The 72,089-nt window shown below is 40.4% G+C and overlaps 5 protein-coding genes and 1 non-coding gene across 8 annotated transcripts in view; 3 read left to right on the forward strand and 3 right to left on the reverse strand.

Moving 5' to 3' along the window:
* The first annotated feature begins 7,810 nt into the window (after nt 1-7,810).
* Nucleotides 7,811-12,833, forward strand: LOC122658875 (1,4-dihydroxy-2-naphthoyl-CoA thioesterase 1). The gene is made up of 3 exons (XM_043854016.1): nt 7,811-7,961; nt 8,203-8,394; nt 12,660-12,833. Exons 1-3 carry the CDS (start codon nt 7,833-7,835, stop codon nt 12,810-12,812), a joined length of 474 nt encoding a protein of 157 aa, XP_043709951.1. The 5' UTR covers nt 7,811-7,832; the 3' UTR covers nt 12,813-12,833.
* Nucleotides 12,834-23,462: 10,629 nt separating this feature from the next.
* Nucleotides 23,463-24,224, forward strand: LOC122659625 (secreted RxLR effector protein 161-like). The gene has a single exon (XM_043854722.1). It carries the CDS (start codon nt 23,463-23,465, stop codon nt 24,222-24,224), a length of 762 nt encoding a protein of 253 aa, XP_043710657.1.
* Nucleotides 24,225-26,305: 2,081 nt separating this feature from the next.
* LOC122657291 (guanosine deaminase) lies at nt 26,306-37,120 on the forward strand. Of its 2 annotated transcripts, none has more exons than XM_043851939.1 (5): nt 26,306-26,405; nt 27,399-27,458; nt 33,798-33,988; nt 36,584-36,688; nt 36,793-37,120. In XM_043851939.1, exons 1-5 carry the CDS (start codon nt 26,375-26,377, stop codon nt 36,979-36,981), a joined length of 576 nt encoding a protein of 191 aa, XP_043707874.1. In that variant the 5' UTR covers nt 26,306-26,374; the 3' UTR covers nt 36,982-37,120. The 2 variants fall into 2 exon arrangements, with proteins under 2 accessions (XP_043707874.1, XP_043707875.1); XM_043851940.1 differs by lacking the exon at nt 26,306-26,405 and adding an exon at nt 26,838-26,946.
* LOC122660638 lies at nt 27,477-27,578 on the reverse strand. The gene has a single exon (XR_006332745.1). It is a non-coding gene; the product is annotated as a U6 spliceosomal RNA (small nuclear RNA).
* Nucleotides 37,121-63,423: 26,303 nt separating the features above from the next.
* LOC122657589 (probable transcription factor At3g04930) lies at nt 63,424-64,752 on the reverse strand. Its single transcript, XM_043852337.1, has one exon. It carries the CDS (start codon nt 64,711-64,713, stop codon nt 63,487-63,489), a length of 1,227 nt encoding a protein of 408 aa, XP_043708272.1. The 5' UTR covers nt 64,714-64,752; the 3' UTR covers nt 63,424-63,486.
* Nucleotides 64,753-72,024: 7,272 nt separating this feature from the next.
* Nucleotides 72,025-72,089, reverse strand: part of LOC122658950 (aspartic proteinase oryzasin-1-like) — a 15,840-nt gene continuing 15,775 nt past the window's right edge. For both annotated transcript variants that reach the window (XM_043854119.1, XM_043854118.1), the window contains exon 14: nt 72,025-72,089. This exon is cut by the window's right edge and continues 134 nt beyond it. The gene's annotated coding sequence lies outside the window, so the exon portion shown is untranslated.

The raw sequence follows: 72,089 nt of genomic DNA on the forward strand, positions 1-72,089 counted from the left end.
TTATCATATATGTATGGGAAAATATCATCCCCTCCCCTCTAAGTATCCAAAATATCAATCCCATCTATCCAGATCCTCTACTGTCGAGCTGTCCGATAGGATCGTGCTGCCCAGACACGGTGCTGTGTACAATGATCGTCTTACCCCCACTCAGATAAGGTATTTGGGCAAGGGTAAAACGGACATTACATGCAATATCGTGTCTGGACAGCACGGTGCAGCTGGGCAGCTCGGTAATAGAAGATCCAAATTCCAATCCCATACCCAGGTTTTTGAATAATGATAATGCGTTCCCCTACTTTTGGAAGATTCTATCAACTGTATCCTAAATGGCTAACGGTGGTGTTAAAATAGTAATTCAAAAGATGACATTACCTTTTAATTGGCTAACCTCATACTTTTTATTTCTTTCAACACAGATCCCCTCTTCTCCTTCTTCTTCCGCCAGCACCACCACTGCCATCACCAATCCTCTTCCACCACCGATCCACTTCCATCCCATCTCTCCACCTCTAGTTTCTGAGTTGTGGCTGTAATTCGTGTTGTATTACTCTCTTGGCAGTGAACCTAATTGGCCTTAATTCTCCCTAGTCTAATCTTCCAATTTGATAATCCAAATTGAACTGGGAGAACTTAATTAGAACCATGTTGCTAAAGATTTTCGCCATGAACAGAAATAGCAACAGAGCTTAAAAATAATCTTACCAGATCCCTCTGGTGGAACAAAATTATTCAAGAAGGAGCCTATGCAGAGTTTTCTTCAACGATAAATCATATGTTATTTCTTTTCTTAAAATATGAATTCTCATCCAAGCTGATGAGGTCTTCTTTGCAACGAACGGAACCATTGCCATTGCTTCAAAGCGAAAAAAGAAAGAAAAGAAAAATTAGATAGAGTTCTGATTTCTGATTGCTTACTTTCTAAGCTGCCGGGTTTGTGGTAAGGTCATTGGTTGCAGGAGGAAGAGAAGAAAAAGAAGAAGACGATGAAGAAGAAGAAGATGAAGATGGGAAGAGGGCAAAATTGAAATAAAATTACATTAAGGGTAATCTAGGATTTTAGAAAAATTGAAAATGCCCACATCATCACTTAATGTCGATTTTTTACAATTAGGATACGGTTGATAGAATCTTTCAAAAGGAAGAGAGGATATTACCATTATTCAAAACTTGGGTATCAGGTTGATATTATGGATACTTAGAGGAGAGGGGGATGATATGTCTCCGATATATCTTCTTCCTTCCGTAAGAAAGTTTAGCATAGAGGGATCCAACTCAAGCACGCAATGGGTTGGGAATTGATTGCTTTTGAACAAAATTGAGCTCGAGTCCAATATGATTGAAAGTTAAGCTTAAATTTGGCCCGAGTTGTAGCCCGACAGGGTTGTTCCCATTTGGCACGATTCGTGCGAAAGTGCTACTTTGATTTACATCTCTTTGTTTCATTATTAATATGATGATAGTGACGATGTACTGACTGATTAACATTTTTTGGGCTCAACTTTGAACTGGATTGGGCCGTGCTTGCCAGTTTCGAGCTCAGTTCAATTCATAATTCACGAATTTGGTTGGTTAACTCTACCCTAGAGTGGTTTCAGTGTCCAAATCTACTCATCCTCAAAAGCTAGGCAGTTAGCCTTTAAAGAGAAGTTGCCCAAGTACCGATAACCCTCCTCCTCTCCCTCACACACACACACACATAGGGTTGTCAATGGGTCGGGTTGGGTCGGGCCTTTCCTAAACCTTAATCCAATCCTAGGGGCCTTAACATAAATTCTAATCCAACCCAACGCTGGCAAGGCCTAAGAAACCCTCAACCCATCCCGACCTTGCCAGGGTTTCCCCTAATCCGACCCGGCCCTAATTGACCCTATCTTGACCCTGATTACCCTGACTAAACAAATAAATCCCTAAATATCCTACTGAACCAACATTTGTCACCTGATCATACCAACACACACCACAAATGGAATTCAACCTATTCAATTCATAGAAAATTTCTAACAGAGCTCACGCATTTGGATTATTCCCTATTTATATTGAACGTTTAAATGTGCCACATCAGTCATCCATGTGGGAAAACTAAGTGTGTCTATCAAGGTAATTTTTCTTTCATCCAGGTGGAAAAAGTAAGGCTATGTTAGGATGCCAAGAAAAGAAAGAAAAAAAGCTTGACAAAAATCATGATGATGCAATGATTGATCTATGTATTTATCTCTCTTCTCAAATTCAAAATTTTTTGGATTTTTTTTTTTTCTTTTCTTGACATCCAAACATAGCCTTATATATATATATTAAGGTGATTTTTCCCAAAATAGCCGTGGGAAAAACTATAACTTTATTTTTCCTTTTCGTTTTCTATTATTTCATTTTCTCAATGTTGAGTTGTCACCATTAGCTTTCTCTCTCTTCAATGACGTAGTGGATTGGAAGGATAAGCTATGTTTACTCTCAATTGAATCATATGACCAAGTATCAAATGGGGAGTGGATTGGAAGGATAAGCTATGTTTACTCTCAATTGAATCATATGACCAAGTATCAAATGGGGAGGGGAGGGGAGGGGAGGGCAGGGGAAGGGGAGGGGAAGGCCTTAAACTGTTGGCGGCAGTGGAAGTGGTACGATATCAAGTATATAACAAAAGTTGTGGTAACAGTATCTCGATAAACATATGTGATAACAAATCAATTTCGGGATAGATAGGTTACCTAGTATGCATCACAATAACATGAACACCATTTGATTGCACCCACTAGTTTTAATGATAGAAACTCTTGCTTGAGGAAAAAAAGATTCTCTTTCTCTTCTCTTAGAGAATATTGTGTAGACAAAAAATTGTAATGCGATTTTATGGTTTGAGCCTGGTTAGGAGATTACAATCTAATGAACAAGATCGTGTCAAACTGTTATCTTGAAAGGTAGTTTTTAAGTTATCTTTAATTGCACAAAAAGATATCTTTACAAAAAGCGTAACTTGAAATGAGCGTTCAGTGTGTAGTCAGTCCTATCAGTAGACATCAACCATTGCATCACTAGGGTTGCATATTATTGCGTCAAGAAATCGTCATCGGTCCCTTCCAGTGTCGTAACCTGCAAAAAGGATCAGGATGACAAAGGAGAACCAGTGTGGTTCCGACCTAGGACTCTCCGATGCCTAAGTTAGATCTCTCTGAGCAAACAAATGAATGATAGAATTCAAGATGAGTTGATGGGGTAGAATACCTTCCCTTTTATAGTAGAGTATCGCGGTGTGGAGAGTCCCAGTCGATGGCGAGTGATCCGTGTAGTTGATAGAGTCCCTGGGTGGTAAGGCTCTTCCTTAGTTGGTGGCCTCCCTAAGGGAGGTAGTGTCCCAGTGGTATTGGGGTCCTTAGTAGATAGACACCTGCGTGTGACAATAAGATCTTTGATGTTTGAGTCCGTCAGGATGACGTGCCTCATAGGTGGTAGCCTAGAATCCTTGAGATAGTGCATGTCTTGTTGATGGTAGTGGTAGTGGCTTGGTCTTAGATCGATCAGGGATCTGACGTCTGTAGGCCATGCTTGTGAGGCCGCGCCTGTGATGAGGCCACGCCTGGAGGCCGTGCCCGTGAGGAGGCCGTGCCCATGATGAAGAGGCCGCTCCTGGTGAGGAGGTCGCGCCTGTGAGTGTCTTTGTGGTTCATGTCTAAGCTGGTTCTCCTCCGGGCCTGGGACGGCCTACCCCTTGGACCGGGATACGTGGCAGCTTCCGATTGGCCAGTGTGATTTTGGATTTATCATATATAACATAAACGCAATAGTAAGTGTCTCTCAGGTAAGGGAAAAAGAAACGATTGAAAATTCTCCTTGTGAATATAATATTCAACACAATTAAATGCCCTCATTTATTTCCATGCTAATCCCTATTAAGGAAATATAAAATGTGGCAATTCTAGAACGGAGCGTCCAAATTTGTCTATAGTCGTGAACCAGTAATTGTAAAAATGGACAGTTGCATATTATCGAAATAGTCACAACAAATACATAAATTTAAAAATATATTAATTAATTTAATTAAAATTAAATTGAGTTTGATGGACACATACATCAAATATAATTAATTCAACACAAATTACAAGTAGATTCATTTAAGGGGCCAAGATGAAATAGAAGATCTCATACCCACATTGGTAATTGACGGTACCCAAGTATCCCTAATCCTTGCACCTAAAGGGTGAACTTTGAATGTGCAACGAAGGTGATAATGCTCCTAGATGGTCTTTTTCATCTTTTGATATGGTCGGTGGTGGCTTGGTGGTGATCCAATCTCTTTTTTCCTCTTTTAATATGGTCGGTGACTTGGCTGGTGGCTTGGTGGTGATTCTCTCTCTCTCTCTCTCATATTTAACCCTTGAAAGATTCCAAATAACGATTTAACTCTTAAAAGATTCTAATTAACTAGAACAAAGTAAAATAGCCACACATCTTATACAACATGGAGATCATATTAGCATCCAATTCAATACGGGAATGAGTGTTTAATCATAATTGGATCCATGGTAGGAGAAGACTGTATGTAAGGGTATCAAAATTAAATCGAAATAGTTTATTGAAATTGAATCGAACTGTTTAAACTGAAATTGTGAAACTATTTAATAAATAGTTTGATTATGATTTCAAAATTAAAGTCGTTTAATTAAACGGTTTAAATCGAATCAAATTATTTAATTAAATAAATCTTTTAATACTCTTAAATGAACATAAATGTACTAGAATCAAATAGAGACCGTTTATCAAAATCGAACTAACCTGTTTAAAATTGAAATAAAAAAACCATTAAATGATGGTTCGATTATGATTTTAAAATTAAGATAATTTAATTAAACGATTTAAACTGAATTGAACCATTTAACAACCTTAACTTTATATATGAATGATCTTCTCTACTATTGTTAAACTTTTGGGTAATTTCACATTGGATCGAAAATATCTTTTCCCATAATCAAGGTTCAGATCTAACGTTAAAGAAATTCTCTTTTAAGTTTTCACCGAAAGGTAAGAAAAACTGAACTTTCTAGATTTCCAAGTTGGACTTGGAGTAGTACGATAAAGAGATTAAAGTGGCCCGCGGTAGGTGTAATAGCGTGTTGGGTGAGCAGGTGAGGGCGTGGGACCTGAAAATGGCAGTCAATTTACTCTACTTGTCGAACCATCCGTCACCTACCACTATTAATTGTCCACACCGTTACCAAACACTCGATTATGTCTCAACCCCTATCCCGAATGCCCCCCCGCCCCGGGGTCCCTGAGTAATCATACCTCGACATCCGCACACTGTAAACTGTGTAATAGAATCAGCAGCAAGGAGGTATTTTTGGTATTTGTTTGGTATTTGATCTGATGGATGGTGAGAAAAGAAGAGCTCGGTTCTTCTGCACGCTGCACGTACCAACAGATGAATACGGTCGTATTCACCTGTTCTCGTGCAGATGATCCATTCTCAGAAAAAAAGTACCAGAATACGAATATTCTATATAAGGGAAAAAAAATTTGGTGTAGACTGGAATCCAAGGAAATGGAATAATATGCTTTCTTTTTTGGTTTTATAAATACTCTCATAGATTTTTGTATTTTCTAAAACACTCTTTAAGATCCCATTTTCTTGACTGCCAGTCTTGTAGAAGGTACATTTCCTTCTACAAGTGTAGCGGCAAAATTTCATCCTTCACCATGGACTTTGACTTTAGGCTTTTTATAATAAAAAAAAAAAATGGGAAAATTTTCATACATGACCGTGTAAGCATGCACGATTGTGTCCCTTTTCACAAAGAGTTGGAAAAGTCATAAACCCCCACCCATTAATTAATGCATTGAAATTCTCACCCTCTCACATACACGGGTTATACAGCCGTGTATGAAAACTTTCCCCAAAAAAAAATAAAATAAAAACTTTAACTCCCATTTAATTACGTAGAAATGTAGCTGTCTACATTGGATAGTGATTTTATTTAAGTACATCAAATTTGGGCCCGCCGATAAGTACACAAATACTTTTTCATAGGGATGTAAATGGATAACTGAAATCTGAATCCAAATCCGAATCCGCATCCGGATTCATTTAGGGATACCTCTATATAAAAGGGCGCTCCTGCGCTCCAGCGAAGAAAACTACAGGGGTGGTCGGAGACCAGGGCGAAGAAAGCCCCAACTCTAAACCTTTTAAGGGCTAACGCACGCCCCCCTATGAGTAAGTAATAGTAAGGCCTTTTCTTTGTGATCGTAGACCACCCTCCGTCTGCATGTTAGGGGCTTTCGAGCTATTCTATTTACTTAAGAATAGTAAGGGTGCACCGTTTGCTGGCTTCAAAGTGCTAGTTGTAGCACGCTAGCCTTTTTTCGCAGGCTGCTAGTTTAGTTGTAGCACGTTGATTTACAACGGGCTTGTTCTACGAATCTACAACTCTCTTTACTGAGCGAGACTCCATCCATATCCCAACTAGTGGTCATTCTTTTTCCATTCTATGATTTGTTTGACAGCTTACACTAGGCTCCACTTTAGATTGGGTTTTCAGTCAACATCAAGATAGGTCAGGGGCGCGTCGGAACGGTCAATAGCTGCTTAGTCTCATCCAAGAGTCCATTGCTTTTGTGTCTTTGAATAAAAAGAAAGAAGGGGTCGATTTAGGCTCCTTCCCTTCCATTGCAGAGCTGCACTAGCAAGTACTACGAGCCCTCTGTCCCACGCATCTAACCAGCTCGCATGGTTCATCGGTTCCACCGAAAACTCTCATTTGTTGAAGCGGAGCATAGTGCGCTTTAGGTGTCGAGCGAGAAACGTCTCTTCTTTCGTTTCGGTTTATTCACTGATTTGAAACGAAGCACTTGTTTTCTTATTGATTCCAGGGGCAGCGGCGTTCTTGATTTCAGTCTATCCGCATTCGTTTAGAGATATCTTGAAAATAATCTGAATACTCCGAAATTCGTCCGAAAAAAAAATCCGAATACTTAATAAAAAAAAATTAAGTAAATAATGATTTTGAGGATTTTTTAAGATTCAACAAATTTAGAATATGATGAAAAGAGAATCATGATCTAAGAGATATGGATTGAGAGTGAATTGTATCCGCTAGGGGGAGGAAGGTCCGGATTATACAAGACAGAGATGTAAACAGATGGTCGAAAATCCGAATCCGATCCACATTCAAATCCGTTTAGAAGTATCCATATTCGATCAGGGAATATCCGACTCCGATCACATCCGATCGATTTACATCCCTACTTCTTCATTCCATCAAATTATGTGGTAGAAAATGTTAGCTCTCTACACACACCGCTACCTTTCATATAGAAAAGGATAACTCATCAAATTTGGGCCCGTGGGATTTTAGAACACGCAAAGAGAATAAAATGAGGTTAAAGATTGGTAAAAGACAAAAGAAGAAAGTTTGGCTCACTATTGTCGTTAAAAAAAACATAGTAGTCCTGAATCATGATGATATCATGGAGAATGGACCATCTGTACATACCAATAGGTGTACATACACGTGAGAGCCAATCATCTCTCTTATTTTTAACATTTATAAGGGAAGGGGGAGGATGGGGTTTTATGAAAACAAAATTAAAATATGATTGATTCTCATATCTACGTTCACTTGTTCACTTGTTGGTACGTGTAGAGGAACCGAACCCCACATCGTCTCTGTACCCCTTGCTGTTGTCGCACGGGTGATTTAAGCGTGAGAGACGGAGAGACACTGATTGACCTTCAACCATAAATATACATAAATAAATCTGAAGAAGGAAGGAAAGAAATTAAGGGCCGAAGGAGGAAGGAGTGGGACATGGGGGAAGGGAGTAATCAATCAAGAATAATGGAACAGCAGGCAAAGCTGATCGGGGCAGCCGTGGACTTGCCGCTAGAACTAATTGGATTTCAATTAGAAGAGTTATCTCCACAGAAGGTCGCCGGCCGCCTAAAAGTGACCCAAAAATGTTGTCAGGTGAGTGAGATTACTTATTTCTACTACAGGATGCAGCTGCTGCTACTAGAGAGTAGAGAGTGGAGAGTGGAGAGTGGAGAGTGGAGACCCCCTTCAATTCCTTGCTTTCAAGCTTTCTCGAAATTTATTAGTTGCTAATTAATTAAATTCTTGTGTTTGGGTACTTGGGTCTGGGGGATCCACGAACGAACGGACGGATGGACGGGAATTGGAATGGATGGAACATGAATTGCTGCTGCAGCCATTCAAGGTGTTGCACGGGGGAGTATCGGCACTGATAGCAGAGTCGCTGGCCAGCATAGGAGCCCACATGGCGTCGGGCCTCAAGAGGATCGCCGGGATTCACCTCAGCATCAACCATATGAAGTCAGCTCAGCTGGGCGACTTGATTTTTGCTGAAGCTCAACCCATCAACGCTGGCAAAACCATTCAGGTACGCACTTTTTATATATATATATATACATCCCATCTCTTTTGGAATTTGGGATTTTTTTGAATGGAAAGCTGAAGCCACGTAAGGATTTGGATTGGGTTCCGGCCAAATCCAACTCACTGAGAATGAATTGGTCGATCGGTCTCCGATTTGTTCTCCCAACCCGCAGGTTTTTGGCCGGCGTAGTTTTTGACCTGGGGTTGGCTTGTTGGTTAATTTGTTACCGGTGATTTCTTCTACATAAATAGAGAATCTGGCTCTTCTCTAGCCGTGGCGGGGAGCGAGAGGATTCAGCCCAGCAAAAGCATAGAGTGTTTTGGTCACTTCATAGGGGGTATGTTTTTGCTGGGTTGGATCCTCCAGCTTCCGCCCGCCACTGCCGGAGGAGAGCCGAATTGAAATCTTCTTCTCCTCCTAAAATTTTTTATTTTTTATTTTTAAATATATATGTGACTTGTGAGAGAGAATATCCTTCTTCTTTCTACTACTAATGAATCTACACTTTGGCTAATTTGTGGATAACACATTAATTTTCATCTCAATTCTCATGTGCTGAGAATCTCTTCTCTTCAGCTTTTCTTCTCAACAACTGTAGAATTAAAGAAAAGCCAAATACCAAAATCGTGCCGCATTGGATAACGACGACTGGGATCTCAGTATCTCTTTTTCTTTTATATATTATAGGATGGTAACATAAAGTTTTTTCTTTCTTTCGGTGGGTGGGGTAGGTTGGTAGTAAGACGGTAACATATACAGTTAAGTTATATATAAAGCCAATTAAGCCCATCTTCTTCATGGGACCCAATGGGTATATATATGGCCTGTAAAAATATCAAATTTTCAATTACGAAATTTTATTTTATTTTATTTTTTTTTGGGGTGGGGTGGGGTGGATGGAATTTTTATCACCTACGGTTTCCCTTTCCGGTACGGTTCCTTAGTGCCTCTAATAAAAGGGGGTGGACTCCATCCGAGTAATGTGTTCGGTCAGGGGTGGAATGGTCATTTCAGCCCCCTATGAGAGGAACCGCACAACCATTCCGATCAGCGAACCTCAGGATATAAATGGGGGACAGAAAAAAAATAGGTTTACAAGAAAAATAAGTGTAAAACAAAGTTAAACCTACTTTTTTCTTATCAAGTGGATCTAGGTAATTTTCCCTTGATGGACTGAAATGATTGGATTGAAGGATATCAGTTTCAATTTGACATTTGTAGACAAAACATCCTTATCAATTCATTTTGTGTGTAGCTGAGTATATGTTGAAAAAGGGGGGAAAAACAAAAAAACAAAAAAAAAAAGACCGAATCAACATTTGACACATTTATTATATAACCAACTCCAAGGAAAAAGGATGGCACGTAAACAGGTGCCTAACATGTGTCATCCTCTCTCCTCTCCCCTCTCTTTTTAGAAAATACTTCTTTGTTCTCGTGCATCCAGCTCTATGATTGGTGTATGCTATTAACCGGCACACCCAACCATCTCCCATATTTCAAATATAGTTATTAGATTTTACAATCAAATCTTTTTTATTTTAAAAAAATAAAATAAATATTACATAGAAATATATAATTACTAGATGCAAGTATTATTGAAAGCTGATTTCACTTTCCTTCCTTTCCCTTTACTTGGAATCAAAAGGAAAGCCGCTAATAAATACCTATTAAGATACACTCTTAACATTATAAATCCTACCATTTATACCTATGGTTCCATAGCAAGAAGCGGAGAGGAATGCAAAGAGACACATGAGTAAGGACCCCTATGTTGTACTTCACCCCAGTGAGAGACCACCACCTCTTCCTACCCATCCGCCCACCAACCTTGCTTGAGAGGATCCAATATCAATGGAGTAGCATCAAAATCAGGAAGTTGCTTCTTAAAAAAGCATCTTTTTCGTAGCCAAGCTTTTATCTTATTTGGTCGGGGCAAGAATGCCATATGATCTATGCCTTGCAATTTGCGTGAAGGTGTCATTTTGAGAGAAGAGCGAGCCTTGTTGCTTCAACAATTGGAGCTCATGAGATTCGCTACCCCATTAGTCTCCATCCTACTCCCGATCATTATATCACTAAAGACACCACATCTACCATACATGCCGCACCGTTAGACTGTCTCATGAAATCCTGTCCTTCACTTCTACCGGTGAATGATCTAAATTTACTGCAACAACTCGAAAAGGATTTTAAACATGTAATTTCCTAGGACAATTGTGCTACTTGAGGCTAGTGTAATAGAGCCTAAACCCATGAGATTTCAAGTTTGAGACCTCCTGTTTCTTATCTAGTTGAGATCCCATCATCCCACCAAAAATAAAAAGAGAAAAATTACCTAGATCCTCTAGATAAGAAAAAGTATTACCAAACAAAGAAAGAGGGAAAAGTGTAAGGACTTATTAAATAATATCAAATTTTTAATGGCCTTTCATCGGTCTTTTTTTTCTTTTCTTTAAAAAAAAAATGACATTTTTTTTCCAGTAGAAATGGTTGCTTTTTGTCATCTTAGTTTCTAATGGTTTCAAAAATCCAATAGGAGTTCTATTGATCTCATTGGTTTGGTCCAATTTATTCAATCAGTCTGGTTTCATTTTTTGACACCCTTACAATTATATGACGTAATGATTATAATTTTTTTCAATTTAATATTTGTTCGATTTCCCTTCCCTTTATTTGCATTGCAACCAAACATAACCGGAATGGCATCAGAGACTTTGTGTTTGTGAAGTTTAAACTACGAACTTAGGGTGTCAATTTTGGATTAGAATCGGGAACCAAATTGGAACCGACCCACCCAATAGTGTATTGGTCTGATTCTGGATTTATTGATAACTTATTGGTCTGGTTCTAGATCGACCAATTACGTTATTTATTGGTCTCCCAACGGTTCCAAAACCGATAGACCAATCAGGAACCGTTGGAACCAAAACAAATTCACACCCTAACCATATATACTATATAAGGGAAAAAGATCTCTACTTGGTGGTAGTGTTTCCCACGCCTTCTCATAGGGCACTGTGAGATGACGTCTCTATTGGCCTCAACGCTTGTGTAGAGACCATGTGACCAAGTAGAGATCTCTTGCCTTACTATATAATTATTAACTTATGAGAGTTAAGATCATGCCCTTATTTTTTTTGCCTTTCATTTTTTACTAGTACCACTTGTCTCATATAATATTTTACCAAATATTTGTTTTTTATTTTCTAGGTTCATTTGGGAATGCTAACTTAAGAATATATCTTAAAATAATCTTAACTTAATTGGGTGGTGGTGTTCATACTTATTAATTGAATACAAAACAAGAGGTAATAATGTAATATGGACTAGTTCCGTGATTTGAGGGAAAAAAATGATAGTGGATTGCATATCTCATGTGAATGAAATTAGTATCTTATTATAATATTATTGAATATATATAGCATGCGTTAGAGATTTTTTTTTATTTTTTTTTTTGAATTGTTTAGAACCGTTTAGGAATTGGAACCAGCACCGACCCATCCCATTAGTTAGTGGTCATGGATCTCAGGTTTGGAATCGATTAGCTTATTGGTCTGGTTATGATCTTGACCCTCTTAAGGCCAGAACCGGACCAATTGACTCCCATACCCTAAACCATAGACTCAACTCTATTTCTTTGCTTCTTATCCCTCTTCGCCCCGCCCCCTAAAAAACAAAAAACCAAAAATCTCTTAGCCAATGGTCCACCTCCGTGTCACTCTCATTGTCTTGAATTTTTATCTTAAATTACAACATATTAATTAGATAAGAAGGGATATGTTGTAAAAATTTTGCAGATACATTGTTCATATCATTTTGCTATTAGGATATCATCTCCACGATATGAAATCAAGTTGTCGATGAATTATAATAATGGCAAAAGATCGTTGCCTGATCGCATGGCTCTTGCACTAGTGTACATAGGGCCAATGAGAGTGCCTATAGGGGCATCATAGATAGGTTATAGAGATCTTATGGACAGGTACATCCATAAACCTGCCTCTCTATATTATATGTTCTGAATTTAATTTTTTTCTATAAGGATCAAAATTAACATACATCGATCGCTACCCTCCTACGTGTGATACCATTTCGTCGCAATCCATTGGCATTCTCCCCAATGCCACTTGCTCATAGAACCCTCCCCCATTGATTTATTATTATGAATAGAGAATTTTATAAAAATGTTTCGGTTTGCAATCTTTTTTTTTTTGGGGGGGGCTGCCCCCTAACTACCAAGAAGCTGATGATGTTTATGAGTGAAGGTTTGGGAGGTACAACTATGGAAGATCGATCCTTCTAACTCTGTGAGAAAAAGCTTGATATCATCATCAAGGGTCACTCTTCTATCCAACCTGCCTGTGCCAGAGCATGCAAAAGATGCCGGAGATAATCTCAAGAAGTACGCGAGGCTATAAAATATTATTATTTCACAGTCATATGTTCATATGTTCATATGTGGGGAGTACTCAAATCAACCATGTACAAAGTACATTTCTAATTAATTAGCAAGCTATCACGTACACAATGTAGCAAATTTAAACAGTTTGCATGTCCATCGCTAAAGTTTCTGATTAATTGTTTGGCTTCATCATTGGTCGAAAGACTGTGTATCACATTGCCTTCCAATTAATATAGCCTTTTAAGAGAATGTCTACATTATTAGTGCTCCATACATGCATGTTATCCATCTAAACAAATGGAGCCATGATCTATACTTGTATCAAACAAAATAGTAAGTTATACATAAGATTATACATTAAAACTTGGACTCAATGGTGACTCGTCCGAAATAAGGGCCCACATGGTCAAGGAATCTGCTACATAATTAGCAGACCTAGAAACAAAAGAGAAATAACAGGAAATAAAGGATTTTTAAAGATGTAAAATATCATGAAAGATGGCCGCGATCTCAATATCTGGGCTACAAGAGTTGATCTGGTTGATCAAATTAGCAGAATCAGATTCTATCAAATTCATAGAAAAACTTCTCTTTGTAGCTTGCAATAACCCAGATTGAATAGCATAAGCTTCATCCACCCCAAATTAACCAAACAAGATTGGGGTGGCATTTTGAAGTGCCACATCAGCATTTTTCCGCCCCAATTCTCCTACCCCACCTAAGTCCCCCTCTAAACAAACAAGGCCTACAGTATTTAAAAGCAAAAACACAATGAACTAGGATCCCACATTCCCACCTTATGCCTGACTAAGTATTGTTCCATCATCATTTATCAAAAATAATTACATAATTTTAATCGGTAACAATGCTTGCTTCATTTCCTCCATCGACGGAAGGGCATATAACATCTCATTATCCTCCTCAGATATACCCAAGGAAGATAGATTAGAGAACTCCTTCCATATCAACCTCATCCACTCCTTCTAAACTGAATAGTTTTTCATAGTATCTGAAAACCTTCTCATACATCTGTGTCTCCGTCTCGATCCAACTATCCAAGGGAAGTTTCAGTCTCAAAATCCTTGTACTGCCGCCTTTGAATTGTATACGCATGAAAAAAAATGCTGAATTTTTTCTTTTCTTTTTTTTTTTTTTTTTTTTGGTAAAAAGATTTCTATAGATAAACTCGAGGAGAACTCAAGGGAGGGGAGTTACAAAGTTCCACAACTCATGGAGTGGAAGATGGCCACACTGTCTAACTCGAGATTGACAGGGCCTTCCTGGCTAGGCAATTTGCTAAAACATTAGCATTCCTAGAAACATAGTGAAAAGAGCAAGATCTAAAGTATGTTGCTAACTGGATAATATCCTTAACAATAGGTTCCGTCGTGAGAGGAGTCTGATTAGATGGTTAAAGAATGAAGGCAATGACTCTTTCTGCATCTGATTCCACCCAGTTATCATCAATGCATAACGCAATTCCTTCAAGTAGGCCATTCCTGATTGCTAAGGCTTCCCCCAAGGCAGCTAAGTCAAAACTTTCAACAAAAGATTTTGCCAAGATAATCTGACCCCTAGAGTTATGGATAGCAATACCCAAACCACCTTTCTTTCGATTTCCAGAGAGAGACGCATCACAGTTCAAGAATCGGAGAAGACGGAGGTTCCAATTTTTATTTCCTCCTTGCAACCATGCTATGCGAGACTTCTGCCCCCAGAATTCTTCATCACAGGCTAAGACTTCCTCAAACTCCTTGAGTAAAGCATTTTCCTTCTTTCGGGAAACTATCGAGATAGGTAGGTTCTGCAAATTTGCAAGATTACTCTTCAACTTTTGAATTATGTCATGAAGCTGACCAAACGTTTCCTTTAGGGGTGTCAACCGATCAAGCTCGATTGGACTTAACCGGGCTTAACCAAACTTGAAGCCTGCACCATGACCACCCGTTTAGATAATCAGTTCGGGTCTGAACAATTTTGATCAGTTTCGAGGTATAATCGGGTACTAGAATCGGATCTTAATCAAGTCCTATTTAACTCTAGATGATCTTTAAACGCTGCAGCCTTAAAGGGTTGGACTAGCCCCAGAAAAATATATATATATATTGGAAGCCAGAAAAAAATAAATAAGGCAATTGTCACCTGGAATTAAGTCACCTAATTAAAATAAATAAATAATGAGGCAGTCGTCACTCGTCACCCTTTTTGGCTTGTGGGCCACTCGGTTGCTTCTATAGATATTATAGAACCAAGGTTTTCCTTACACTTTAACCACATGGTTTGCCCAAGGTTTCAAAGTGTAGGCCTATTCAATTTTAGATTGGGCTTAGGCCTTAATCTCTAAAAGGCCTCTATTTGTTGGGCTTAAAAGCGAGTTATTTTATGTTTGTGGTGCTTAACAGAAAATATGATAGTGATTGACGATGAAATGACTAACCTACTCAAATCTTGTACATTTGAAAGGTGGGGCTAGGTTGGTCCTGGAATCGGTTGGTCTGGTCATCCGATTGGCTAAGAGCCCACACCGGGAATGCACGATTATTAAAAATATCGGGCTTAAGTTCGATACATTTAATAATTGGGCCGAGCTTTAACCGGGCAGGCTCGAACGGGCCTGAAATTGACACCCCTACCTTTCCTTATTCCATTTCAACAAAGTATCTTGAACTATAGAAAGCTCGATTGAGCAAATTTGAGGGAGAAATTTGTTGAGGGGAGGACCAAACCATGGAAAACTACCCATTTACATTCATAATGGCGGAGCCACATTGACTCGAAGCAGAAGGGCCTAAGCCCTTTAGATGGGTGACCTTCAGTAACAACTGGAAGGTGAACATGGTCTGATCCAATTGCAGCCTTAACATGCACTACCGCTTCTGCAAAATGAGTGCTCCAATCACCATTTGCAAGGGCTCTGTCAAGGCGAATTCTAATATTTGAAGATCTCAGACGCTTGTTACTCTATATGTAAATAGGCCCATGAGCCCTAGATCAAGGAAACCACATCTTTCCACCATATTCTTGAACTGAGCAATGTCCCTACTCCCTTTACATTTACGTCCACTCTTTTCATGCGAGAAGTGAAAGAAATTGAAATCCCTAAACACAATTATTTCCCTTGCCTTTTGAAACTCAAGGAAATAAGAGAATCCCCACATCTTCTGGCATTGAGAACTTGCCGGATCACCACATAATTGATAAACCTCATGCGCATCCATTGAGGGTATTGAGAATGTTGGGTGATGTGGCCACATTGCCATTATCCAACGAAACCATAACGTCACGTCCCATAATAGAAGGGGTATAGATGAGAGTTTGGGGGTGCGATTCCGCGTTAACGTAGTAAGCAACGGCTCTTCCATGGACTCTTATAAATATGGTTTTAACGAGTTGGAAAGATAATGAAGAATAACGCAAGTGGAGCCCCCAATCATCTGTTACTCACTCTATAATCTTCTTCTGCTAAACAGATACTGCATTTCATCGGGTGACTCGATTCTCGTCTCTCGGCGAAGTCGATCTCTAATATTGGTATCAAAGCCGGATTGTGTAACGAAAATCTGTTCTCCATTATCGATTTAAACCTGCAACTAAGGCACCAAGAACAGTTGACAACTTACAGCGGCTCCTTCTTGCCGAACGAAACAATTCGTTTTTTTTTTCCTCCTTTGGAAGAGAAGGTAGACTATCTCAGCTCTTAACGTTTCTCTGAATATAGTTCTGAACTTCATTAATTGTTGTTGTCCCAAGTCAGAGAGGTAAATAAAAAAAAAAAATTAATCTTATCTTATTATTACTCTACATTGTTTCTAGAGAAAGTAATTTGAAAGTGGGTTGACTGCATCTCTGCCACAGCAGATAAATTTTATTTGATAATTTTTCCTCTCAAGCCCCATAAGTTAGATAAAGACTAGTACGATTGTGAGTAGTTCATGAATTTTTTTATGATAAAGTTTTTTATAATAATAGTTTATAATAAAGTTTTTTTTTTATTCATTAAATGCATCTGCTTTGTTGAAAGTGCCATGTTATTAATAGATATTTTTTATGAATGCATCAATCCTTCTTTGTGACAAGACTTTTTGAATTTACCTGCCAACATCTCCTGTTGAAGTGACAAGACACCTTGAATTTGTGTCTCACTGTATTAAAAAAGGGGATTATTAAATCTGATTTTTGGAATTTGATATTTGAATGAAGTTTTATATTATTTAATAAACACATTGAACGTTTCTTCACAACTGCAGTTAAGATATTTTTTATTTTTTTTAATCCATTGATGCATTTAATGCTTTTCTGTTAAGTTTTTTTTATATTGACTTTTATATAACCGTTTCATATCTATCACTATTTTTGGGTGTTTTATTTGTTTTCATAAGAGTACTTTATTCTGTAATGTGCAATTGAGTTAACCTTTTAAAAACAATAAAATTAGTTTAGTATATTTTAATGTTACAGATTTTAATTAAGCTTACAGTATATCTATTGATATTTTCTTTAAACCTTTAGAGAGGGGAAACATAATTAGAATAGAAAATTAAATTTTATTAATTACTTGTCAGATCATCATTATGACAAGAAAACTCGTAGCACAAGAAATCAATCATCTTGAGAAACTGCATAGGTCAAATTATGATACATGGAACATGAAAATCAATCATATATTGATATATGAGAAGTTGGATCATGTCCTGGAACCAAAACTTGTGGTTGGTGATAATTCCATCATTGCAGAGATTAGAGCTGCGGAAAAATGGGGTGAAGATGACAAGAGAGCCCATAGCATGATCCTCTTGAAGATGGAAGATCATGTGATGAAGGTGTTTAACAACCACAAGTCGACCAAAACAGTGTTGGAAGCTGCGAAGGCCAAATATGATGTAAAAATTGAAACTCACATTCAGCTATTGACTCAGAGATACAATAGTTGTAGAATGGCTGAAGGTGAGGATGTTGTGAATCACATAATCAAGATGCTCGTAATGGCTCAAGAGTTGGATGATGCGGTATCAAATGTATCAAATAACTACTACGTATCCACGATCATCAACAGTCTACCCCCTTCTTGGGCGATGGCTTAAACTGCATTGAAATTCTTGGGAGAAAATTTCACTCTTGAGAAGCTTCCCCAACAACTGCAGTACTTCTAAGAGAGCATGGTGACTAAATCCCTGGGTGAACTGCACATAGCCTAGCCTAGTCCAACTGAGCCTGAGCGTGGACAGGTGGAAGCATTGGCACACCAGCACCAGTCTCTTTCCAGTACCAAGCAGTTCCGCCCCAACACCAATCCCTAATAGGTTTAAGGGGAAGGGTAAATGGAAGCCCAAGATTTTTTATAAGGTGCGACCTGGAGCATGCCACAATTGTGGGAATTTCAGCCACTTTAGGGCTAATTGCCCTAATCCTAAGAATAAAAAATGAAATAACAAAGGAAATCATGCACCTGGATCCTCATCAAACACTCAACGGAAAGAGTTTATTGGCACAGTTGAGTGCAATTTGTCTGGGGAACTATATGAGGGGTGGTGGATCGACTCAAGTGCAACTCGTCACATTGCAAGGACTAAACGAGGACAACAAGAGATGAAGCCTCTTGCACCTGGAGACCACAAGATCTCCATGTGAGACAACTCGTATAGCGAAGTGCAAGGTATTGCTGACTACGTACTGGACCTCGGGAAGGCTAATTTTCGTCTCAAGGATGTAATCTATGCTCCCGACATGCGCCAAAATTTAATTTCTGTACCTGTCCTTGTCAAGAAGGGCCTTGATGTGCGCTTTACAGGCACTGAGGTCACTATAGGACGACACGATCGTTCTTTTGCTTCAGGACGGTTTATCCCTGAGCAGGACTTGTTTTTACTTTCTACCATTGAAAAAGTTAATATTGTAACCACTGAAATTAATGAAGAAGCACCTAATTCATTGGTTTATTTTGATTGTGCAAACATAGTTGATTCATACATATGGCATATGAGACTAGGACACCGTAGAATTAAGAAAATGGAACAAATAATTAAATTGGGGTCAGTTCCTAGGCTAACTAAAATAGAATATGATGCATGTGAACATTGTTTATCTGGTAAGATGACTAGGAAACCCTTTCCAGTGGGAGTGAAAGCAAAGGAACTCCTCGGAGTGGTACACTTTGATATTTGTGGACCGCTCAATGTGAGTACCCATACTGGAAAGACTTACTTCATCACGTTTACTGATGATTTCTCCAAATATGGGTACATTTATTTACTAAGTAGGAAATCTGAAGCATTTGAATGCTTCAAACGCTATAGAACGGAAGTGCAAAATCAGTTGGGAAGAAACATTAAGGTTCTAAGAACCGATCGTGGTGGAGAGTACAACTCCACTGAGTTCAAAAATTTCTGTGAGGAACATGGAATTATTAAGTAAAAGACTATGTCTTTCACACCACAACAGAACGGTGTGGCTGAAAGACGGAATAGAACGCTACTTAATATAATACGTTGCATGTTATCACATTCCTCTCTCTCCAAGAAGTTCTAGGGAGAAGCCATTCTCGCAGCAAATTATATTTTGAATAGAATTCCCACCAAGTCTGTTGAATCTACACCCAATGTGTCACACCCCAATCCCAGACAAGGAATATAATACAATATAAGGGGTGACTAGGACGATGCGTGTCATCCCATTGAGCTGCCAGGATCACTGGCATAGTGTCCCAACGCACAGTCATAATCAATATTAAAGCAATATAATATTAGAATACGGAAAGGGAATATTACATTTCAAAAGATCAATAGTTTTACGGAAGCGTATAAAATCAAATAGTTACAAGATGTTCAAAGGCTAAATGATAAATACTGTAATTAATACATTTTTCACCACCATCTAATAACTATCAACATAGGTATAACAGTAAATATTTATACATGGGCCTAAGCCCTAAAATAATAAAAGGGAAACAAGTCCCAAGTATCCTCACGGCCCGCAGGCGCAATCGTCACAAGAACACCCGTCGCCATGTTTCTCAAACACAGCTTTCGGCTCCTCCGTACCTGCATCATAATCTAAAAAAAATATGTACACGAGGGGGTTAGCTCCACAGAGCCAGTGAGAGGATGGGGATGCACAAACACATAATTCACATAGTCTAATGATGCATGCACATGTTAATTCTATTTTTCCACCTATCACACAACTAAGTCAAAGGTATATGCTACTGTGACAACTCGGGAGACATTGTGGGTCACTTATCTTATCGCCACAATGAATCCTCAATTGTCACTAGGGGGCTTACGCTGGTCGAAGCCACCAAAATCACCCAGTGGTAGACCCCGATAACCATTACTACCATGACTGGCCTCTCCCACCTCCACAGAATCTGAAGTTCTGATTACCCAACACCTAAACCCCTGTTGGTAAGGTAGTAGCATAAGGGAGCAAAAATCCTAGCCACAGATATACTACATACAAGTCCTATCGTCCCGAGAGGTATTCCAGGCGCATCAACTTTTCATTTGGTTTAGTACCCGGGTACCAGCATGGCATGGCACATACAGTTCAATACAAAATTCAATCAAAGATATTATATATATAATTCGGGGCTCTGGCACCGACATTCACCGACATCGTAACCCGATAAGAAATGGAAAGCAACCACGACATTATCATATCAATCATTTAATAAAGTATGCAAATGCACAAACATACTTAATAAATTATACTAATAGCATGATACATAATGCAAATATTAGTAACAAGCCCAAACAATCAAACCCACTCACCCTAGGTGTTATATCCCGAAGTTATGAGATATCGCCACGATTAAGTAGCACGTTGCAAAAATGGAAGATTTAACCTAGTGAAAGAGTGAAAATAGGGTTAATTATGTCAAAGGGGAGGATCCCCAAAAGGTCTCCCACAAATTACCTAAGTTGTAGACTTTAAAGGTAGGGTGGTTTTATGGGTGGTTTCATGCCCAAAACTAAAACCACATGTAAATCCAACCTTAACAGGGGCTTAGGAAGGGTTCTACTAGGTGCAGTTTTATGGGTGGTTTCTCAGGGTATATGAAACTGCACCTAAAACTAACTTTAACCGAGAACTTCTTAAGAGGATGGTCTCAGGATGGTTGCAGGGGCGGTTTCTCGTAGGTCTGAAACCGCAGGTAAAACCACATGTCTCCAAACCCCAAAATCAAAGGATTCTTCACCAAGGCTTCCATTTTCAAGTAGATTGGAGGAAAGAAAACACCAAAAGAGCTTCCTCCTTGGCACATTAGGGTCCTAAGACCTCATTAGGCCTATGCATCCCAAGGATTCAATAAAGGAAAGCAAGGAGAACCTCATTTAGGGCATAATAGGGTAGAAAACCTAGGTCTTTCCATGGCGATGGGATTGGGAGCTTTGAGGTTAACCAAAGGAGTAAGATAGCTCCACCATGATCATGGTCATGAGTTCACATCGATCCTTGGGTCTCAAAATAAACCCTGGACCGATTCTCTCCCATCTCCCAACCCCAAAACCCAAAATAAAGAAGGAAGAAGGCCTTAAAGGCTTACCTACCTCAAGGAAGTGGTACCCACGTTGAGGCTCCAAGAAGCAAGATCCTCAAGCCCCCTATCAAGTTCCTCCACCCCTCTTCTCCCTTCTCTCCTTCTCTCCTTCTCTCCTTCTCTCCTTCCTCCACGTTTTAGGTTTGGTGAGAATAGTAAAGAGAAGTAAATGCCTTTAGTTCTAAATAGGCAAATGTGATTTTAGGACCCGTTTGGTTGGGTAACATTAGAATACAAACCCATTTTTAGTTCATCAAGTCAAATGGGCCTAATGGACTAAATGGGTCGACCGACTGGTTTCAAATAGAAAAGAACCCACTTAGGGATGGGTCCATCCACCATGGGATTATAAGCCCATCACACGCCCCCTTAAATAAGTGGGACCCACAATTGAAATATTCCCTATTCAAGCATAATAGCTCGGGTGGTTCAAACCCCGACCTGCACTTCGAGGACATCGAAGGGAGGGGTAAGTAATTAAATTAAAGGTTAGAACTTACATCTCCCTTATCATGGTTTGTCACCCATGATCCCGAACAGTCTCACCACGGCAGTGCCAAACTCCTCACTGAACGAAGTGTCCAAGTGAGGCGACGCTCCGGGGTACACTCTCCGGTACTCTTCACTCCCCGGACTAGTACTTGGAGAAAAATCAACGAAGTTGCCGTCAACGAATTTTCCCTACCTTCGGTTGAGGAATCTTTCCTCCACAGGCAAGCCCGTACTGTGATCAATGATTTTGTAGCTGGGTTTGACCATCACGGAGAACAGGTCACCAGCATATATGACAGCGGTATCTACACGTCACGAGAAAAAAATAATATTTAATTATATTCCCGGGTGTGGATGTAACACTATGAACTATGGACAGGTAGGAAACCAAACTTAGAAAATCTAAGGAAGTGGGGATCAGTAGCCCATGTTCTAATACCTGAGCCATATAGAAACAAGTTGGATTCTAGAACAATCAGATGCAAGTTCATAGGATATCCAGAAGGATCAAAAGGGTATAGGTTTTATAATCCTGAAAAAGGGGTCATTGAAAGTCGTGATGTGGAATTTCTAGAGAAACTAGAAGAGGAACCGCAGTAGGAGGATATAGAACCCCTACATGTTATTGATGATGACTATGGTATTGACTTTCAAGAGGAATCAGGAATTTTTTATCAAGAAATCTATGCTCCTGAAGATCAAGTTGATCTTCAAGGGCAAGACCCGAAACCTAGGGTAAGTGGGAGTAAAAGAACCAGGACACTACCAACTTACTTAGATGACTACTATCTTTATTTAAGTAAACCATCTCTTCATACAGTTGACACGGATGTGGAAGAAGTAGTCGATCCCGTAACCTATAGTGAAGCGGTTAAATCGCGAGAATCAGGTGAATGGCTAAACGCCATGCGAGAGGAAATTGATTCTATCACAAATAATCAAGTATGGGAATTTTGTGACCTACCAAAGGGTAGAAATGTCATAGGATGCAAATGGGTGCTTAAGAAAAAATACAAAGTAGATGGGTCTGTTGATAAATTCAAGGCCCGTTTAGTCGCAAAAGGTTACACCCAAAAGGGAGGAATAGACTACCAGGAAACTTACTCACCGGTAGACAAATTTACCTCTATTAGATTGATATTGTCTCTAGTTGTACATCTGGACTTAGAATTGTTTCAGATGGACGTGAAAATCGCTTTTCTGAATGGTGAGTTGGAAGAAACCATATACATGCGACAGCCCTAGGGTTTTCAGGTAGTGGGACAGGAGGATAAAATATGTAGACTTAAAAAGTCTTTGTATGGTTTAAAACAGTCCTCACGATAGTGGTACCTAATATTCCATAAAAAGATTCTTAAATTAGGATTCGTGGCTAACAAGTTGGACAATTGTGTATATATCTTGAAAAGTGGAAGCAGTTTTACCATTTCCTCCTTATATGTTGATGACATATTGTTAGCTGGAAACAATATAGAAACGTTGAATAAGACCAAGCATGAACTTAGTAGCATATTTGAAATGAAGGATATGGGGGAAGCGTCCTATATCCTAGGAATTCAAATCTCTAGAGACAGGATACAACGTAAGTTGCGTTTGAGTCAAGAAAAATACTTGAGTTCCGTATTGAAAAGATTCGGAATGCAGAATAACAATCCCTCATCAACTCCAATTGTTATGGTAAAGACTTTGTCGAAAAGTCAATGCCCTCAAGAAGGACACGAAAAGCTAAATGTACCTTATGCTCAGGTAGTAGGTAGTTTGATGTACGCCATGTTATGTACACGATCAGATTTGGCCTATCCAGCCGGATTGGTAAGTAGATACCAAAGTAATCCCGGTTCTGCCCATTGGGAAGCAGTGAAAAGGATTATGAAGTACATCAAAGGAACTAAACACTTGAAATTATGTTTTCAAGCGGAAAAACTTGAGGTCATTGGATACTCTGACACAGACTTTGGAGGGGACAGAGATGACTGTAAATCCACCTCTTGTCATGTATTTATATTTGGAGGTGCAGTTGTTTCTTGGGATAGCAAGAAACAAGGGTGTGTTGTAAGACACACACAGGAAGCTGAGTACAATGCTTGTAGTATGGCAACTACTCATGCAGTCTGGATAAGACGATTTTTAATGGAATTTGGGCTGGATCTTGTAAATGGACCAGTGGAAATATTCTGTGATAATCAAGCGGCAATAAGCTTGATACACAGTGGTGCAAATAGCTCGAAGGAGAAACATGTAGAAATACAATACCACTATATACGAGATATAGTAGAAAAATGTGAAATTAAAGTAACCTATATACTTACGAGCGACATGGTAGCTGATCCCCTTACAAAGGGAATTCATGCGGAAGCCTACATCAAACATGTGAATTTGATGGGACTAAGAGCAATCTAAGTCTGGAATAGGAACTGATTGTTCCTCGTCATGGCAATAGAAAATTTTTAATGATTGTTCCTGGAATTGGAAAGGAAATGAAAATGTCATGATGGATTCTTCCTGGAAAATGGGAACTTGGAATACAATAATTGTTCCTGGAAATGGGAACGAAAAATGGAAATGTCATGACAGATGTTCATAGAAATTGAAATTTAAATGCAAATGTAATTCCTGAAAAATTGGGAACAATAATGAACTTTTTTGTAGTTCATGGAAATGGGAATGGAAAGGAAATTTCATGACAGAAGTTCCTAAAATCTGAAACATGGAGTATGGATTCGAACAATGTGGCCAAGTGGGAGATGTTGGGTGATGTGGCCACATTGCCGTTATCCAACGGATCCATAACGTCACGTCCCGTAATAGAAGGGATATGGATGAGAGTTTGGGGGGGCGATTCCGCATTAAGGAAGCAAGCAACGGCTCTTCCATGGACTCCTATAAATATGGTTTTAAGGAGTTGGAAAGATAACGAAGAATAACGCAAGTGGAGCCCCCAATCATCTGTTCATCACTCTGTAATCTTCTTCTGCTAAACAGATACTGCATTTCATCGGGTGACTCGATTCTCGTCTCTCGGCGAAGTCGATCTCTAATATAACCATCAATCGAACACATCCTTCTTTGAATCCTATCCAATTTATTTCGCCCACATTTCATTTCCATTAAGAAGTATATAAGGATTTAATTGCATTGGAGAGATTCATTAACGAACAAATTGTGAGGGATCCCTCCAAGCCCCTACACTTCCAACATTAAAAATTCTTACATCTCTCAGGGCCGCGGGAGTCACTGATTCTTGCATGCATCTAGATTGTCCTACCTGTGGTTCATAATATCATAATTGGTCAAGGCTGATGTTGATCCAAATCTATCAAAATTGGTTTGTATCAGTAAATAATGATCAAAAATTGGATTTTGTTAGATCAATCCCCGTATCGATTAGTATTGGTAAGAAAATATTAGAAATAAAAATAAATCAAAGAATCATAGTATTGATCCAGGTTCTGGACCGATCCGATCCCAAGATTACGAACCAATTTGAAATCGATCTTGATAGGTCAAGAAACGTCAACCAATAAGAAACTAACACTTGTGTTGCGGACGAACTGAGGTCGAGTAGGGCAAGCGCGAGCCAACCTAATCCATAAAGAGCGGGGCCTGGGTGCGCGCAAGGCCAGACCTCGCCATGATAGCGAAAGGTCGCCAGACGGACCCTCCTATGAGGGCAACCTGACCGAGAACCTGGACCACCCAGTAGGAGGAAGGGAGTGACCTTATCAGGATGACTCGAACACCACACTCCACTAAAAGGAACACGCCACGAATCACTATGGCCTGAGATTATCGCCCATATGACGCCTAATAAGGCGCAAGGGGATCGAGGGATCAACACTATCCCTAAGATCACTCCTAAAATCTCTCACTCCACGCCTAAGACTCTACATTCCTATTAGGGCATGATTCTGCCCACCATCGCCTATAAATAACAGGGTAAAATCCTTCCACCATAATCTGATTTCAATTATCATTATCTGTTGCTAAAAATTCTGATTTAGGCATCGGAGTGGACCGACTCAGCCCAACCCTCTCTTGCTAATTCTGTATTGCAGGGACAAGTCACTCCAACCCAATTCTTGACGCAATAGATCTGATTCCAAGGTTCGGGCTATTCGACCAAGTTGACCAATCCAAGGAACGATCCACTAATACTAGGCAAGATCGATCATTATTTGGTATCGGACTAGGCCGGTACCAATCCGACCCGATCTGAGACTACGAACCATGGTCCCTCGGCTCCCGCCTCATGCTCGTGAGTTTCATAAGGTCTCGTCTCGTCTCCTCTCGTGTTGGTGACTTTGGCCTTCAATGGCAATGGGTTTACGAAAACTGTGGCTCTCCTCCTTTATTGGTCCCTCTCCCTCTTTTTCTCGATTTATCCTATTGTTTTCAAAAAAACTTTTCTCTAAAACAAAAAATATATATAGAGACCGGGGGTCCAGAGGAATTGACTCCGACTCACTTGTCACTTCACGTGTCTCCCTCTCTTGGCTTGGAGGCTCTCCTATCTTCGGCTTTCTCCACCCCATCTGGTAGTTAATACGTTCATGTGGGTCGCCGGCATGGAGGAAGCTAATGGTAAGTAAGAACGCCCCCCACCCTCCGATTCCTCTTTCTGCGTTCGGGCTTCCAGTTTGGCATTTTGCTGTTTTTTTCAATATATTTATCTTCTCCTCCCTTCCACTCACACCCCCTTTGCTTCTGTGTTAACCAACATCACTCATCACACACAGTTTGGGTCTACGATTCCACTAATCAGCTACTGTTGAGTAATTAATTCGAGTTCTATTTTCTTTCTGTGTCGTGCTTCTCTGTACGATTCTTAGTCTCCTACTGAAGATTTAACTTTTTTTTATTATTCTTTTGTGTGTGGTTGGAATCCTCACTTCAGACTTCTCGTATTTTACATGGATCTTCTTTCCTCTCTTCTTCAATTGTCTCTTTGTGGGTTTATTGTTAGGCATTTTAAAGTGTAATTTCTTATTTGGACCCCTGCTTCCCACTTCCTAATCTATAGTTTCGGTTATAGACAGGATAGCGGTTGAAGGCTTTATCTTTACTGTTTTTCAGTTTTCAATAGGTTATTCTCATTCCAAGCTGATCCCAGCATTTCTATTGTGTACGGCGGTAAGTTTAGTTGACATGTGGACAATGATGCTTGATTAGGAATTGGGATTATTCCTCAGATTAGTTTTTCCCCCCTTTGTTGCCTAGCCATTGTGTGTGTGTGTGTGTGTGGATTACAGCATTCATTTTTCTTGCCAAATATACAAGTTCTTAATAGGAGTTGGAATCTTCAAATTATCAGATTCACTCTTTTTTTTTCTTTTTTTTAATATATATTCACAATGTTTATTTACTTATGTACCTGTATTTAATATCTTTTTCCTTGTTTTAGGTTGTTAATAATCACCCTTTCGGTGCTCATTTATATCCTAGTTTGTTTACTTTGTTACCGTAGGGAATAGGATCCAAATATAGTTTCAAGATTTTCTTTTAATGATTTATAGAAAAAATAAAATTCTACGTACTGATTGACGTACTCTCCTTTTGCTTGTTCCATTTGTCCAGTAGTGGAAGCCATGGAAGGAACCATTTCTGTAGCTTCTGCATTTGCTGGTTATCAAGAAGGTAATGATTTTTGGTACTAAAAATTTGTAACATTTTTACATTTCTGCATGTCATCCTTGGGCAGGGCCATGCTAATCTTGTTTGTATCATTCCAATTTTATCAGATGTCTCCAAAGAGACATTATTTGGGCCTTCTTATGCTATCAGAACTTGTACCTTTTAGTTCTTTTAGACTTTAATAAGGGGACCAGAATCCCCTTAAGAAGACATAACAGGGTTTAAAATCCTATACGAAGACCCCCCCACCCCGCCCCGCAAGAAAAATATGCCAGATGCTTTTATACAAAGAAACGAATAATCTGTTATTGAGTTCTGGATTGATGCAAATTACTTGTTTTAAGGTAGAAGGATTTATTTCTGTATCCTCATAGATTGTCTAGCATTTCTTTGTGGACCCTCACTGTTTGCCCCCCCCCCCCCCTCCTCACTCCCCCCTTCATTCATAGACTGTTAGGATCTTAATGGAAAGCCAAATTTTCATTTATGGACATTCATAGACTTTTAGGATCTTACTGAAAAGCCAAACTCTCATTTTATGGACATTCATAGACTTTTAGGATCTTAATGGAAAGCCAAGACTTAATTCTACTAAGGTTTGGTTTCAGGTTTTAGATTGAAAATAGATTATTTTATGCCTGTTAATTGGAAAGAATAAATGCAGGGACCATTCGGCATAACACCAATTTGGAAATATTTTCCTGACATTCTGTATGCTTGGAATGCTGACAACTATCAGTTCTTGGGCCTCACGACAAAACATGTTGTACATGTGTGATTAGACTGAAAGAAAACATGTTGCTTCGGTCTTCTGGAACAGATACACCCAGAAGAACACCAAATAGACCCTTGGTCACTGGTCTGAATTGAAGAGTGGTAAAAGTTGATATTTCCTTTGGTCCTCCATTTGGTGGTTTGTATTAGAAAGCAGGGCTTTATTTGAATTTTGAATATCTTTATGCAGAGTTATAATTTAAAACGTATTAGTTGGTAAAATTTCATATAATTGAGAAATTTGTGAGGAGAGAGTTAACAATGGCTTAGTAGCCACACACTCAGTTTAAAAGGGATCACCGCAGGGTCCTGTAAGCATTGGAATTTCTAAGGTTTAGAGATCTTATAGGCAGAGTGATGCGGACTCATCACCGAAATGGGCTTGTTTTATTAGGAATAACTCTAGGGTTGGTTCTATACATGTTGGGCCTTTGGTCCATTTTGTTTTTAATGTAATAGGCTACTTTCATGGGTAGTAAGATTACATACAGGATTTCCTTTATTCGGACTTAGTTCCTTACACTAAGTTTATTTTTAAGTTGTTTTGAGTTGGTGGAATCCACATCAGCATAGGCTATGTTTATCTGAGTTCGGTTATGGGTTTCCCAATCCAACTCTAAGTCTGTCTATAGTTATTTTATTGTCACAAAGTCATAGGCATGTTAGGACTTAAAGTTTGACTATGTTTTGAGTTAGTTTCCTTCATTATTTTAGTTTCCTAGTCAAATTAGGTTTCCTTGTTAGTTAAGGATTGGGTTAGGCCTTCCTTTTTCCATGTTTGGAGTCTATTTTTGAGTTTTCTATATAAGATTGTAAGGGGAGCCAGCATTGGACACGAAAATTGATTAATGAAAAGCTTTTGCTGCTCCTCTTCATGCTGTGATGAAATATCTTGTGTTTGATAAAGAGAACCCTTATGTGTGATTGAGCTAGATTGTTGTTTGATCCAATCGAACACCTTGCAGTGTGAAGCTAGCATAGCGATCAGAAAAGGAATTTATTGAAACTTTGAAAGAATTGCTAATATGGTTCTAGATCCTTTATTCATCTTCATTTATGGAGAACTACGGTAAAACATCCGCATAACCTGCTTATGGCTTTTTATGCATTTAATTTTATTTTTTTTTAAATAGAAATCCAGCCAAAGGGCATGGTTTCCATAAGTTAAGATATGTAAAGGATCATCAGGCTCTAGACTTCCCCCCCCCCCTCTACTCATATTGAGTAAATCCTCAATAATAGAAAAGATCCATGTTTGAAGAGCCAAAGATGAGCTGTTCCTACACAACTTAGAAACCCAAATGCTAATTAAGTTCCAAACGAAAATAAGGGAACGAAACTCAACCCTATTGCCAAACCTAGACCCTAAGTCTCAAAATTATATAAAAGTATTGTTATTGGCCCAATCTAGTACAGTCACCTTTCACTCTTTTTAGGTGTATCCATCTTTGAACTCACTTGGGTTCCATGGCTTAAGGAAGCTTCCATATGGGTCTCCCTTATGCTAACATGTCCAATCAGAATTTGGGCTTTATTCCCCCTTCAACTGTTATTTTTCTTCCTGATATTTTCAATAATGTGGTGAGATTATAGTTGTGATGGCCATAACAGGAGAGAACCCAAGAATATAAGCACACAAATTTGAACATCCAGCAGTTTTCATGATTTTACACAGGGATGTAAACGGAACAAATACGAATTGGATATAGCACTATCAACACTCTCATCTGATTAGCTTCCAAACGGATTCGTATAGTTTCTGGATACTGATTCCCCTAAACGTATACGAACACTGATCGAATAGAAATTTTCGACTATCAATTTACATCCTTAGCTGTCTACGCTGAGCGGAGGAGAGCTGAAGAAGATGAGAACTCGTCTAAAGTTGATGTTGAAGGACTGAAGCCACTACACACTAGGTTTTTTTTATAGGTAACTACACACTAGGGTTGATGTTGAAGGGTCCTGATACGTCATAAAAACTACCAGCCAATAGGAGGCTGACACATGTATTAGGGATGAGATGAGGTCGTGCAGAACGAGCGCGGGCTATCCCTGTCCAGGAGAGCGAGGTCGAGTACATACGCGAGACCCCAAAGACCGTTGGCGCGAGGTCAGGCATGTTCGAGCAACAAGAGATCGTCAGACCAAGCCATCCAAAAGGTACGACCAGATCGAGGACATGACCACCCTATACGGGGACGAGGACGACCCAGACACCATACTTTATTGAGAAAGAGCATAATCAGCGGAGTTTTCGTCATGAGAACGGATGGGCCTTGATGGCCCAAGATTGTCGCTCATACACCGCCTAATAAGGCGTAATGGGATAAGGGGGTTAACCTTATCCCTAAAATCACTCCTAAATTACCTCACTCCATGCTGCAGACTCTCCTTTCCTAATAGGGCGCGTCTCTGTCCCCAGAGTCTCACTCATCGCCTATAAATAGCTGGGTAAATTCCTTCCATGATCATCTGAACTCTACTGTTCTTATCTGTTGCTAAGAGTACTGACTTAGGCATCGGAGTGGCTAAACCGGCTCGATCCGGCTTCCTTTGCTAATTCCATACTTGCAGGAACAGCTCGCTCCAACACCAGTTCTTGACGCAACAGGTCCTATTTGAAATCACATAGTAGTCCTCATGAATCTTTTTCTTTCATTTAATTTCTTGTTTAATTATAGTTCGAAAATTGGTATTTCGAATATTTCGGTATTTTCGAAGTTACCGAGACGAAACAGTATGCGAAATATGAGACTGGCATTGTTTCGACTGAAATATCCAAAATTTCGGTACTGTTTGTACCATCTCGCTGAAACAACACAAACCAAGGTATAAATATACCTTATTTTACAAGTTATGGTCGAAATATCTACTAGAACTCGTTGGTTTTGGTGGTTTCGACTTGAAGAAGAGGAAAGTACTGGAAACTTGGATTTTTTGGCACATCACCCCTCCAAACTTGGAATACACTGTTGGCGATGCAGATTTATCACCAGACTGGGCTTATTTGCTTAGGAATAAGTCTAGGGTTGGGCCTTTGATCCCATGGGTTTATAATGTAATAGGCCACTTTTATGGGCCTAAAGTATGGGTAATTGGGTTGCATACGGGATTAGCTTTAATACTTAGTTTATTTTCATGGTTTAGTGTTTTAAATTGAACTTATCCAAAACTGGTTTGAACCAGCGGTTCAATTTAGGTGACTTGAGTCACTTTTTTTTTTAATTAGTTTTATAGTATATTTGGGACCACACCTCTCCACGATTTTGAGAGAGGTTGTGATTTGTAATTATAATGGGCTAGGAGCTTTTAGACTCCTAGGCTGATTAGGACAGCAGGCCTTTTGGCCATTATAAATAATAAAAATCGTGGGGACTCTCTTAAGACCTCACAATTTGATAATTTTCTGCTCAAGCAGCTCTTCAACTTTTGTTTTCTCCATTGGGGTTTTGTCTTGTGTCTTATCAAGGCTGGTGGGATTGGTGGTTGATCAAATCGACACCTTGTAGTGTGAAGCCCAGGTGGTTCTTCGAAGCTCTCTTCAAGTTCTAGTTCAAGTTCTGATTTTTTTTTTTTTCAAGTTTTCATCTTCAAACAAGCTTCTACCAAGGGATCTCTGCAGCAACAGTGAGTTTGAATCACCCCATCCCCAACCTTTCTTCTTCTAATCCTCTAAACCACCAAACCTAGAATCCCCTCCATCTCTAAACCTTTTTCCCATAGCCCAAATTCTGTCCAGACCAATTCAACCATCAAACCCCCTCCAAATTTGGATCGAATTCTCCTCACTCTAAGGGAAACTTGATCCAAGCCCCAGCCCTAGTTGACCACTTTAAACCCTAGATTCCTGTTGGGGGTTGCCTCACTTCAAAGAGATCAGTTTGTTTGACTTTTTTTTTTTTTTGCAATATTACATAAGGTATACAACAAGGTTCACTATTTACTGCCAACCAAGGGTGCAAATCCAAAACATCACTTTGTGACATTTTTTGCAATTTGAAGGTTTACATAGGTTTATTTAGCCTAAAACAAGTTTCCTAAAGCTTCGGAGCCTACTATGGCCATTTGCCCACAGAAACGACAAACCGAAGCAAGCAGCAAAAAAATGCAATGTTAAAATTTCGATGTTTCAGTGTTTTCGACTTGACCGAAACACTAAAATGAAACGAGTTTTTAAACCTTGTGTTTAACTACATGTAATATGTTGTGAAATAATAAGGGCATAGGTGCAATGGACCTAATTGGGGACTATATTTATTTCCAGCTAGTGGCGCATGACTACAGAGGGTTGGGAAAAACATGATGAGTTACCACCTAGGATGAGGGCCAAAGACCCATAAAGGGGAGACTCGATCCCTGGTCTGAGGAAGGAGCCAAGTTGAATCCAATTTCAATGGTTTGGTCAAAGATTTGGGTAAGGGTCAGGTTACGGATATGGGAAGGTGTTAGATACCCACTCCGAGTACGATCCGTCAAGACTTTTATTGTCTCCCGGCTCAAGGGGGAGGCCAACTCTCTCTCTCTCTCTTGGAAAGACTCTGTTGGTGTGCAAGGTGTTGGTGTAAATATGTGGCGTTTTGAAATGGCAAAGGGGGTCCTATTTATAGGGGAAATCTTGGTGGGTGTGGTGCGGACCTGCGGAGTGGCATTGTGCGAGTCCCCACCCCCAATGAGGTGGCAGCCCCAAAGACCCGAAATGGAATCTAGCTTCCACGAGGGCATAACTTTTAGCCTGGTTGTCTGATCTTGACATGCGATATATCGCCGGAAAGCCTGTTTCGGGCACTATCCAATGATGTAGGACACAGGCATGACTTAGGTTGGCAGCTTTGCCGAAAAGGTGCCATAAGCAGTGGTGCTTACGTAGCATCGAGTGGGGGAAATCGGTAGCCGATTTGCACCGTTCTCACACCAATGGTTAGTAATTTACGCTATCATCACATCAAAACCGGTTTCAAAGATTATTTTATCAATAAACATCTTGTTGGGGCATTTTGATCATTTTCCCAAACTGAGTCATTCCTTGAGAGAGATATCAAGACGGTAGCCACCCTGTTTATAAAACTATTATTTAATCATATTTTTATTGGAAAAAAGAACACTGCTTGGTCACCCGGCCCTACTCCCAAACACAATGTGTGGTAAAATGACCAACCCTACCCCCATGTTGGATGCCTGGGCACACTTTCCCATTGCACCCCACGCTGGTGCAGGGGCCATGTGACCAAGCAGCTTTATCTCTGCCTATTTTTATAATTAAATTGGATATGATAATATAGCATCCAAACAGATTCGAATAGTTTCCATATACCGAATTTTTCGAATAAAGATTCCCCTAAATGGATACGAACACGAGTCGGACATGGATTTTCGACTATCCATATGCATCCTTAATTTTATTTGTGTGCTTCACCAGCACGCAGTTGCTTAATTGTCTTACAGTCTACCAACCAGTATCTAGATTTTTCTTCTTGACTGGTATTGTGGCTAGTAAGAGTGCAGATATTGTTGTCTTGTTTGTACATGTTATAACATTCCTTCTTCTCTTGATTACACTTGAACCAGCTGTGCAGGACAGAGATCACAAATTTCTCACAGAAGCAGTTGAAGAAGCTTATAAGGGGGTAGAGTGTGGAGATGGAGGTCCTTTTGGTGCAGTTGTTGTTCGCAATAATGAAGTAGTTGTGAGCTGTCACAACATGGTCTTGAAGTACACAGACCCAACTGCCCATGCAGAGGTGACTGCAGTAAGAGAGGTTAGATCGATGGAACTTTCTCTTCAAATGCCATTTGGGATGCATGTAATTGGAGTTACTAAGGTCCCCAGCGGACCACGTATGTACCCTGGGATAATGTTGCTCCAGGTTCATTGGGCCTGTCATTTGATAGGTCCTGCCAAGAAGTTCTGAAATGTCTAAACATGGCCAGGTCAAATAGTAAAGTCTATGTAATGGATGGTTAAACAATTTACTGTTATTGGATCATTCTTTGATTTGGTAGATTTCTTGGGAGAAACCATTGGCTAAGTGTCCATGGTTGGAGAGATGTATGCAAGTTTTTATTTACCTTTGATTTACTTAACCTCGTTTCTGTCATTTATTGATTTCTTTCATCACTGCCTTTCAAGTTTGTATGGGAAATTACTCCAGAAACTTGGTCAAGTTTACATAGTGTATTAGTGTAGTTACTTTCCTTTTCTTTGTCCTTTACTTCTGCACATGTATGCATGTGTTTCTAGGGTTGTGATATGGTAAGCATTTTTATTCATTTTCCAAATCAAGCATATGCTATATAATTTGCAATTTTAGCTTAGTTATAGTTATTCAGCCATTTTGTTTTTTTTGTGCTTATTTGTTTTTTTTTTTTTCTGCCTCTGTTTCTGTTTCTTTACTTCTTTTTTTGTGTGGTGGGGGGGAGGGGAGAGGGGTTGGGGAGAAGCTTGGAGTTCATGAAGGATTAGAGAGAGACAAGCCAACCTGTTCTCCTTTCTTCCTTCTTTGGTAATTACCAGCCACTTTGGGAATGATGTGTTATCCTAAGGCTCTTGTGCTGAAATGAGGTATCTAAGGTGGGATTTCTGATGTCACAAGAAAACAGGACCTTGGAGATGTTGACTTCTTTGTGAAAACTTTATTTCTTGGGATTGCCACTACATTATCTTCCCATTAGGGATTCTATTTGGGATTCCATTTAAGTGTTTATGCAGAGATCTGGCCATGCTGGAAGACCGCTGCTTCCAGCATCTTCTTCTTCTCTTTTCTGGTAGGTAATACCTCAGCTTTCCAGTCATGTAATGCTTCTTTGGAAGATGTGAACTTGGTTGAAGAAAGAACTTTTAAAAGCTCTGATATTCATGGGTTTAAATTTAAGTCAAAATTTATGGATTTTTGGGAATCTGAGCTGGTTTGAAGGTATCCAGAAGGAGATCTAAAGATTAATTTTTTTTCCCAATTAGGAAATTTAAATAAAAATTTGGAAGGATGGACTACAAACAGGAAAGGGCTGAAGATGTTTTAAGTAATGAGAAAAAGTAGGAAGAGAAACCAGGAGCTATTAGAAGTAGCCATAAGGTTGGGGTTTGAGATATTTCATTAGAGTTGCAGTTTCAATTTGAAAAGTTTGGAATATTGATGTGATTTAACATTATGACAAGTTAAAAGAGTTTGATAAGCATGAAATGAGACTGGATTTAGGACTGGTTCGTTGAATCAATATGCTTAGGAAGAATGATTTGAAGGCTGGTTGCTAGATATAGGGATGTAGCTATTGGTTCAAAGGTTGTAGTGGAGACCTTTGGAGTTTTAGAATGAAATATGGTTTTCTTTCGTTCTTTTTTTCTTCTGTTGGGTACAAGTATAATGATAACCTCACAACCCTCCCACATGAGGTGAGATTAGATTTTCTGCTATTGACAGCTGGAGATCTTACCACCAAGTCAAGGATAACACCTCAAATGGTTATGGGGTCAGGGTTTTGGAAATGATAAGCATAGAGATTACACATGAGTTGGGTTCTAATCTGACTCCAATTTCAAAATAAACAAATCTTTATACCTAACAGAGCGATAACCAAGAGAAAACACTTGATCTCACGGTCTTTCTATTTTGTTACTTTGTCCTTGTAATAGTCCTAATTCTAATCCCTGTTCCCTGAACCACAAACAACCCCCTTTTTGTTTGTGGTGGAGTTTTGCTAGCATGATAGTCACCTTTCAGGAGAATGTGCTGACAATCTAATCTTGGCATCCCACTCGGGTGGCCCCACAGAAACAGCAGAGTAAAACAGAACAGAAAACAAAATAAAAAGGAAGTCCAAGTAAGCTATTGGTCTGTCAGCCCACTTCCCAACACCTCTAAGGCTAAAGTTTTTCATTTTTTGTTTTTTCTTTCCTCTGTTTTTTTTTGGGTGTGTGTGTGTGGAGGGGGGGGGGGGGTTGGAGAGGAAAGGGGGAAGGGAAAGGTTTCAGTTGGGGTATACATGTGCTAGAATCAGCTAAACAATTGTATACTGCTTCCTTGCTTTGAGGCCGTAGGGACATGAGTTTTAGTGGCAACTGATTTTCCAAAAGAAATACACATAGAATCAGTAAGTGCGAGTACTAGGCTCTAGATTTCCCCATATTGCTGCACATTCAGGCTTGTGGAAGTTTCATGAGATTATGATTTTTTTTTTGACTCAATTACCATATGGATCTTGAGCAGGACTTACGGGCATGGAAAAAGCTTGAGAAATCCCACACTTGGATTGTGAAAGATTTCCTTTACATATGTTCTCCTGGAAATTGCATGGATGTTTCATTTTTATTTTAAACGTTTGGTTCTTATCTCAGACATTATCCATCCCTTGTTTAGGCCTGTAAAAAACTCAACAAAGTGGAGCTCTCAGATTGCGAAATATATGCATCTTGCGAGCCTTGTCCTATGTGCTTTGGAGCTATTCACCTTTCACGAATCAAGGTCAGCTTTTCCTGCCTCCTCTTCCCATGTGATCCAGTCTTTACCTGAACATGTTTGGGTTGCTCCCTGATTTGTGTGTTTAATGTTTGGCTCTTATGATGCAGAGGCTGGTGTATGGTGCCAAGGCCGAAGCAGCTATAGCCATTGGGTTTGATGATTTCATTGCAGATGCATTAAGGGGTACTGGATTCTACCAGAAGGCCCACTTGGAGATAAAAAAAGCTGATGGTAATGGGGCAATTATTGCAGAACAAGTATTTGAGAATACAAAGGAGAAATTTCATTTGTACTGATTTCACCCATATTGCCTAAACCAGGATTATCATAGATGAACACCAATCCAATGTGTACTGGCTTTTTAATATATTTTTTTTTACCCCTTCATATGACTGTCCAAAATTCAAATGAATATCTGATGGATATTTCATTTGAGCATCTGTATTCAAATCAAGAATTAATAATAATTCATGATCTTAAATTTTCATGGAAGCAGATTTTTTGAAGTAGATATATTATTGTCCAAATTTATGTCCGATTCTCATCTTGGCCCAAGGCACCATGGCGTAGAGAGTTAGGCATCTTGGACGGCACTTTACTGAGCAGGTAATCGTTTCCTTCTGAAACATATTTTAATACAACACTTTAAAGGATGGCGGAAATTAGATTTTATAACATGAAAGGGGAAGGCTACGAGAAGAATGCTGTTATAACTCCATGACAGGTTAGTATGGAGGTATCATGTATGGGTGGTACTTCTGATGTTGGGTTATCATCAATTGGGGACTCACAGAGCTACATGGTGATTACTCAGTCAAAACACTGAGTTCTGAGCCTCGTGACATTGAAAAGTGAGACAAAAAGATGGTGTGGTAGTGTTTATACCCTATTTTTACAAATTTCACACCTTACTTTCGGTCAATGACCGTGTACTGCACGTGTAATGCATGTGTCCTTTCTTTGAATTTGAACAACAAAGTGGGAAGGTGGTTACTCAAAGTAGAAGATTGTGGGTAGTTACTTAACCACTTGGAATGTTTAAATTCAAATTTAAAATGAGGAGTGAAAGTTGCTGAAAACTGTTAGGAACCACTAGAAACTACCAAGAATGTGTATAAAAGTTAGAATTTCAGAAGAAGAAGAAATCTCTGGATCAACAAACAAACCTGCAGCTTAATTTATCTTTTATTTCTACATTTACATTTTCTCCCTCCTGGTCCTTCAGATCTCTCTCTCTCTCTCTCTCTCAAGTTCTTTTTTAATTTCTTATAATAGTGGTATATCCATTGTATCTGCCCATGATCAATAGAAGTTGTTGATTTTGTGATTATCCTTTTTTTCATACATAGCAACAAGGTCTTTCATTTAAAGTCCTTGGAGCAACCGAAACAAGAGGGTGATCCACATTATCTGATAGAAATCAGAAGTATAATCTTCTTCACTTTGAGTGTTGAAGATTCTGGCACGTCCACGCTCTCAACTAATTTTGTTTTGTTACGGTAGACCAATTACCAATTGTTTGAGCAATCTGAAAAGAGCCAAATAGATAGGCATGGTTGTCTAACACTGCCTAGGCGGATTCCGTGGGGTCTAGGCGACTGTTGCCTTAGTGATATGTATCAAAGGCTTTGTTACCTGTATGTAGACAGAGCAACGGCTATATTAGGGGAGGATTTTCGTTATCTGTATGCGGACAGAATAATGAGGGGCTATCTAGTTTTGAAAGAGACCCGATTGATAGGACTATTCCTCATGTGAGGTAATTGACGGATCCACGGATTAAGAGGATGGCCTCCAAAAGAATCTCAAAAATCAAAAAAAAAACAAAGGGGGAGAAATCACCAAAAACTCTCAAAACGTGGGAATGGGGCCAGTGGGCCTTGCCCTCTCTCCTTTTCTCCTATATTTTGAGGGTGGGGTCCCTCCTATTTATAGGGGTGGTCCATACCATCACACCGCCTCATAGACCCTTCTACGGCGTCGCGGATAAAAATTATGTGGTGCCGTAGATGAGGTCATCTGACTGACGCGATCGTGCAATCCCCCCCTCTCTGCGGCGTCGCATTCCCTTTCCCATCATACGGGGTAAGATCACTGCAAACGAGGTCATCATCTCGGCGGCGCAATATGTTTCGCAGCGCAAGGGGGTAAAGACCCATGACGCTGCAATAGAGGGGTACCCCCAACCCTCTGAATTTGGGCTTTCTGTGGGTTTTTATGGGCTTCCGTGGGTATTCATAATGCTTTGCTCAGGAGCAGCAGAGTTGTAATGCGAAATCATAAATGGTTACATTCGATAGAAATCCTTTGATAAACTACTTTAAAGAAAACCGGCAAAAATTGATGATGCAACAACAAGGTCGCAAGTCCGAGTCAGGAAATAGCCTCTCCGCAAAGCGGGGGTAAGGCTGCATACATCATTACCCTCTCCAAACCCCCCAGTGGCGGGAGCCTTGTGAACTGGGTATGCCCTTTTATTGTCTGAAGAGAAATATTAGGGACAAGATGCAGACTCAAACTTAAATCAACTAGAAAGGAATTTAGAAAGTTGGAATTTCAGATGAAATAGGAAATAATGATCCTGAAAAGGAGGGAAACTAGAGAGCAAATAGGAGACAAGTTTCAGCCCAAATAAGCAGATGACGTACCTTAAAAGAAGTCCCAAGTGCTGCTTGTCCTTTGTGCCCCTGCTTAATGCATGCATAACATTTAAATGGAGGGCATCTCATGTAATATTAGCCAAAATTACATGCTGAGGCATCAGCCATAATCCTAGTCTGAGACCACAAGGTACTCCTTGGAAGAAGTTTGAGTTTGAGGGCAACACCTTCAACAGTCAGAAGCTTCCCCGAATCTTATCCGACCTTGCTCCTTCTAATCTTCCTCTTGTTCATCTCCGTTTTTTAATATATAGTTTAGTTTTTGGAATGGAATACTTTATTAAATAAGTAGAAAAGGGTAGTCAAGTAAAATGCTTTATAATAAAAATACAAAGGGTGGTCAAGAGTTTGATTCTTCCAATCAAACAAGAGCTTTAGTGCTGCAATATTTTGATCACCCTTCCTTCTTTCTTTCTTTATTTTTTCTGGTTGAATATAATAAAGAAATATAATAGGGAGGGTAATAGTTCAATTATCGATCTGTTTGCAATTCGAACCTTCCCTTCTTGCAGAAGCAAAGATTGAGCAAAGCCCTTCTTGGGTAAACTTGACCCATCAATGGTTTGGACTGCTTTAATTATCTACCAAGGAAGAAACTCACAATCTGAACCCTTCTTACTTCCAAAGCAGCAATATGAGAGTTGAATTCCCAAAATTGCCCCTCAGTGTTTTCTGTTTTTTGTAAAATTGTGTAGAATACCCTCATCAAGCAGGCACAGTCGTTCTAGTCAAAAGGGCATGGAACATCCTGTGCCATCACATGGCAGTCATGCATGACTCCGAGATTTTGTCATTATAAAATGACATGTTTCAATTTAACAAAAAAAAATGGCATGTTTCATAAGGGGACCTGGCTCCTGTCCAGCCATGGTGGGAGCTGGACGGTCCAGCCCCACTAAACGACAGCAAAAATAGAGGTGGGATGATCATTTTACATGTGAGGCCCAGGTGGTACTGTGTAGTGCAATGGGCATCTTGCCAGTCCTGACAAAATTTTCCAACCAATTCATTGTGGCTCCGTTTGTTTCGGCATAAAATTTTATCTAGAAAATTTCCCTTGATAAATTTTATTAAATAAACATAAAATTTTATATGTTGAAAATTTTATCAATGCTTTTTTCCATAAAATAAAAAAAATAAAAAAACAAGGGAACACTTATCAACATGTAAAATTTTACATGTCAATTTTTTTGAAGAAAAAATTTTGCAGGTAAAATTTTACGTTGAAACAAACAAAACCTGTGTATGAATTGGTTGGAAATTTTTGTCTGAATGAGCATATGGAACTGTGGATGCTTCATGTATGTTGCATCCAGTGTCGAGCATCCAATCTATATTTTATATAATTTTTTTTATAAAAAAAAAAAACTAATTCTCTGTTATAATTCTTTTCATAACTCATTTGGCGCTGCTGCGAAGAAATCAAGTCCCCGTAAAGGTGTCGTCGGTTTTTGGGAATGACTCCGGTTTGGGTGGGTGGTGTTAAAGATTGAGCATGGTTCATAATCTTGGATTGGATCGGCCAGATCGGTATCCACCGTGACCAATCCTAAGATATGGTCGATCCTGCTCGATTTAAGCGGTTTGCTCCATGGATCCGAAAATCCTGTTGGATCACCCGATCTGATATGTGCTCTCTTGCCTGGCTCAAAAAGGCTTTAAAACCCATATTTTCCATGTTCTTTGTCTGAACACTCTTTTTTTTGCTAATGGTCAACAAAGTGTGTATTAATAAAGAAACTTATACAGAATTACAATGAATCACTGCAGTAAGTTGCAATGCAAAACAATCCAAAATAAAAGACTTAGCAAAATCTATAAAGCGGCCTACCCATTGCATCCCAATTTACTGCATTCGTAATGAAGCTCGGGGAGGCACTCCAGAGTCTTTTTCCTTGCAGCATAATTTGCGAGTGAGTCCGCCGGGGCATTAGCTTCTCTAAAGCAATGGGTTATGCGCCATTGGATGGTATCTAGGAAATTCTGAGCCACCCACCATTTCTGAATAAACTTCCATGGAAGATTTGCTGAAAGAATAGCTGACACCACTGATGCAGAGTCGCTCTCCACCCAAATATATTTGTCTGAACACTCATGTCATGCTTGATTTGGCGATGTGGGAGGATGATATCCACAAGAAAATGGGGGTTGCATATGTTTTTGAGAGGGAAATCCATCTAAGGCAAGATGTTTGGGAGAGATTGGCTCATTTTAGAGGTAAGAGCTGCCTCTTCTTAATTGACGGATTGTTCCCCCCCCCCCAATGTAAGGATAATATCCGCGCAAGAAAAAGAGGGTTGCTTGCCGTTTTTAAGTGAGGAATAGGCAAGATCTTTGGGAGAGATTGGCTCATTTTAGAGTTTTAAGATTTTTTCATCTTTATTTTTTATTTTTTTTCCATATATATACATGAATCAGGTTACAATGGGTGTAAATATTTTCCTGTTGGACAAGTGTGTGTCCATCAAACCCGGTTCGGTCCGGTTCAACCCAGTTCACCTTTGTATTGAACATTTATACATTTTAGTTTAATATTGTCACATGCGATATAAACTTTTTGAACATTATGTGTCCGTAAGTTATACTTAAAATGGTAGTCACGACTAGGGTTTGGGCTGGGCACCCTTATCATATGGTCGTCGCATTGGGTATGCCTAGACATGTGATGTCAGGGTACGAATGCGAGTGCTCACATGTTTGATGTGTGAATTGGCGAAGAATCTACTTTGTCGATTTCCTCATGTATTACTGCCAGATGTAGGAAGGGATAGACATGTGTCACCGACACCTTGTACCTGAGGGAACCCTGTCACTGCAAAGTGTGATCGCATTCTTTGGTTCATCAATGACTGAGACTCAAGCGAGTCAAAGTCGGTGTTCTGGGAATGCGTGAACACTTTGTGAGTAAAGGAGTTATCCAACACGGCCACCACCGCCCGATTGGGGAACACCAAGATAGAGATCTGCTCAGTGCATGGTCGGATCGTAACTGGATCCAGACCGTTTTGGAAATGGTTTTGCAAAATTTATTTTACATAAAATGATACATTATTTATAGTTATTTCAAATAAAGTGTTTTATCGAGTTTTGCGGGACCCGATCGGATGCTCAAACGCTCTTATATGGACATGTACTATGGATTGGGGTTTGGCAATACATGTGTACATGCCCTAGATTCCATAATGATGGTGTTGATTAGTGGGGGGGTTGTATATGATAAATTGTTATCATATAGGGAGTTATTTAGAATTTGCTAATTTAATTGGCTCTTTATTTAATTAATGGATTTGGGGCTAATTGTAATTATCCATTAATAATTAAATAAAGAATCTAATTAATACTTTCCCTATTAGATTCTGCTTCTTCACCTATGTAGCACTTTGAGTTTAAACAGAACTCGGATCGAGAGAGAGAGAGTCAGACTCTCACTAGGGCTCTATTAAATCTATCTAGGATTTAATTAAACCCTATTATTATAAATAGGGGACCATAAAACGCAGAAGAGGGAGCTCTCCACGTTTTTGGAGCAGACACTCTCTCTCCTACGTTTTTGGTTTCTCTCTCTCCCTCTTGTGATCTCTCTTCTTCTTCTTGCTTCTCTCACCTGTGTTTGAGAGTTAGGGTTTGTGAAACCCTAGATCTGTGCTGAGGAGTTTGAGGGCATCTGGGATTGGCGTGTAGAACCTTAGTAGCACCATTGGAGGTTCAGATCTGTTTGCTTGGAGCGCTCATTGGAGGAAGAACCACTATATATTGGAGAAGCAACACTTGAGGCTCACCAGGTTAGCAGTTCTTTATTAATTCCTTATGTTAATTGATTATTAATATTTATGGGATGCGAAAGAAACTCGAATCGATTAATTTTCGCTGCGCATTCGAGTATGGGATGGATCCCTCTTACCATGTGATGGACTAGAGACGAATTTCTCCATCCCTATTGTGATAATTAATTTTATGGAATGCAATAGGGAAGGAGAAACCGTAATAGGGATGCACCAGGGTTCCCATGGGCAACCATGGGAAACCCTAAAATTAAAATGGGACACCCATGGGACACCATGGGCTAACCCAAGGCGTGCAAAACCCTAAAGATAAATATCTTGGTCTCCCTAGGGAACCATGGTTTGATCCCTAGACCGTTGTTTGGCCAACAGAATGGTATCAGAGCCACCTTTCCCACCCATGAATATTGAATAATTAATGGTTAATATGATTATCATGAGTGGGATGCAAGTTGGCACATGGGTGGTTAGAATATGATTGTTGTAACAACCTCCCCATGTGCACATGGATAGTTACAAGGTTGTTAGTGTAACAACCTACCCATGTGATGATGGATTTGATTTGTTTTATTTATTCCAATTATTGAAGCATGTATCAAATTAAGGAGTGATTATTAATTTTATTAATTTAAATTTTTTAATCATGTTTATATGTGGGGGGGGGGGAAGCGCATGCTGCCAAGCCTCTACGCACGCCCTCCCCCTATTGCCTGCCTATGTGCGCATTCCCTTTGCGGGCTGCTGCCTGTGGGCAGCAAGCCTGCGGGCTGCAGCTTATATGCTGCTGTCCTTGGGCAGCAAGCCTATGGGCAGCAGGCCTGCGGGCTTGGCCATGGGTTGCTGCCCGTGGGCCTTGGGCTTGCGGGCTGCGCAGGGAGTGCCTGCAGCCTGCGTAAGTGGGCTGCATGCACCCCCCCTTGTTTTCCCTCCAGTTTAACAATAAAAATAAAAATAAACATTATTTTTTCAAAACAGAATTTTATTATTTTGTTTTGTTTTTTGGAGGATGATGATGGGTGAAGAGATTCTCTCTTTACCCACTTGCAATTAAAATGCGATTTTAATTTTATGGGCTTGGATACATGTTATCACATGCGATGTGGTGGTTCAATAATTGAAGGAATCCATGTTTTAATTTTTGGTTTACTTGCTTTAATGCCCATGCATGGAATTATATTATGATGTGATTATGGGAATGGCATTCTAATAAATGGATGGATTGTTTATGTATGTGATACATGGGGTTATGGGTGGATGTGATGCTTCTCTCTTTTTCTCTCTCTCCTCCTATCTTTTTTTTATAAACAAATGTACTCCACCCCATGGGCAGCCCAAATGGTGGGTTGGTTTCTCCATGCGGGGTTTCTTTATTATTCTGGAAAGGAAAGTGTATAGAATTTTTCCTAGGTTTCCATTGTAATTTTAGAGGAGTTAGGACTCCCAAGGCATGTTGATGGTGATCCACATGTGGTGCTCAAAGCTTATGGAGATGCAAGTCACCTACTTTGAAGACGTAATCGGGTGGAGGAGATGATCGAGGCGTGGCATCCATGGCATGATAAATGTACCTAAAGTTATTAGTTTTATTTTTATTGGGAGGGTTCTTTAATTGCTTCTAATAAAAATGCCGCCATCCCATAATCACTTTTAATTAATGTTGATTAATTATGTTATTTAAATCTATCCATGTATGTGAGAGTTAATTAATCCCTCTTTATTCACAATACATGTATGATATGGACTAGTCTTAATCGGTAGACATATCCATGGCCTCCTATTGAAGATAAATGTAGAAAGTGTGTGACATGACCCCGCATAAGCCGACAGGACATTGCCAGGACCTCTGTCACACATTTATCTATATTTACCTATATCTAGATACGTTAGGGTATGGATAGTGAGAGGGCACTGCGACAGTGGGCCATCTTTCATGATTCCATGATTCTAACTAATGCAATAGGTAAGCACATGACTTGGGTATATGTCAGCCGACAGGAGCTGGACATGACACCCAGGTGGTCGAAAATATTGGAAGCCCATGAGACGGACAGCTTAGTCCACACTACCATGGTGTGTATAATGACTCCCGACAGGGTAAGTTATGCATGCAAGGGTTGTAGGTATCCAATTCATCTTTTGGGTTATGAGGGAAACCCAAATCATGAAAGACCATTGATGTGTGTGTGCTCAATTTATTATTTTCAATGGTCATTAATTAGCATGTGATTATTTACTTGTGCATGTGTAGATTAATATACGATGGCTGCCGTTAATTCTAACCTGTTAACACTCATTAGCGAATACAAACTTAATGGTACAAACTATGTCGATTGGTACTGGAGCATTAAGTTGCTTCTGACTGCTGAAGGATTGTACATAGTTCTAAATGAACAAGTTCCTCCTCAACCCGATCCGAACGATTTTGAGGCAGATGAAGAGATGCAAGAGTTCCTCATGAGGGATTCCAAGGCATCACTCTATATCCTAGGATCGTTGAAAAAGTCAGTTATAGACTCAGTCAAGGATATACGCACTGCTGGGGATAAAATGGATAAGCTTGCTGAATTGTTCAACAGGCAGTTGACACACGCACATTCTGATGCGGTGAGTCAAATCCATAACTCTAAGATGTCCCAGGGGACTCCAGTGATGGATCATATAATGAAAATGATCAATCTGTTTAAAAAATTGGAATCCATGGGGACTGATTTCAGCCTGCGATACAAGATTGATGTGATCTTAGCGTCACTCACTTCTGCCTACGCACCTTTTAGGATGTCCTACAAGATGTCCGAGAAGGAGATGGAGCTCACCGAGCTTGCTAATGCATTGGTAGAGGCTGAAGCGTCTTTGAAAAAGGACAAGGCTGAGGTCAATGCAACTGAGGCAAAGCCTTCTTCAAATGGGAAGAAGAAGGAAAATGGAAGTAAGGGTAAGACCATGAAAGCCAAGGGTGGGAAGTCTGGCAATAAAGGCAAAGACAAGTGCTTCTATTGCAAGAAGGAGGGTCACTGAAAAGAAACTGTCGTGCTTACCTGACAACTTTGAAAGATAAGAAGCCGGATGAAACAGAGACTGCTAAAGAAGGTATATGTGATGTTCACGTTCTTTATGAGTCTAATTTGTCTTTTGAACCGACCAATTCTTGGTTGGTGGATAGTGGATCCACTGTTCACATTTGCAATGATTTGCAGGGGTTCAAGGAGACAAGGAACCTGGAAAGAAATGAAGTGCGTCTTCGGATGGGCACTGGAGCTGAGACCATGGCGTTGGCTGTGGGAACTTTTATTTTAAATTTTAGTTCTGGTAGTTTAGTTTTAAATGATTGTTATTATGTATTCTCTTTCAAGAGGAAGATAATTTCAGTTTCAAAACTTGTTTTGGACGGATATAGTTTTTCCTTTAATTCTAAATTGATTATTCGTTTTAATAATTCCTTTGTGGCATCCGGATATATGCAAAGTGGTTTGTATTTTCTAGATTGCCCTATTAGAACGAATGTTGTTTCAAATATTGATTTGAAACGGAAAGCAGCTCCAGTGAACTCAACATGTCTGTGGCATCTAAGATTGGGTCACATTAATGTGGACCGAATCAGTAGATTGGTGAGGGATGGGCCCTTAGAGAGTCTGAGGGTGGAACCATTCCCCACCTGTGAGTCATGCCTTCAGGGCAAAATGACCAAGAAACCCTTTAGCAATAAAGGTGCTAGAGCCACGGATCTGTTGGAGTTGATACACACTGACGTGTGTGGACCCATAACCCATACAAGCAAGATATGGGTATGAGTACTTTATCACGTTCACCGATGATTACTCTAGATATGGTTACATATACTTGATGCGTAAGAAATCGGAAGCCTTACGATCAGATCGTGGAGGGGAGTATCTATCGAATGAGTTTAAAGAACATCTCATGTCCCAAGGGATAGTTAGTCAGCTAACTAATCCAGGCACACCACAACAAAATGGTGTATCCGAACGACGCAATCGGACCCTATTGGATATGGTCAAGACGATGCTCACTTATAGTGAGCTGCCTCTTTCTTTCTGGGGGTACGCTTTAGAGACGGCGATATATATCTTGAATAGGGTTCCATCTAAGTCTGTAGCCAAGACACCCTTTGAGTTGTGGAAAGGGCGAAAGCCTAGTATTCAACACCTTAGGGTATGGGGTTGCATAGCACATGTGCGAAAGCAACAGACAGACAAGTTAGAATCCAGGACTTCGATATGCTATTTCTTAGGCTACCCCAAAGGCACGATAGGCTATTATTTCTATGACCCAGTTGACCAAAAGGTCATTGTAAGTAAACATGTCACATTTTTAGAGGAAGAAATGATGACCCAGAGGTCCGAACCAGTAGTCATAAAAGAGCTATCAGATGGCTCAGAAACGTCACTTCCAGAAGTGAGACCAACTGACATACCCGCTGAAATACCAACACCTGAGGAACCTCGACGCAATGGGAGGACTATTAGACCACCCACCAGGCTAACTGTTATACCCGCACCCCGGGAGTATAATTAATTATTAATTCTTCCCCGTGACGTGTAGTTATCACTGCCACTTATGCTGGTGAGTTGTTCTCACTGGTGGTCAAACCCAGCTATAAAATTATTGACCATAGTACGAGTTTGCCTGTGGAAACTAGTCGGGACCACGGAGGTTGCACCTTGACATGTCAGGGGTAAGTAGTTGACCAAATTTGTTGTGTGCTTACTGCCCTCTCAAAGCCCTCGAAGTGTGGTCCAAAGGCCCTGACCTCTTATGGTGGGAACCACCTTCCTACTCGCATCGGAGGCAAGGTTACTGGTTGCCTCCGACCCTGCATCCAATGCTGCTGACAAGGACCCTTGTGGGTGAGACCCTGTGGCTAAGGTACTATTGGTGTCCTGCCATGTTTGACCCTACCCTTACCCCTTTTATTAACTTGACCTTATGTGGGCCTTGGGGCCCAAGTTAGGATTTTTAGAGCTTGTGTAGGGGTGGATGGTTGTTTGACCCTATCCAAACAGACCCTAGCCTACACTTATGAGGCCTTATCCAAACAGGCCATTAAAAGTGATTTTCTATATGAGAGAGAGGGGTAAGACTATTCCTTAGTCTTTCTTTTTCTTTCTCTTTCCTAACCTAATCGTGAAAGGAGAGGAGAGCTTTGAAGGAGGAGAAGGAAGGGAAGAAGAAGAAGGAAACGGCTGCTGGGTTTGGAGCTTTAAAGAGGGTACATCGTGTGTACCTCAAACCAGGTAAGCCAAGTGCCCTTTTCCCCCATTTTTCTCTCTTCCCCCTTGCTCGTTTGAGCTTGGGTGGTTCGTTGGTTGCAACCCCAAGATGGGGATTTCTTTTTGAAACCCAAAGGGTTAGCTCGAGTCATGTGTAGTTTCCCCTTGTAGGATGCTTTCCTATTTTCATTACAATCCTATAAAGATCTCTATTTTGACCTCTTGCTGAATCTATTTGATTCTAAAGCTTCAACCACCAAAGAAAACCCCAAATCTGGATTTTTGAGCTTTTGATCCTTTAAACCCCCTTAAATCTTTGAATGTTGGGTGTTTCTAAGACCCAAATAGACTCCAAGACACCCCTCCCTTGTCCCTTGAGGCTTAGAGAACCAAATGGGACAACCCTGGGCTTTTAAAGACCTTGAAATCACACTTGGGTTGCATCGGAGGCAAGACTGCGTGAGTCCGATGTTTGCCTCCGATGTGTCCCGAGCTGCAGGGAAGGTCGGAGGCAAGGTCGGAGCAAGCCTCCGAGTCCGACGTTGCCTCCGATGCAGTTTTAAGGCTTATAACTTATGTAAACGGTGGGGTTTCTCTATGAGGCCTCCCCTACACTCTCTCACACTCTTATTCACTTCCATAGGTGCCAACATATGTGCAATGGGGTGATTTTAAGCGGGAATCGTTGCGCTTATACAAATTCCATTTGAAGTAATTGGTGAGTGGGTTTGGGTGACTGTTTGAGCTTGTTTACTATTGCTTATTCATGCATTTATGAATTATATTGTGACATTATCATTCAAGCATGATTGCATATTTGCATTTATTCTTATTCGATGATGATGATTTGGATGATATGGATTTGTGTTGGGTTACGGTTTGGAAATCGCACCGGAACCCCAATTACGTGGAATTGTATATTGCATCTCATTCTTGTCTGTATGCGCCGTGTTGTCTTGGTACCGGTGTTAGATGGAATGGGACGTTGACACACCGGATGTACCTCTCAACACGATAGGATTCATGTAGTATATCGTGGTTAGGCTCGGTTCCTATGCTACGACCCTTACCAACAGGGGTTTAGGTGTTGGGTAGCGAGCACCTGCTGCTGTGGAGAGTTAGAGAGGCCAGGCCAGGGGTAGTAATGGTTATCGGGTGCGCCCTGCGGGTGGTGATGACTACGACCGCGCGGGCTCCATAGTAATAATTGAGGTTGCATTGTGGTGAGAATGGAAGGATCCACAATGTCTTCCCGAGTTATTGCAGTAGCATATACCCATTGACTTAGCATTGTGTGTTAGGTGGTAAATGGCTCAGTTCCTATGCTACGACCCTTACCAACAGGGGTTTAGGTGTTGGGTAGCGAGCACTCTGCTGTGGAGAGTTAGAGAGGCCAGGCCGGGGGTAGTAATGGTTATCGGGTCGCCTCGGGTGGTGATGACTACGACCGCGCGGGCTCCATAGTAATAATTGAGGTTGCATTGTGGTGAGAATGGAAGGATCCACAATGTCTTCCCGAGTTATTGCGAGTAGCATATACCCATTGACTTAGCATTGTGTGTTAGGTGGTAAATGAATTAATAATAGCATGCACCATGGACTATTTGTGATTGTGTGATTGTGCATCCCCTTTTCTCTCTCACTAGCTCGGTGGAGCTAACCCCGTGTACACATTCTTTTTAGATTTTGATGCGAGATGATTCTTGTGGAGCCGAGACCGTGGCGAGGATCATGGCGATGGTTGCCCATGATGATTGTGCCTACGGTGTGTATTGATACTTGGGACTTGTTCCCTTCTTTTTTTTTTTTTTTTGGGGCCACGTGCCTTGTATAAATATTTATTATTATACTTGTTTTGGGGTAGTTATGCTATGGTCATTCGGGATATCCATCCAAACTATTTATGTATCACTTAGCCGTGTGAACATGAGGTAACTCATCAGAACGCTTCGCTTATTTTATGATCGTTGGAAATGTAATATTCCTTTATCTTTCGCACTCGATATTATTGTATTGTAATATTGGTTTATGACTGTGAGTTGGCCACTGCATCGAGATCCTGGCGGTGAGGTGGGATGACGCGTGTCACCCCAATCATACCCTGATATTGTATTTTATCCCTTGTCGGGATAGGGGTGTGACAACATGGTATCAGAGCAATGATGCTCTGCACCAACCACAGTCTTGCGGACTCTTGATTTACTCTCCACAATTAGGTTCTAAATTAAAAATCTTCAAGAACATAAATGATTGTGTGCAGACATAGGAGAAGACTGATTGTGGTGAAACAAGGACTTAGAAGATAATAGATAACATGGAACTTAGGACTTGAACCATAGGCTGTTAAGCTACAACTATGTAATTGCTTGGTTGAGTCTTAAGTAGGTCATAGATGGGCAACTATATGTTAAAATTCATAAATAATAATGAATCAATTATAATCACCCACAATTATCAACAATGAATTAAACAAGAAAGAATTAAGTAAATACATAGAGATACATATAAGATTAATTACAAATATCAAATTGTTCCAAATTTTCTTGGGAGGCAATCATATCCTTCCTATTTCAACATTCATGATTTCATCTATTCCAATAAAATCATATGACTCCATCCTGCTCAATCAAGAGATACCAATCTAAACACCATAATTGTTCCAGATTCTCTATTTGGGCATAACTGTGCCTTTCCCAACTCAGAACGCAAGACCCCATTTGTTCCAATTCGAAACTTTTGATTATGGTTATCTCAGATTAAATATACAAGTCTACCATTTCTAAAAGTTCCCAGTTGTTCATCCTAAGACAAGAACTAGAAGAACTGATCCGGGATAACTTCAATTTGTTGAGAGAAAGTTGGGATAGTCATTTGCACCACCGCCACCATTGCGACCAAGAAAGGTGTTGATGTCATCTACCCCTCTCTCGATACCCTCTAGGCGCCGAGTCTGGTCGAAGAGTTGCTTCGTGACCTCATCGAAGCCATCCACCACTCGCAGGTTCAGCCGCCTGATGGTCGTCAGAATGTCAATACCTCCCACCTGATGAAGGTATAGGGATTCCTTCTAGGTGAACAATAGGTCTTTGCTCCTCCAATGGACATGTTGATAACGCCGACCAATTCTGTGCGAGTGAAGGCTATAGGAACCCCCTTGACATATGAGACAACCGATAATTTTGTATGCCCGGGTTCTCGGTGTCCAGATTTGTATAGAAATGGCGAATGAGTTTCAAGTAGTATGGTTCAGGAAGGTTGAGAATGTTGGTCCACCCCAATGCCTCAAATCTCTGCCCCACCTTGTAAGCTTGAGATCATCCAACACTACATCCCGCCCTTCCATTATATTTCTGAAGCGGAAGTAGTCTCGATAAAGCTCTTGGTCCTCTATCTTTTGGAACCATAGTGGATCTAGGACAGTTGGTGCAATTTGTTCTACGCATGTACGTCGTGTTCTTGGAGCCATTGATTATTTTAACCTGCAGCCAAAAGCCAAGTAGATAGCAAAGTAATACCTTGAATGTTAAGGCCTAAGTAGATGATCAATGTAAGGTTATGGGGTTTAAAACCTAGCCTTTGATTCTTTTTTCAAGGCAATTAAGTTACAGCAGGATTCTTAGGCTAGAAAATTCTGATTTTTTTATCAAATTGTGATCTAAGAAGTTGGAGAAAAAGGAAAGGCATGGCCATTATGTGAATGACATGATAAATAATGACGATTCATGGTCATAATATGCCTAAAAAGTAATATTTTATACAAAATAGTGGGTTCAAGCGAGAAATGGGTTTATTCAATCATGGAGCATGCCTTGAACTTCAAAGAAAATTTTCAGATTTTGTGGTTGAAAGTTTGAATCTTGGGAAACAAGTAAATATGATTTGTGACAACTCAGAGAATGTAAGCTAAGCCCTATCTAGTAAGACCGAATCAAATATGGTAAAAGAGAAGAGGAAAGATTCTAAGGATTTTATCAACAATCATGTATACAAGGAAATATGTTTGAAGATAAGACAATGTGATAATTTTCTATGAGATTTTATGGCATGTAAAAGAATTAGATTTGAACTTGAAGAGTTTTCCCAAAATATTGTGAATTGATAACTTTACCACAATCAAAACCTGAACATAATCCTAGTAAAATTCAACTAGACTTGACAAACATAGCAACAGTCTCTAAAATGCTTGCAAAGACTTGAAAATTTATAAAAGATGCAATAATCAAACAAAGATCCAACAACTTAGTGTCATCGATCAAATAGGACTTGATTTACACCTAAAAACCCTAGTTTCGGCCAATCGATTTGGTATGAATTTGGTGTACATGGTCATGGGATTACAAGCAAAATCAAGACATGATCACAACTTGAGATGATTCATCCCAAATCCAAGAAAGAGAAAGTAGGAATGGGAAGAAAGCCATATCTTGAACAAGCGAGAGTTGAACCTTGAGGCTTAGGATTACAAGAAAACCACCTAAGGGGAGCTTGAGCGGAAGTCCCTAGAGATTTTTCTCCCTGCGGTTATGTCCTTTTCTTTGGAGCCAAAAATGAGTTTTAAAACTCGTGGCTCTGTTTTGTTAAAATTCTACGAACAAACGAACGAACGGATCCACTTGTCGTGAATCCGCTCTGCACAAAACTCGAAATTATCATTTTAAAACTGTGCGGATCAACGAACAGATCCACACTCATGCATCCATTCGTAGATCCGTTTGACTTCAACTCTCTCTGCCTTTGAGACTTCTGAGACCGGACGAATGAACGGATTTGCATTCCACATCCGCCCGTTAATCCGCTCTACCTATTTTCACGGAGGAGTCACGAACGCACCCGGAATGCTGACGTCGCTTGTGAGTCCACCCGATTTCTTTTAAGATTTTGAGCCTATTTTGGAGACCTTTTGACCACACCTATATGTGATGGTCATGTGCCTATACCCTAGATCGACCACCCCTGTTGTGTGACCCATTTGTGGGGACCACTTAAGTCTAGTTAATACCTTTAAATTGAAAGAGGTTATGACTTGTACCCGACTGGGCCCGCTAATAAGAACTAGCAGGCATTGATAACCGCTGTGACTCCTCTCTTACCTAAAAGGAGAAGAGTTACCCTTGAGGATGAAGATCCTTAGACCCTATGAATGTAAGGACTCAAACCTTATGGATAGGGAAACCTAAATCTATGCGGGTAGAGACCCTTAAGGGGGTGCGTAGAATCTAAACCTGTGGGTAGGTACTAGGAAAGGAAAGTAATAGGCTGGTTTGGGCTGTTTATTTGAGTAAGCCATGAAGGTCACGTGTATTTGGAAGTCACTCATAACACCTCAAGCTAGTGATGACTCTATTTGGACTTTACTTGGTCCATCCAAACCTTGTTTAGACTCATAGAGAAAGTCCTACACCGTGATTCGACTTTCCAAAGAAAGGACTTAGCGAACCGTACCTGAGAACTTCTTGTTCTGGTGGATTGACCTAGATGACAGATATGTCCATAGGAATTTGAATGTAATTATTGAATCTATGCATACATATTGGTGTGATATATATATATAGTTATCCCTTAGAACCTTGGACTTGTGTGACTAGAGTGATTCTCTGGTACTATAAGTATGACTTACCTCGACCTTGCTGTGAAACTAGTTGGAGCCCTGACCTTGGTTGACCAAACCTTAGGGTAATGAATAATGAATTTAATGACCGAGTAGGTTAATTTATTGAGACCTGCTTGAAGAGTTGACTTGGACCAAAACTATTAAAGGGTTATTGGTTCTCGAAAGAGGACTGATGTGGACTCTTCCTTGTGGGATAACTGTGTAGTAGGTTTAAAGGTTGTGAAAGTTGAAACTGAAGGATGTAACAAGACCTTCTCCAACGACAGATATGAATGGGGTAATGGATCACCAAATGCGTTCCCTCCGTACTGGGAGTGAACAATAGGAGATTCCATCAATATTCTAAATCATTCTAAAGTTGGGTTAGGTAATGAGACAACCAGATGTGAAAGCCTTCAGAATGTAAACCCTATGTTAGGTCATGGACAGGTTAAATCCTGTAACCCAAGAATGACCAGAGTAGTGAAGGCTAGAGTGGTATCACCTGATCTGGAAGATCTAGGGAACCTTTGGTCCTTGAGACTTAACTTAGTAGTTGGAACCCTGTTTTCCTAGGGTTATTGTGAACCACACCCCTGTGGTAATTTGACCCTGTAAGGAAAAGAGAATTGTGGAACCTGACTTGCTGTGACATGTAGGCACTGCCTCATCTTGACCCGACCTTTGACTTAGTTTAAGATGTGGGTGACTTGGGATGTTGTTATCCAACAGCCCTTATCACTTGAGACCCTAGCTGCCTCAAATTTCGGGGACAAAATTTCTTGTAAGGTGGGGAGAATGTTATACCCGCACCCCGGGAGTATAATTAATTATTAATTCTTCCCCGGACGTGTAGTTATCACGCCACTTATCTTTGGTGAGTTGTTCTCACGGTGGTCAAACCCAGACTATAAAATTATTGACCATAGTACGAGTTTGCCTGTGGAAACTAGTCGGGACCACGGAGGTTGCACCTTGACATGTCAGGGGTAAGTAGTTGACCAAATTTGTTGTGTGCTTACTGCCCTCTCAAAGCCCTCGAAGTGTGGTCCAAAGGCCCTGACCTCTTATGGTGGGAACCACCTTCCTACTCGCATCGGAGGCAAGGTTCTGGTTGCCTCCGACCACGCATCCAATGCTCGACAAGGACCCTTGTGGGTGAGACCACGTGGCTAAGGTACTATTGGTGTCCTGCCATGTTTGACCCTACCCTTACCCCTTTTATTAACTTGACCTTATGTGGGCCTTGGGGCCCAAGTTAGGATTTTTAGAGCTTGTGTAGGGGTGGATGGTTGTTTGACCCTATCCAAGCAGACCTAGCCTACACTTATGAGGCCTTATCCAAACAGGCCATTAAAAGTGATTTTCTATATGAGAGAGAGGGGTAAGACTATTCCTTAGTCTTTCTTTTTCTTTCTCTTTCCTAACCTAATCGTGAAAGGAGAGGAGAGCTTTGAAGGAGGAGAAGGAAGGGAAGAAGAAGAAGGAAAGAACTTTGGGTTTGGAGCTTTAAAGAGGGTACATCGTGTGTACCTCAAACCAGGTAAGCCAAGTGCCCTTTTCCCCCCCATTTTTCTCTCTTCCCCCTTGCTCGTTTGAGCTTGGGTGGTTCGTTGGTTGCAACCCCAAGATGGGGATTTCTTTTTGAAACCCAAAGGGTTAGCTCGAGTCATGTGTAGTTTCCCCTTGTAGGATGCTTTCCTATTTTCATTACAATCCTATAAAGATCTCTATTTTGACCTCTTGCTGAATCTATTTGATTCTAAAGCTTCAACCACCAAAGAAAACCCCAAATCTGGATTTTTGAGCTTTTGATCCTTTAAACCCCCTTAAATCTTTGAATGTTGGGTGTTTCTAAGACCCAAATAGACTCCAAGACACCCCTCCCTTGTCCCTTGAGGCTTAGAGAACCAAATGGGACAACCCTGGGCTTTTAAAGACCTTGAAATCACACTTGGGTTGCATCGGAGGCAAGACTGCGTGAGTCCGATGTTTGCCTCCGATGTGTCCGAGCTGCAGGGAAGGTCGGAGGCAAGGTCGGAGGCAAGCTGCTTGAGTCCGGCGTTGCCTCCGATGCGTTTTTAAGGCTTATAACTTATGTAAACGGTGGGGTTTCTCTATGAGGCCTCCCCTACACTCTCTCACACTCTTATTCACTTCCATAGGTGCCAACATATGTGCAATGGGGTGATTTTAAGCGGGAATCGTTGCGCTTATACAAATTCCATTTGAAGTAATTGGTGAGTGGGTTTGGGTGACTGTTTGAGCTTGTTTACTATTGCTTATTCATGCATTTATGAATTATATTGTGACATTATCATTCAAGCATGATTGCATATTTGCATTTATTCTTATTCGATGATGATGATTTGGATGATATGGATTTGTGTTGGGTTACGGTGCCGGGAAGTACTGGCACCGGAGCCCCCGAATTACTTGAAATTGTATATTGCATCTCATTCTTGTCTGTATGCGCCGTGTTGTGCTGGTACCCGGGTGTTAGATGGAATGGGACGTTGACACACCCGGATGTACCTCTCAACACGATAGGATTCATGTAGTATATCTGTGGTTAGGCTCAGTTCCCTATGCTACAACCCTTACCAACAGGGGTTTAGGTGTTGGGTAGCCAGAGCACCTGCTGCCTGTGGAGAGTTAGAGAGGCCAGGCCAGGGGTAGTAATGGTTATCGGGGTCTGCCTCTGGGTGGTGATGACTACGACCGGCGCGGGCTCCATAGTAATAATTGAGGTTGCATTGTGGTGAGAATGGAAGGATCCACAATGTCTTCCCGAGTTATTGCAGTAGCATATACCCATTGACTTAGCATTGTGTGTTAGGTGGTAAATGGCTCAGTTCCCTATGCTACGACCCTTACCAACAGGGGTTTAGGTGTTGGGTAGCCAGAGCACCTGCTGCCTGTGGAGAGTTAGAGAGGCCAGGCCGGGGTAGTAATGGTTATCGAGTGCGCCTGCGGGTGGTGATGACTACGACCGGCGCGGGCTCCATAGTAATAATTGAGGTTGCATTGTGGTGAGAATGGAAGGATCCACAATGTCTTCCAGAGTTATTGCGTAGCATATACCCATTGACTTAGCATTGTGTGTTAGGTGGTAAATGAATTAATAATAGCATGCACCATGGACTATTTGTGATTGTGTGATTGTGCATCCCCTTTTCTCTCTCACTAGCTCGGTGGAGCTAACCCCGTGTACACATTCTTTTTAGATTTTGATGCGAGATGATTCTTGTGGAGCCGAGACCGTGGATCGAGGATCATGGCGATGGTTGCCCATGATGATTGTGCCTACGGGCTGTATTGATACTTGGGACTTGTTCCCTTCTTTTGTTTTTTTTTTGGGGCCACGTGCCTTGTATAAATATTTATTATTATACTTGTTTTGGGGTAGTTATGCTATGGTCATTCGGGATATCCATCCAAACTATTTATGTATCACTTAGCCGTGTGAACATGAGGTAACTACTGTAAACGCTTCCGCTTATTTTATGATCGTTGGAAATGTAATATTCCTTTATCTTTCGCACTCTGATATTATTGTATTGTAATATTGGTTTATGACTGTGAGTTGGCCACTGCATCGAGATCCTGGCGGTGAGGTGAGATGACGCGTGTCACCCCAATCATACCCTGATATTGTATTTTATCCCTTGTCGGGATAGGGGTGTGACACTAACTCTTCTAACCGAAGAGGAAACAGTGGAAGAGTTCCACATGGTATCGGTTGAATCGGATGATGATCCGATGACATACTCTGAGGCTCTAAAGGATGTTGATGCCACTAGGTGGCTGGAAGCAATGCGCTCTAAAATCGATTTGATGCATTCCAACAAGGTCTGGACTCTAGTCGATCCACCACTTGGCGTCAAGCCGATTGGATGTAAATGGATCTTCAAGAGGAAGAAGGGCGCAGATGGAAAGGTCGAGAGATTCAAAGCGAGACTAGTGGCAAAGGGTTATACCCAGAAAGAGGGTATAGACTATGAGGAAACCTTTTCACCAGTAGCGATGATGAAATCCATCAGGATTTTATTGACTATCGCAGCACACTTTGATTATGAGATCTGGCAGATGGATGTGCAGACTGCATTTCTAAATGGGTTCCTTCAAGAGAAAATCTACATGGAATAGCCAGAGGGGTTCTCTTCCTTGGAGGAAGAAAGAAAGGTGTGCAAATTGCAGAGATCCATTTATGGGCTGAAGCAGGCTTCCAGGAGCTGGAACATCAGGTTTGATCAATCAATCAAATCGTTTGGTTTTGATCAAAACTTGGATGAACCATGCGTTTACAAGAAGATCAGTGGGAGGGCAGTATGTTTTCTTGTTTTATACGTAGATGACATATTGCTGATTGGCAACGATGTAGGTTTTCTTTCATCGGTAAAACAGTGGTTATCCACAACGTTTTTTATGAAAGACCTTGGTGAAGCTAGCTATATCCTTGGGATCAAACTCGTAAGAGATCACCAGAAAAGGATGTTAGGCTTGTCACAGGCTACCTATATAGACAAAGTCCTGGCCAGATTTAGTATGGAGAACTCCAAGAGGGGAAGTGTTCCCTTCAGACATGGAGTCAGTCTTTCCAGATCTCAATGTCCTCAGTCTCAGACAGACATTGAAGAGGTGAAGAGGATTCCCTATGCCTCAGCAGTAGGGAGTCTTATGTACGCCATGTTGTGTACGAGGCCGGATATTTGCTATGTAGTGGGCATGGTAAGTCGTTATCAATCTAACCCTGGACGCGAGCATTGGAGTGCTGTCAAGAATATCCTCAAGTACCTAAGAAGGACTAAGGAATATTTCTTGGTTTTTGGATCTGATCAGTTGTCAGTATTGGGATACACAGATTCGAATTTCCAAACTGACAAGGATGACAGAAAATCCACGTCCGGGATGGTATATCTAATGGGTGGAGGTGCCATTGTGTGGCGGAGTACGAAACAAAAGTCTACAGCCGATTCTACTACCGAAGCAGAATACCTTGCAGCTTGTGATGCAACAAAAGAAGGTGTTTGGCTGAGGAAATTCCTATCAGATTTGGAGGTAGTCCCTGATCTTGTCAAGGGCCCTATTCCCCTGTTATGTGACAACAGAGGGGCCATTGTACAAGCTAAGGAGCCTAGGGCTCATCAGAGAAACAAGCACGTGCAGCGAAAGTATCACCTCATCAGAGAGATTATCCAGCAGGGTGACGTAAGTATCTCCAAAGTGGACACAACTGAAAATGTGTCTAATGCCATGACAAAGGGTTTGTCACCAGGAGTGTTTGAGAAACACATGGAGGGCATGGGTTTAAAATGTATGGGGAATTGGCTTTAATGTACAAGTGGGAGATTGTTGGATAAGTGTGTGTCCATCAAACCCGATTCGGTCCGGTTCAACCCGGTTCACCTTTGTATAGAACATTTATACATTTTAGTTTAATATTGTCACATGCGATATAAACTTTTTGAGCATTATGTGTCCGTAAGTTATACTTAAAATGGTAGTCACGACTAGGGTTTGGGCTGGGCACTCTTATCATATGGTCGTCGCATTGGGTATGCCTAGACATGTCATGTCAGGGTACGAATGCGAATGCTCACATGTTTGATGTGTGCATTGGCGAAGAATCTACTTTGTCGATTTCCTCATGTATTACTGCCGGATGTAGGAAGGGATAGACATGTGTCACCGACACGCACTGAGGGAACCTGTCACTGCAAAGTGTGATCGCATTCTTTGGTTCATCAATGCGAGACTCAAGCGAGTCAAAGTCGGTGTTCGGGAATGCGTGAACACTTTGTGAGTGAAGGAGTTATCCAACACGGTCACCACTCGCCCGATTGGGGAACACCAAGATAGAGACTGCTCGTGCATGGTCGGATCGAAACGGATCCGAGCATCGTTTTGGAAATGGTTTTGCAAAATTTATTTTACATAAAATGATACATTATTTATAGTTATTTCAAATAAAGTGTTTTATCGAGTTTTGCGGGACCCGATCGGATGCTCAAACGCTCTTATATGGACATGTACTATGGATTGGGGTTTGGCAATACATGTGTACATGCCCTAGATTCCATAATGATGGTGTTGATTAGTGGGGGGGTTGTATATGATAAATTGTTATCATATAGGGAGTTATTTGAAATTTGCTAATTTAATTGGCTCTTTATTTAATTAATGGATTTGGGGCTAATTGTAATTATCCATTAATAATTAAATAAAGAATCTAATTAATACTTTCCCTATTAGATTCTGCTTCTTCACCTATGTAGCACTTTGAGTTTAAACAGAATCGTCGGGGTGAGAGAGAGAGAGTCGACTCTCACTAGGGCTCTATTAAATCTATCTAGGATTTAATTAAACCCTATTATTATAAATAGGAGACCATAAAACGCAGAAGAGGGAGCTCTCCACGTTTTTGGAGCAGACACTCTCTCTCCTACATTTTTGGTTTCTCTCTCTCCCTCTTGTGATCTCTCTTCTTCTTCTTGCTTCTCTCACCTGTGTTTGAGAGTTAGGGTTTGTGAAACTCTAGATCTGTGCTGAGGAGTTTGAGGGCATCTGGGATTGGAGTGTAGAACCTTGGTAGCACCATTGGAGGTTCAGATCTGTTTGCTTGGAGCGCTCATTGGAGGAAGAACTACTATCTATTGGAGGAGCAACACTTGAGGCTCACCAGGTTAGCAGTTCTTTATTAATTCCTTATGTTCATTGATTATTAATATTTATGGGATGCGAAAGAAACTCGAATCGATTAATTTCCGCTGCGCATTCGAGTATAGGATGGATCCTTCTTGCCATGTGATGAACTAGAGACGAATTTCTCCGTCCCTATTGTGATAATTAATTTTATGGAATGCAATAGGGAAGGAGAAACCGTAATAGGGATGCACCAGGGTTCCCATGGGCGACCATGGGAAACCCTAAAATTAAAATGGGGCACCCATGGGACACCATGGGCTAACCCAGGGCGTGCGAAACCCTAAAGATAAATATCTTGGTCTCCCTAGGGAACCATGGTTTGATCCCTGGACCGTTGTTTGGACAACATTTCCATCAAAGGCAAAATCTTTGGATATTTGGATTTTTCCCCCTTTTTTTAAAAAATTAGTATTATTTTGGATGATACTGAACAATACAAGAACGTCTACCAAAATAAAGAACAATACAAGAACTGATCATGTCACTTTAGACCGATATAGATCAATTTTGACTGATCTGGATCAATTTTAGCCCTGACTGATCCCGGGATTAAGTACCATAGTAAGAGAACCATAGGTTTTTTTTTATTTAGGCAGCATTTGGTATGCATTCCAAGTCGATTTTGCATTCTCAAATGATAAAAATAATTGTTTTTATCGTCTGAGAATGCAAAATCGACCTAGAATCCATTCCAAGAATGCATGCCAAACAAAACCTTAGACTTTTTTTGGAAGCAAAATTTCTAAGCAGCCCTATTCTTCTAGTACAAACAGACCCTAAGGAGAAGTTATCAATTTGTCCTCCCGGGAAAAATGAACAAAGAGAGGAAATCACTCATTACTATCAATTTGAGTTTTTTTTTTCTCTTTTTTGGGGAGAATTAATGTGGGGAAAAAATCCTCTACAGTACCTTAATCTTGCAGTGCCTTACAGTTCGGACCTGAGAGCTCGACACGTGGAAGAACTACAAAACACCGTAAGATGCAGGAATTACAGAGGATTTTAATCCATGATTGTGGGTCCTTCGTTAGAATTGAAGTGAAACTTTAAAACTCATGCTATATTTTACTTCACCGTAAATTCAGATAGCATTTAGGATTCATTCAAAAAACCCCTTATGGTTTTAGTATATTCTCCAAAATAGCCTTCCATATGTATCTGAAGTCCTATGGTGGTTTAAAAAAAAAACTCGACCCTTTTTAATGATGATATACAAACATTATTAGAGCGCATGAACAGCTCCACTGGTAGCATTATAAACTCGTGCTTTATCTTTTATTTTGAATAAAATCCCGGTTATCACAGATGGAAAGGAGGAAATTATAATATTGGGGGCAAAGATATTACTCTCATATAGGGGTGTAAATGAATAGCCGAAATCCGTTTCCGTATCTGTGTCCGTATTCGTTTAGCACTATCCGAATCTGTCCGAAAGCTAAACGGATGCGGATACGGCTAGGCTATAGCTATCCGAAAAACTATATTTACATGTAAACGGATAAATTATCCGATCCATATCCGTGTCCGTATCCGTTTAGCACTATCCGAATCCGTCCGATAGCTAATCGGATGCGGATGCGGATACGGATATAGCACTATCCGAGCCAAATCCGATCCGTTTACAGCCCTACTCTCATTTCTTGGGGAACCCCAGAATCCATCAGGAGAATTTTAAATGTTAACAATAGTACTAGGCAAAATATGATAAACTGAATAAAAGAAATTGCCCTTTGGGCTTTGACATAAATAATGGAACATCCTTTTAAGATACACTCAATTGTGGATGAGGACTCGAGACTAAATTTCATGCCAATGTTTTTTCCATCATTAAGGGGTTCAAAACTGATCCCCATTGCTCAAGAAAAATCTAGAAGAACCAAAAACTGTATAACGAAGAGAATTTGTTTTACTCATTTAGGAAGAAGGGGAAAAAAATCTTCACAATCGAAACTATACATTCTAGTATGACTTAAAAGATCGAAATCTACAGAAAGAATTCCACTTTTCTAGGAATGCAATGAGAAAGAATCCAATAAAGAAATTACTCACATTAAAATAAAAAGTCGCATCATTTTGTCTAAAACCACAAATTTCTTTCAATCTCCCAGTTAGTTTAATCAGAGTCCTCTACAAGGGTACCCATGAAAGAGGCGGATTTCCCAGATGCTTACTTGAAGGTCTTCCAGGATTGAAACCAGGGGCACAATGTACTGAATCAGCCAAAAACTAGCACAAATTTGGATGAAATTACAGCCTTGTAATGCTAACAGGGGGAGGTGGGGGGCATCATTAAGAAATTAACTAGGAGATTCCCCAGATGTTTAAAGTCTTTCGGGTTCAAAAACCAAGCAGTACCATATCAGCCCCAAATTTTCCAAAAACCAAATGGATTCATAGGCTATAGTTATAAAATTAATACTAACTTCGGGGCATCATTACCTAGTATCCTAAAGTATTTCATCTTTTAAACAACTTTACCGAGTAATGAAAGGAAGCCTATTTCAGGGAGGGTTCCAATAGAAAAGCAGCAGCCACACAAATTCTTCATGAAATAATAAGAAAGGGAATTACTGGTGGATGTAGAGAGTATCTATATGATTTCCTACTGGATCCTATTGACAACCCCTGCAGCTCCCAATCAACATATAACTGAATAAAATCACAAGTGATTTGAAACATACAAGTAATGGCCGGATACTTTCCTGCGTCTAGCCGTCTCTACCCATAGCACGAGCAACACTCCGAGGGGGGTGGGGTGGGTTGTCCACAGCAAATCTCTACGATAATTTAATGGAGAAAAATCGAAAACTTACTAGTAATTGTGAGCAGTCATCAACTACCCACCGATCGATCTCAGCTCCTCTAACGCAGACTTAATCTGATCTTGCACTAGTTCTATCCGTTTCGAGTACACCTCCAATTCCAAAATCTGCTGCTTCCTCCACTTCTCATCAACCATCTCCCCGCCAAGGAAATTCAAGGAGGAATTTTTGGCCCCGAAGCTGAGGGGAAGGGGATTCAGAGCGAGACCACCATATCCCCCAACGCTACAAGGCCCGCCCATCGCGCAATAAACTAGCTCCTTAAACAGAGGCGAGAGGCAACTCCTTACCGTATCTTCGATAACATTCGGGATTGAATTGGATGAAGTAGTCTGACCGTGATAATTCGGTAACTCATCCTCCGCTGCTCTCTTTCGAGACCGCCTCCGGGACCTCGACATCTTCTTGTCAGAATTATTAGCATCGACGCTGGAATTGTTGTTATTGTGTAAATTCTCGTTACTGTTGGTGTTGATCGTGTTGTTGCTCGCAGGATTTGGATTCCCTTCTTCATCTTCCGATATAGCAGCAGCCTCTTCGACTCCTACTGCGACAGTACCGCCGGTACCGCTCCAAATCTTGCGACAGATCTCGAAGGTGGCCTGGTCGTGAGGACTCTTAAAGGAGAATTCTTTGCCGGAGCTGATCCGACTGAGGACGTTACGGTATTTCTTTTTCAGCCTACGAAGCTTCTCGACGAGCTGGCTCTTGTTGAAATCGAGCTGCAATCGAGTTTTGATCTGGTCGTAGAAAGGGGCTGTGTCATGATGGTGAGAAGAATTGTGGGCTCCTCGCTGCATCGTATACTCGAGGAAGCCTTGCAACAGTCCGATCTCGTCTTCATCGGTCCACAGGCGTTGAAATAGACGGCGGGAGTCGTCCAAGGCGGGGGGTTTCTTTTCTTCAGCGGCGCCGGCTGCGGGGGCTGCCAGGGGGACATCGGAGATCCGCTGACACTGGTGGTCGGGTGATGAGCCGGTGGCCGGTGGTGCCGTTTCGGCAGCAGAGACATTAGGGGCAGTGGTGGAAGGAGGGATCGCCGAGGAGGAGGAGGAGACAGAGATGGTGGTTGTGGTGGAAATGTTAGCGTTCACTTCGACGGCGTTAGAGGAAGAATCCTTGTTGGGGTTGTCTTCGGATATGGAAGACGTTGAAGGAGAAGCGGAGTTGATATCCTGGTCATCGTCTTCGGGAGGATGGGCCGTCAAGTCACCTTGTAACTCTTCTTCATCTTCATCCATGTCTCCATCTTCTTCGCTCCCTACATCGTCAATCTCTTCTCCCCCGATGGAACGTTCTTCTTCGTTGGGAGACATTTCTCTCTGCTTTACAGGAAAGGTTTGGGAAGGGGCGCTTGTTGGTCTGTTCTTCTTTCGTCGTCTTTACAGCAAAATAGGCCTCGTTTAGGCCACCTCGAATCACAAATTCAGAATTGACAATACGAACTAAAGAGGACGAGTGCGGAACCCCTCTCTCGATCGATTTGGGTTAAGGCTCGGACTCGTGGCTGTGGCTGAGCCTGAGCCGAAACATCAACAGCATGAGGGCACACGAGTTTTTTCTGTGTTCTCCCATTTTATACTCTCTCTCTCTCTCGCTCTTTTCCTTACATAAAATAACCTCTTTGTCCTTCAATATATGATAACCATTTTGTTGCTATGCCGCTCTTCAGAAAACCCTCTTCCATCTCTTTTGGAGAAAAAAACCCTCAGCAATGCGCCCTAGTCTTACGAAGAATTGCAGTATGGGCTGAGAGCTTGACATGTGAAAGATGCGACATCCAACGGTGCCAAGCTCGAGAAGAAAAAGAAAAAAAAAAAAAAAAACTGTCTTGCTTCGAGCTTGCAACGTTAGATGAAGCTTCTGTTAGATTTTTTCAACGACGATATGTGAGCTTGATTAATTATTGAGGTAGTCATAGATAACAATTAAAATACATGGACTAATATGGCTTGTTACTAGTTATTCTTGAGTTGGACCAGATCAGCCCATTGTGAGAGTGGGTTAGGGTTTGGGAGTGATGAATCCTCACTTTTTTTCTTTTCTTTTTTTTCCACAAGAAAGGAAGCTCTAAGGGAGATTTGGAGACTATAGAAGATTACCATTGCGGCTGTGCAAGTTTGATCGTGGATTCGCAACTTTTCTTCATCAACATATGTAAATGTAAGGTCCACATCGGTTCTCTTCTCTTTATTTCGTTACTGTATGAAATTCGTTTAGGATTTCTCAAGAAAATTCTAACAGCTTCTTCCATGTGTGGAACTCTTAGAGGTCCACACTAGATGGGATTTTGGTCCCTCCCTTCTCATTTTTCTAATGTGCTTACATCTATCGATATTATTTGTAGGATGGTTCTTATTGTCACCAAACGGGTGATGAGAACTTGTAACCATTTTTTGATTGCTTTTGTCTAATTCTCAAAATAGTTTAAAACAAGAAAAAATTAGTGCAGTAAAAGCCCACGATAATATTTGTAATATTATCCAATACCCTCTACATTCCACCGATGGCCTTGGTCAAGAAATTTTCCTTCAGTGTAGATGAAGTAAAACCATCTTATTTAAATTATGAATAAAAAGGGGGTTCTTCAAAATTTTACAATTGATGTTTTATAAAACTGCTTGAACAATGAATAGTGCACCACTTGCGATCTTAGGCATCCAGAATCCTATTCACCAAATAATTTTTTTTCATTTAACATGTGGTTGGACTGTGACGTAACAAAATACATGAAGTTAGCATATCCATTAGGCACCAATTGGATTGGGGTGGGAAGGACAGGTAAGGTGTGTGGGTCTCATTTGCTGTTAGGATTTAGAACAAGAAGGATGATAAACTAAAGAAAGCTAAAAGGTTTTTATGCACGATCGTGTACATACATGGTTGAATATGCCCGTGTATTCAACTGTTGGATGAAAGTGAGAGGGAGATGTGTTATTATATTTTTGCCCCCCACCCCCAGTTCAATGATTGAAAAGCACGACCGTGTAAGTGCATTAAAACTGGATCCATAAAGAACTTTAAATTTAGCATTTTCCAATCCGTTGGCATTTTTTTGAATTAAAGATAACCAAAGAAGCATAACAAACCCCCCCCCCTGCTCTTCTCTCCATATGTGTTGCTTTCTCTCTCTTCTTCATCGATCCCTCTACTTTAGCACAAACAACTGAAGCTCATTACAAGGATTCATGACTCTCTCTCTCTCTCTCTCTCTCTCTCTCTCTCTCTCTCTCTCTCTCTCTCATTACAAGTATCAGCCGAATATAGCACTGCCAATAATCGGTAAGCTATATTCGGTTTCCTATCCTTCTCCTTCCATAACTGTTGGTTGACATCTCTAGATTTTCTGTAAACGTCGCAATCCAAACCTTCCTTCAAAACGTTATTTTATGTACAGTAGGGAATCGTGTATTCTTAGCAAGAGTAGCTATTGAGAATTGGTAGAGAATCCTCACTAGGGTTTCACCTCGTGTATATATAGTTGCTATCACATGTAAATATAAGTGCAGAGAATCAATAAAATTTCAGTAAAGACATTATAGTGTTGGCACCAAGAACCTACCGTCCGAAGGTTTTCAGGGGCACAGCTCCTAGGGACAGGAAACATATACAGGATTCTTCTGAGTTTGGTGGACTCTTTAACAATTACAATGTCATTATCAACAATTACAACAATCATTATTAAACCATGAAATTAAAAGTTCAAAAAAAAAATTTGATGTACAGTTTTTTTAAACTGTAGCCCTTGTAATAGGAACACAAGTGTTACTGTCCCTATACTGTTGTGGATCAACACCACCAGATACAATCTCACCTCTGCCTTGGATATCGATTAAACCAGAAAGAGAAAACTGACCCAATAGACCGTGCTCCACTAAGTTGTACCTAAACTTATCAGTAGATGAAGGAAACAAAACTACAAAGTTTGAAACAAACTTGGTAAAGCATACCACCAGATGAGCACAACATTTGTCGAAGTTTTCCTGATACTGTGGTACAATTATCACATCAAATTCCAATGATGAAAAAGTGAGACCTACCTTACAACCATTATGGCATTTACTCCAAACCGGCCCTTCGTGTTTAGATTAGTCCTTACTAATCCATCAGAGGGAGCAGGAAGAGGAAAGAAGTATGTCAAAACTCAAAACACACAAACAGATGCTCACCAAAGAAACTTAAGCTGCATTTTAAGCATCCCCTGATGTACAGAATTGTCTATAAACTAAGCTAAAAGACCGAATAACCTTTTGAATTAAAATAGTACAAATTAGAATTTATGCGTCCTTTATCCCTGACACTGAAGTTGCTTAGTCACAAAACCACTTGAGCAAAATTGACAGTTTTTTGCAGGGAAAAGATAAAGATTCAGCAGAAGTCACCATGAATTCATTTAATAAAAGTTTGAAACTTATAGAGATGTAAAACTGAATCCGTCCACAAGTTCAAGAGAAAGCTACACACATGCACGTGCACACTCTGAAAGGTGATAAACTGAAAGAACATATTGACCCATAAAGATTCACTTGATCACATCAAGAAAATCCCCTCCGGTGTCAGGTACTCTGTCCAAGCACTAACTGATGTCTTTGCATTAGGTTTTTTTTTTTTTTCTTGGTAAATATTTCATTGCATTAGTTGCTGCCCAGCATTGTGACTTTTCCTCTTTATCTAAACCGATGTCATTGCATTAGTTGCTGCCCAGCAGTGTGAATTCCTCTTTATCTAAGCCTCGTAATCACTTAAGTTTTTCCAACTAAAAAGATCTAGACTCATCTTCTAGGTGGCAACACTCACCCATTGGCTTCTAAAATGCAAAGGTTTGTTAAAGAATCTTCTGCTGCATGTATGATAGCAATAGTGATTCTTCTGGATACGATGTAATGTAAAGCTAGGTATCACTACACTAACCGCAGACAAGATCACATAAATATCCCTAAACAGGTATTGATTTCAGACTTTTACACCATATCAGAATATGAACTCTGAGGAAACTACCAGTAAGTTATATCAACCCTTGGGACTTGTTACAATGCTCAACTCTTGTGGTAAATAACTTCAGCCCCAAACACTAACAAACAGCAACAGTAAGTACAGCCAGAGGCCTGTAACAGAGTCAAACACTCAGAAAATCCCTATAACCCAAATTAATAGCAACAGCCACCTGATGGGCCTCAAACTCTTATCAAGTTTAGGTCCCAATACGGTAGTTTAGCCCTCCAAATCTCAGCTGATTCTAATGGCCTGATGTAGATATATACAACCAAACCAACCAATAGATCTCCACCAAATCAGTGCCGAAGAGTGTTTTGTGATTGGATTCAAGCCTCCCACTATCAGCAATTAAGGAACGATGGGTGCTCAAAACAGAGGGATCGGTGTTGCAGCAGAATTGCTTGGTGAACAAGACATCCGCAGATTCATAGGGAGATTTCTCCTATCTTCCAAAACAGACCCCAGATTAGGCGAGTGCTGCTTCTGATGGTGTGATTAGATGCTCCAAATATCTCCCCAAGATAATGGTTAGTTGCTGAGATAATGGTCACTCGAAGTGACAGCAGAAATCTGAGGGAAAACTTAACCGCAGGATCTGAAACTCTTCTCTGATCAACAACCGATGTGGGCAGCAACTGAGGAGATCAATATGGATTCCAGAAACCAAATCAGCAACTTGAGAAGGTGGCTCGACTGGCTTCATCTGGGCAGAATAGTAGTGCTCAGATCTGGAAATCGATAGCAAGAGAATGGAAGAGGAGAAGGGTATAGATAGAAGGATAGGGTGGATCGAGCCTCTTACTCTCTCCTAGGCATGAGGCATCTCACCTACTCAAAAGGCCTCTTAGCTCATTGCATCTCACAGCATTGTATGGCGCAAGCAAATTATTCAATTAACTTCGTAGAATCGTGGGGGAGGACCTAAGGTCCATTACATTATATAGGACAAACTTGCCTAAAATAAAAAATTCCAGCAATGGAGATTAATAACTTATTCCCCAAGTAATTACATAGTTGCAACATAAAACTAATATAAAAGGAAACAATAAGCTGAAACTAAAAAGGATTGGTGTGTGGTTTGTGTGAATACATTTTCATCAAAAAAAATAAGCTGAAACTAAAAAGGAAAAAACTTGACTAAATAACTTAAAAACTTGTAGCCCAAGTCATCAAAAATAGAAACTATACTGAGTTCCTTATTAAGCCTCCACGCAAACTGCCTTGGGCCCCACAGGATCTCCTAGAAGCACTCCCCACACAAGGCAAATATGGGCTGTGACACTGTTCGTGTGAACAGTGTTTTAGTCTTCAATCAATCCCCACCAGCTTTCTTGAGCCCACTCGAGATCTGAAAATATTCCTTCAGCTGCTGGCTCGATGTGGCAGAGTATGGACCAAGATATGAAAGAATTCGAATGGGAATTAATGGCAGAATTCAACCCAAGTGACGAGCCAAATATTGACCTACTTGATAGAATAATCAATGGACTTGGAATACATCACCATGCATAAGTGTCGCAACATATCGGCAATTTTCCCTCCTAGTTGACATTTGTCAATTTCTCAACCTCGAATGCAGTTTCAGTTCAAACAAAAGTAGCAACCAAGGGTTATGATACTGGGAGGTTTACATACCCTAAGTAAACTTACATCCCGAGGTTGCAACTTTGGCCAACAATTGAAGCTTCTGATATATCACACCCAGAAAAAGGGGCGTACCCAGTGCATGAGGTTCCCGCCACTGCGGGGTCTGGGGAGGGTCATAATGTACGCAGCCTTACCCCTACTTTGCAGAGAGGTTATTTCCAGAGACTCGAACCTGTGACCACTTGGTCACAATGGAGCAACCTAACTGTTGCACTAAGGTCCACCCTCATATCACACCCAGCAAGCAATGGCAAATTAACAAATTGAAATACAAGGAAAAAAGAAGAAGCAATTTCAATGTTTTCTGTCAATGAGGCCTAACCAACTGACATAGAGTATCTTTGCAGACAGAGAAAGCGAAACACACACACATACATGCACATTCAATCAGTGTCACAAACTGCACAGCAGGGTTGCATGGTTTCAAATTTTCCTAGCATACCAGTTTGCTGATTTCTCTCTCTTAATTTTAATTTGGTGACTGCTTGGTGTTCCCTTATAACTTGTGAAGCCTTGCCAGCAATATACTTGTAAAAAGCCATTTTAGCTTCAGCAAGGAGTGGGGGGGGGGGGGTAAAAAAGAGGCCGTTAAAATTAATACACCAAAAGTCATTGTTGCATGCCTTTCCTCTGCCAGACATCAAACCTGGATCCTCTAGAATGTGCATTCTAGGGATAGGATAGTCTCACATGCCATATCCAATGGGAGGGGGGGAAAGGCATCATATAGATGTTCTGGGCAATTCCTCTTTTGGATCTCATGGACCAAAATACTCTCTGACTATTTTCCTCACTTTACGTCCAGGGTTATCCTTAGAATGCACATTCCAGATCATCCACTGTAATAACACTTTAGAGAGTTGTCATTTGTGTCAATGATAAACCTTAGGCAGCTGAGCTGCCATCCTGCAAGAATGCAATGTTGGAAGGCATAATTCATGTTATGTATTTGTTCCATTAGCCCTGAACCTACCAGGTAATTATAGTCAGACAAATAAGAGTTGCCAGGTCCACAGTTCAACTCAAATACATTATTTTTCTTTTCCTTTTTTTTTCTTGAGACTCAGTTCTTGTTTGATTTGTAGTTTGTGATTCCTTGGCTGACTTGTGAATTCATGAATCAAGTTTCAGTATCTGTGCAACATTAAGTTTCGTTGCCTATCAGGCGAGTTCCATGATGTTTTGGCTATCCTATGTACTTTATCTTTGAACACACAAATTTAATTTGCGTGATTCATTAATTCTATGCATGAAAAAGTAGATGATGTATCCTTGATTTTCGACTAAATAGTTTGAAGCTTCATCCAATCCATTTTGTGAATAACATTTCTGTGAATTGAGAAACAGTATATATGTATCGGACAAAGATCATCCTGGTCTGTAACAGCAAATATGATCTATGTGACAATACAAATGCTTAAGCTCCTCATTGACTCATTGTCCTTTGAGAAAACCTATTTTAAAGTTCTCCAATTAAACTTAAAGCCTTTGAGCACATAACTTTCCAGACAATCGACTCTACTGCCCTCAACTGTCAAAACTTCTTTCGTGCAAACGTTTTGTAACATAGGATGTGTGCACCATGAAAGTTTTCTAACAATCAAGCTGAAAGACTTGCACCAAGAGGCACCTTGTAACAAATACCAGATACAGTGCACTGACTTATCCAAGTGGCTGCACAAGTATCACCATCTACAAATTCCAGTAGCAACGGCAAGATATGGACTCGGTAAAACTGAGAAACTGTCCATGCAATATTGGAGGCCGGAGGCCAGAGTGGAGGCTCTCCCGCTATGGTTTATGGGTACCAACATATCAAAAAACTTTTTTTTCCCCTAATACTAACAACACATCAAAACTCATACTAATACTAATTACTTTGTTTACACAAAACAGCAAGGACCATGTCATTTACATAATATAAGCATCATCAATATATGGGCAATCATAAAAAATATAATCACTTCTATCATTC

Source organism: Telopea speciosissima, chromosome 4, assembly GCF_018873765.1.
Source record: "Telopea speciosissima isolate NSW1024214 ecotype Mountain lineage chromosome 4, Tspe_v1, whole genome shotgun sequence".
Lineage (NCBI taxonomy): Eukaryota > Viridiplantae > Streptophyta > Magnoliopsida > Proteales > Proteaceae > Telopea > Telopea speciosissima.

Coding starts and splice junctions, on each gene's coding strand:
- LOC122657589 (XM_043852337.1), bottom strand. CDS start 64,713: ATGGATGAAGATGAAGAAGAGTTACAAGGTGACTTGACGGCCCATCCT.
- LOC122657291 (XM_043851939.1), top strand. CDS start 26,375: ATGTGGGTCGCCGGCATGGAGGAAGCTAATG. Junction 27,459..33,797: donor ATTTGCTGGTTATCAAGAAG/GTAATGATTTTT, acceptor CACTTGAACCAG/CTGTGCAGGACAGAGATCAC. Junction 36,689..36,792: donor TTCACCTTTCACGAATCAAG/GTCAGCTTTTCC, acceptor CTTATGATGCAG/AGGCTGGTGTATGGTGCCAA.
- LOC122659625 (XM_043854722.1), top strand. CDS start 23,463: ATGCAGAATAACAATCCCTCATCAACTCCAATTGTTATGGTAAAGACT.
- LOC122658875 (XM_043854016.1), top strand. CDS start 7,833: ATGGAACAGCAGGCAAAGCTGATCGGGGCAGCCGTGGACTTGCCGCTA. Junction 7,962..8,202: donor TGACCCAAAAATGTTGTCAG/GTGAGTGAGATT, acceptor TTGCTGCTGCAG/CCATTCAAGGTGTTGCACGG. Junction 8,395..12,659: donor ACGCTGGCAAAACCATTCAG/GTACGCACTTTT, acceptor TTATGAGTGAAG/GTTTGGGAGGTACAACTATG.